Below are 72,089 nucleotides of genomic sequence, written 5' to 3'. Positions count from 1 at the left end.
CATCTGTATCCACATCATCTGTTTCAGTATGCAGCAATCTCTTTAAAACAACTGGACGTTTCCTAGTTGCCAAGAAGTTACCAAAAGCAATCATTCGAAAGCTTAGCAGAATAACACATAAATAGAGATGTCACACGGTGCTTTACAAAACACTTATCTGGGTCCTCACAATGCCTCCAAAGCACACACAGCAATATTTTGACCACTGGCATCCAGCGGGATTAATTTTCCACGAGGTTCAAACCTTCAGGGCTGTCATTTTTTTAATGTGCCAGTTGAAGTCAGTCTGAATGAAATATATAACAGCGCTAATGCCCAGAACCACAATCCATTTCCCAAGCGAGAGCGTGGGTCCTGCAGCTAAAGTACTCATTTCTTGATTTATTCAGCTTGGGAACATTTCTCTATCCACTGCACAGGAAGAGTTGCAGAAGAATACAGCATAATAATTAGAATTGTGAGTTGACATTTGTACTGTGTCTCACAACTGAGTAAATGGTTTAAATGTACTGGTTTGAAATGGTAATGATGCCAAGCTGCGGATGGTCAAACATGGCGTCGTTCCTATGTGTCATTCCTGTAATGTGATAAGTGGTGCTGAAAAACACAAGTGACAGGCGGAGGTTTATCCAGTCATAAAATTTTGAATTTTTAAACGCACCAGCGGTTAGTACATGGATTAAAATGGGTCAAGAAGAAACAGAGCGGCAACCAGACAGCAGCACTGGCACAAGAGAGTTATCTAAGAAAGAGACGGGCCCAGGCATGTGCCATGTTGTCCTCTTTTTTGTTTGCTCTCAAAAGTGGAATAAGAGAAATAAACTGTATTTCTGGCCAGACATTTCACACCAAAAGAAATCGTCCATTAATGTATTGTAAATGCACATTACTTGCAGCATTGTTTGTATTTACGGTGCGCTTCAAAACCTGTGTACATGACAATGTTTTTGCGTATTCGTTTCAGGAAAATATTGTGTTTACACAACGTCTTAAAAACAATGTCCGTTTTCAAGAAACGATATAGTTTTATTGTCCATCTACTCGGCATGTGCAGAAGAACAATTTACGACGGCCATTGTGTGCATGCGCAGTAGCGCTGTTTACATTCACCCGAGCATTTTTAAAAAGTTGTGTTTCTCCCAATTTCCACGGAGATGGAGTTGTAGCATTTTTGAAAAGTTTCACCTTGGAAGCCATTTTCAAAAAGTTGTGTTTTCAGTGGCTCTGTTGTTAAATATACTCTACAGCTTCAAAATAAGACAAGTTCAAAATTTTGTTTCAGAAGAGTGCGTATTGTGAATACGTAGTGAAGCCTGGTGTATTTGTTACCTACCGTAACAAATGCACTGTAATATAATAATAATAATAATAATATATACAATAATAACTGTACAGTACTTTTGTGTACTGCTTTCCAGTTAGCTGTTACTCAGCTCAAAGCTGTGATACAGGAAGTCCCACTTTTTGACAAACTGGTGGCTTCACATTTCACTCCATGTGACTATTGCCACCAGTGGTTCAAGCTCTGACCTTGGACCAATTTACACTTGGCTTTCACGTGCATTTCGGGTGATCAGATCATTTGTGGCTCGCTCTGATGCAGACTGTTTACACGTGTCCAGATCATGTGTTTCAGCACTTGAGGTCGGATTGTATCACTACCTTTAGGTCACTTCCTCTAGATGGCCTGGTTGCGATATGAGTCATCAAGCTTGCGTACGATGGTGTCGTCCACTATGAGGCACCGTGTCTCTGCAGACCTCCAGGCACGGACATCCATGTTCTTTTCCATAATTCCTTTAGGAACATTGGAAAGACTGAAACTCAGGCCGGCGCATTCTTTTCAATAAAAACACTGATGACATTTACGTAGTACAAATGACATATTTTCCTGCAACGCCACTGTCCCAGAACAGATTTGCGACTCATGATTTTTCACACTACAAAGCGTTTGTGGTCAGATGTGTCTCTGATCATCTCCGGAAGTGGTTTGAGTGAAAGCGCTTCAGTGCCTGTTCATACTTGACTTTAGCATTCACCACATCTGATCTGATCACCCGAAACACATGTGAATGCCACGTGGGCCCCGGCTTCTCACAGTCATTCACTCTTGAATCTTTGCCTTCATGAAGCTCGTTTCATCCTGCATCTTTAAAAAAGGACTTGTGACATGTAAACTAAGAAACTTTCAAAGTTTCCTTGACTATTTAATGGTTAATGTTAGATGACTGCAATTGTGTTGGAATGACACCGTTTAATCATTCGACCCATTTACTCCTGTGAAACAATACTGAAACAAATCAAATGGAAGGCACATTTTGATATTTTCAATTTCTTTTTTCTCTTACCATGAACCGTGACTCAAAGAAAGAGGCTGCACTAATCCCTTACTCACGTGTCATTATAAGACATCCAGAAAGTTCAGCTTTCTGAGTCATGACTAGTTGCTTTCATCTCAGTCACATTTCTTGTGATACATAGTGTGTGTACAGTTGTGGTATTGTGCATGTTTCCCTTTCCTGTGGTTGGGTTCATATTCATGCCAATACGAGGTGCAATCAAAAGCTTGCACAAAGTTATCCTGTTTCCTATTATTGAGATGTGGCATGACAGGTTTTTGTTTGGTTTTTTGTTTTTTTTTTGCAGCATGACATGTTGTTAACATCGACACCATAGATTAAAGCCTGTTTTTGTGATTTGACTGTTTTAGTCTGCCGGGCCTGCCATGAATTGACCCAACATTCCTGTCAAAGACCCATCACCAATAGATACGAGGTGATTCTGACTCAACTACATCCTGAACAGATAGTATACATTCCGGGTGAAATTTCTGGAAAATGGGAAAAGTTCATGCCACACATTTAAGTTGAGGCCTGCAATGGTGAGTTCAACATAACAGAAGTCAACAACAGTGAAGGTTTGGCCACAACAATTGTCAATGTTTCAATAACTTGTCATGTGTTCTTGAGCATCAATTAAATCTTGACCACTTAAAAAAAAAAAAAAGTATCCAACCAATATTTAACCAGAAAAAACCCCCAGAAAGATCTCTTTCACAAGGGTGACCTTGCCAAGAGGTCCGCAGCACACAAAAACATATCACATGAACATTTGTATCTCTTTACTAATATTAATATCCAGATACCACCACGACGATATCTGGAAAAATCAGGTCCAGCAATAATTTTTTCACAAAACCAAATAACGGCTACCAAAAATGACTACAACCACAGCATAAAGCTAATTTTAATACAACCTTCTGCTGCAAGATTCAGTCAAATGTCCAAATAAATCTTCTTCTACAGCTGTTACATTGTGCATGTTTTTACATAGCAGCATGGCTCTGAGGCTAGGTTGCTAACAATGGGGTATATAGTATAATAGTATAATTGTATAATAGTACAATATAATTTAATAGCGATATCCATCTTAAAACCTTCATGATTTACATGTTTGATTCAATTGTTGGTGATGAGATTTTCTTGATGATTAGATCTGCAAATCCAGGCAAAACTAGTTAGAGTCGAGTTAGTTATTTAAAGTATATCGGAAGATACATGATTGTGACGACAGGGCTGTTTTGTTTAGTTCACTAATTGTCGCACTTATAGTAAACTGGAAATTGCTGGAAGGGTTTGCATCTCCAGCTGACGTTTGGCAAACGACACAGTCATGACTTGCTGACACGCTCCTGACCTCACAGTGGGAGAGGATGTAGATGAGCAAAGGAAGAAGAGGAAACGGAGCCACCGCCCACTCTCAGGCTTCCACAGAGCTCTGAGGACTGTTATGAAATGTCCAGCTCTGCCATTCGACATCAGAACACTCTGTTTTGTTCTCTGGGTTAAAGGGGAGCCTGAGATCTACAGAAATTTCCGAGATGTTGAGACATAAAGTGAGCGACGAGCAGTCACGTAGGCACGCGTTATCATAAACGCCATGTGATTGCAATCATTCCAAACATTTGTCGTACTAACAGTGATCCCAATGTACACAGACTGACAGCAGATGACTGTCCAGTTATTTAAGTCTTATAAGAGTGAATATAACAATTTAAATACCTTAAGAATCTGTTGAGTACTATTAGGAATAGAAAACTGTACTGTCTTCATGTAAAGGATGATATGTATAGCATTGGAAATTGTTTTTGGCTGAATAAGAAGGTGTAGCCTCGGACCACATAAAAAGTTATAGATTGCCGGAAAAAAATCATTACCCAATTAAAACCTGTCATTGTATGCTTTGGATCTTGAAATGACTGAAAACTCCACTTCTCTGGACACTCCGGGTGGGAAGACTTTTAAGAACCTTTCTGTAAACTTGACACGGGGGCTGTGTGATGTCTGCGCTCGTGCTCAAACCATTCTCCTCTCCGTACTTCTCCCTCCAAAATATACTTGACGGGTCTCCAGGAGATGGTGGGATACATTCCCCCCGTGGACCTTTGATGGAAATTGATCTTGGCACACGATTGAAAGCTTCGCTGCAGAGGTACGTCATTTACACACATGCTCGCTCTCCGTCTGTGAGAACGTGCTCCCTCACTGTCCATGCGAAAGCTGCTACGAGGCCTGGGAACACACGAGGCATCTGTGGCTGCTCCTAAGCAACTGTATCAAAGTAAACTCAAACAGCGTGGCACTTAGTTACCAGCTATGCATGTGAACGGCGCATTTTGACCTTTGTGTATTTTACCAGACGAAGCTTGCCCTTTCCATCCTCGGGTCAGGACCGACAATAAAGCAACTGCTGGAAGCGTCCAGGCTGACTCAGGCAGCCGAGGGTTAACTCCCACAGTGACATCTGTTTTATAGTAAAGTAGTATCATTAAAGCGGTGACCTTGCAAAAGTCTGCTTGAATTAAGCGATTGAGTTGGAATCAAAAACATGGGTTCGTGCAAGATTCTGGAAAATGTTATCTCATTCATTGCATGTCCATAAAGATCACAACCTTGAACACGGAGCTTAACGGGGTTGTATAATGCCAAATTCACTTTCTAATGGTTTTCCAACAGTAATATGCTTCCCCATACCTGGGAACGATGACTCGGACGTTAAGAAAACCTGTCGTCTCTCTCCCTAGCTTGTTTCTATTTTTATATAACGTCTGCGCTGTCATGAACAAATCAGAAATCAAACCCTATATCGTGTCATCAGGGGTTTAGCCAATCCCAGTCAAGGTAGGCCCTCCTTTTGACTCTTCCACAATTAGGCAACTCTGCTCTGGCACATGGTACCAGGAGAGGAAGTACTTCCTCCTCTTCCCAAGATGGGCATGCGTGGGCGGAGCCTGTCCAGCTCACACAGACACAGCAGATTCTGAATGCAGCTCTATGATCCACTATTTAAATGGCGGAAAATCAAGGAAAAGCCGGATTTGGGGCAGTAAATTGTAAAATGTAGAATATGACCCCTTTAACCTTTCAATTTCTTGGTTTAAAAAAAAAAAAAAAAAGTTGGCAAACTTTATGATCTCGACATTGAAAACTGAGATCAGTACCAACAATTTGGTAGAGTTTGATAGACTTATGGTAATGAAATAAAATCCATCCACTCAACCATCTTCCATACCAATTTTTGCTTCTCATTGTTGTTTTTTAAACACCAGGAATACCTCTAATGGTAGTTCAAGCCTCTAGCACAACTACATACTCAGCAGTGAAGTGAAAATAGAGCCTTGAATTGCTTTTTTAGTATATAATTTCAATTCTTCGTTCCATCTTTTGAACACAGCCACGCCAAGGTTTTTCAACATTAAATATTTCAGATATTGGACCAAGCAACACACGCTCATCTGTTTCATCATCACATCATTAGCCCGCTACTGTTCCGAACTGTTCTCCGCACAGGGGTTTTGTCGGCCCCATTTACACAGCAATGTTTCCAAGTGAAAGTGGTCAAGTCAAGTGGGCCTTTTCCTGAAACATTGCGACTGTGCATGCGCAACACGGCTGTAGTAAATAGTCCTTCTGCACATGCTCAGTAGATGGACAAGGATAACAACATTGTTAGCTTCCAGAGTGTCATGGCTCCCAGTCCATCTTCTCCTGTGACATGGTAGTTTTAAAGGTCGATATTCACCGAAATAATAATCCAACTTGGTTGTCTGTCCATACGAATGTCCGTGTACTCACTATTGTTAATGTTTATAGAGTAATTTTTCCGTGCATGCGTACGTCGGTGTGTGTGATTCCATGACAGAAACAGCTCAAACTCGTGGCTCAACATGAAAACTACATTGCTTCTGTTGTTTCAGTGTAAAACATAATTTTCAAAACGTTACAGCCTATATCTGAATTGTTTCTCTCATAAAAACTCTGCCTTTTCATTTGAAAGTTCATGTAAACGGGGCCCAGACTGATGGTGAGCTGCATCTATATTGAAGCGAAAAGACTCACAAATCGCCACTTTATTAAAGTAGACAGGCTGTTGCTGTCTACCATAACCAGGCCAAAAAATAAAGGTATCCTGTTATCATTTAATATCAGCACATAACAGTGAAAGTATTGAACAGTGTGGGAACTGAAAAGAACTTTCTTCGGTGCACTGAGAAATGTTTATAGCGGTGGACCGTTACGTGTTTTTTTTTTTTCTTGTTTTTTTAAACAAATCAATTCTAATATTTGTGAAATAGTTTGACACAGTTCTGAAGCAGAACCTTCAGCACAAACACTCGCCAACACCCCCACCACTTGCCCCTTTGCACTTTGCTACTTTGTTGTTTTTTTTTCCCCAAAGACAGGAATTTGGGCTGATTTCAAACACAAGTTGCAGCAGAATGGGGTTTCCACATCGAGTTCCAAAGAGTGCAAGGTGGCTACATTCAGGGAGTGGTTTCATGGCTGTGGAAGCTTTTGATCCAATATCCTCAACTTTCAACCTAAAAACCAATGTGTTCAACGTTGAAATAAGATTCTAATTATTGTTGGGAGTTCTGCCTCCAGCCATTATCCACTTCAGTGCATGTTATATGTTAAAGCTGCGAGACACCTGTTGCTCTGTTTGTTGTAAATGAAAACACGACGGAACAAATGTGATTCTCCAGCTTTGTCTCCAACAAGGAGAACATTACTCATTCCTTTTTTTTCCCACCCAAGATTTTCCAAACTGATTTGGAGCTAAACTGGTTTCGAGAAAGAATTTGATCTCACTGGGAGTTCCTCTGTTTTGCCAAGGGCTTTAATGGTTTCACATTTTTAGGTTCGGCTGATCTGTGGTGTCAACTTTGACAAATTGCACTCCGGATTTTTCCAATGTCAAATATCACCACCCCACTGCTGACTGGCACACCCCCTCACTTTGTTCCCCACCCCGTCACTGTATCACGCTTTCAAGTCGTCGTCACCGACAAACAAAAATACACAGATTAAAAATGGGCAGAGGTGGACTTTTGTTTGATCCCATCAGCTCATCAAGCTTTACTTGATAGTTCAGAGGTACAGCGCGCGCACACACACACACACACACACACACAGAATTTTCCGGTTCCCTGCAGGAGCTGAGGTCTCCTCCAGCTGTGCTGCTGAGTTTGAGGGCTGGGCCCGGCTGCAAGTGCATCCAGCCGGGTCACAGACAAAAGAGCACTCCCTTTCAAACTTCTCCAGGGGGGGAAAACGATGGATGACTTGGCGAGGTGTGTGAGCCGTCACACACCCTGCTGACAGGCCGGCGAGTTCCAGCTCTGCGGCTGTACATCGTGCACATGTCCTGTGTGTTGCTTCTGCTTATCAACACAGTGGGGAAAAAAAGAAAAAAAAACCTCAGGATTCATATCGAGAACAGTATTAAGGCCTTAACATGCTCTCCGCAATGCTCATGTGCAGACGTTTGCTTTTAATTTGTGATTGTTCAGACGGGGAGACGGAGGATTCTCCTGTGCCAGTCGGCAGCGCGCAGTCCGTACGGTCAAAACTTTTGGGCTCGAACCCAGTGGGGCCGCAGGAGGACCCCGTGTAATGGGGCAGATGACGATTTTGACGTCACGGCGCATTCCGCACACATACATCGTTAAGGCCTTTAAGCAGGGGAGGATTTACTTCTGCCTCTTCCCAGTGTTGAGGAGCTTTTTTTTTTCTCTCTCTCTTCGAAGTTACTCAATATCCTGAAAACACAAATCAGCGCAGAATGATAGCTTTATTAACGTGTCACACATGCAGGAAAGCAGGCCCATATTAAGCGTTTCCATGTGGAGCTTCACTATTTATTAGAAATCCATCACTTAGACTGCGTTCCTCCTACAGTGTCCAACATGCTTCTCTCCAGGCAAAGCAGTTAAATTGAGATCTATGAGGTGGCTGACCTCTGAGATCGAATACCGGAACACATTTCTCACCAACACAGCACCTGTCCAACACATACAATTACTTTGGCTAAAGTTACATGTAGTGTTCCACTTTATTTTTGTTTTTTGTAGCCACTCCTTACAACAGCGGTCAAACAAAAAGTACCACACCTGGAGAATTAATCACCATTCAGGACTTGTTTGAACCGTCTTCATAAATACCTAGTCAAATTTTGCCTTTTCACTCGAAGGAAAAAAAATCACAATTACATATAATCATTCAACTGACTTTTGTGTGCTCAGTTTCTCTTTGCAACTCGTTTCAGTTTAGACTGTAAATTATTCAGATGTGCCAGTGGAGACCAAATTCACATGGTCTCTGTTACATTGTTTTCATTGCATGATTATTAGAAACATTGAAATATATCTTGTAGCAATGAAATTCCATATTGAACAACTTTATTATATGGGGTTTTTTGGTTTAGATATATCTCCATCCATTTTGTAGAGTTATTGCTTCATTATGATATCGCGATCGTGAGATCAGAGACATCAAACAAAAAGCCTGCTGGCTTGTTAAAATGCAAATGGGGCAAATGTTAAAAAAACGTCAAAGAAACACATTTTTATGAAGAAAATTCCAGAGATTAGTGGACACAATGCGACACTGAGATCCGAGCTGAGATATTGCTGATGCTGCCATGAAAGCTAACTACATTGAGCTATCAAGAGCCTCAAAGCCATGCTGACGATATGAGATTGTATGCTTTTTTGGATACTTCACTGTAGCTCACACCATAACTTTTCATTGCAATGGTCTCTTTGTTGTTTATTTGGTTGTAATTGTTTGGTTTTGTGAAAGTATAGATCTTTCGATCACGTATAATTTGCACCACAACAAAGACAAATGTTTAAAGTTTAAATCTAATTGTTATTATGACACTATTTTCCCACTCGAGATGAAATTGAGCTGTGTAGCCTATGGACTAAAGAGTGGTTCATAGCATATTTTAGAAGAATGAATCCATTTGACAGGGTCTAGGCTCATTGATAGGTCTTGGTTTGGTCTGATCCAGCAAATGAGCGCCGGTGAGCTCAGACTGCGTCAGACGTGAATGCTGGTTCTGACAGAAAGGTATCAGAATAGTGTGTTGGTTTTGGCAAAAGACACTATTTGAGAAATACAGGGCTGCATTGTCACAGGCTATTTAGGTGCTACCTGTTGAGTCCCTGTACCCACTGCAAAGCACAAATAATGGACACGTGAGCATTACAACTGGATGGAAGAGTGTGTGGCTTTCCTGGGGAACATGTGGCACGAGGAAAAAGGATGTTACTGCTACAAAAACTACTTCGAAATGTTGTCGCAGACCGTTCATCGACGATGCCCTACAACAGGAGAATTCACTCTGCCATAAACCGACATGAGTGTGAGATGCTGAATTTGCGTTAAAATTCCCCAACATCTCGATTCAATCGTGTCCGGAACAAACACGCCCCTACCCAATACTCACAGGTCTTCCCGGGATCTGGTACTCATGTCTTTTGCTGACAAATACAACAGCAGACCTTCAGATGCCACGCCAGGTGGTCATAATGTTATGGCTGTTCCATGTGAGTGCCTGCATGTTAATCTTGTGCGTGCGTGTGTGTGTGTGCGCGTGCATTACCCCCGATGTCAGATGCGGCAGGCTCCAGCTCCAGCCCTTACTCGGTAAAGGCCGATATAAAAGATGGATGGAAATATCTAAGCTTTATGACATTTATAAATATCTTTTTTTCCACATGGAATGGAGGGTTTCCTACAATTTTATCCTCAGTGACTATTAGCAGAGTTTGTTCCTGTCTCTTCCTACATCGACCTGCAGATAGATGTTTTTGGAAACCTCCTAATCCCGCGTGTTATTTCTGTCCGAGCAACGCACAAATGGCACAGTGGTACTGTCTTGGCAACGTCGAGCGATGACTGAGCTCTAAAAGAGGATCTATTTATGGAGGATTTATTTTATGTCATGTCGACTAATGGAACAAGGGTGATCTGTGTGATCCTGAACTGTTAGCAAACACTGACCATTACTTCTTGTCAGGGCTCATGTCGTTCCCAATAGGCGGTTTACTGATCAGCCTCCAGCGTCTGTTTTTGTTTTCCCAAACGTCCACAGCTCAAAGAAAAGACTTTGTCAGCAATCAAACTGATTATCTACACAATCTACATCCTGTGATAATAAAAACCTGATGTCATACTACTGAGACAACCTCCTCACAATCACAACATAGTACACAACGAATGAATAGCAAAATCAGAGGACTTCGGAACTCGCCAGAGAATTATCAAGATTTCAAGATCCCTTCACTTTTATATTAGTTTGAAAATATCAGATTAAAATAATGCCTGATTAACTCAAACAGACCATTAAAAAATCCATTTGTGCACCACTTTTTAACTTCCTACTAACCGATGTAACTGCAGCTCAACTGAAGGAGTAAATCAGTTGCACCGTTTATCATGATACAGATATTTGAAAAGTTTCCAGTTTACACGCCAACGTTTTGAAAACTTTTTCCATTTCCATGGAAATAGCAGAGCGCTGAAAACAGTGTAGTTAGCATTTTGGGCCGCGACTCGGTTGTTTTTGTGATCACACCACACACAAAGGCAAAATCATGCCGATTGCAATCGAAAACATATACGAAAGCCCAGTAAACATGTTTGTCCAAACATACTGTTTTGCAAAAAAAAATTTTTAAGTATGAGTGATAAAATAAAAGTAACAAATTACAAATTATAAGATAGACAAGATGTGAAAACAACCATCAAATAGAATAAATTCTGCCATCAACCCGTCTGTCCACCCTAATGAAAACTATTGATCAAGTCTGTATACCCAAAGTGCTTTACACAAATCAGGATCTTTCCAGGAAGAGAACCTCTCAGGTCAGGGTTTCAAATACATTTTAGTTCAGGGACCACACACAACCGGATTTCATCCTTCGTGGACCGGACTGGTAAAATTATCCCATAATTACCTGCAAGTTAAAACTTTAAAGTTTTTACTTTGCTGTGTTGCAGAGTACACATCAAACATTTCCTAACACCAAACACATTCCACACATTCCACCAAAAAACTTCTCTTATAGGTGTTGCATTATGTATGTTTTTTACAAATTCACCCCGGCGACATGGCTTTGACCCGAATGCTAGTTTGCTAGCTTTCATTGCAGCATCATGCTATCTCAATTCAGGTCACATTGTTGTGTTGCACAATATTTCTCTGACTTTGTTTTCAATTTGCTTGTGGGTTTGGTGGCCTGACTTTAGAGCTTCTGTTAGACGCCCCTGCTCCAAGTGCTGACGGCTAAACCTGAATACCCTGTAATGATCTAACAATAACAAAATAAATACATATTCATGCACTGTTTCCATGACGACTTCTCTACACCTGTCGCTGATTCAAGTTCCTGTTGGGCGTGATTGGGGAATCTCCCTCTCCTGAAGTTTCGGTGTGAGTGTGTGTCTGTACTCCGAGGCGTGTTTCTATATACAGTGCATAGCTTTGGTGGAGTACACATCTCACACACCTCAATCGGTTGTTGAAGGGTGCGGTCGGAGGGCTTGCTCGAAACGTTTCAACTGCTTTTCAACTCCGCATTAAAGTTGCCCTTTGAACAGATTTATTTAATGCAGTTTGTGTTGAAATAGACTGAGTGAGTGTTTGCTCGAGAGCAGAAAGCTCATGTATTCTACTTGATGTATATATAAAGGTTCACAAGTGTGCAGTCGCAGGAATTTCATCAGTAAATCATAAACATACGTAAACATTGGTATTTTCTCAACATCATTATTTCTTTTGAAGTGATCGCTGTAATTGGGCTTGAGATTGATTCGTGTGCAAAGCCCCAGCACACCTACAATCCATTGATGTTTATTTTATTGTTATTATACCTTCAGTGACAAGTATTAAGATAAAGAATCCAATAAAAAATATCCCCTAATTGTATTTCTATAGTGTGAAATGCAACAGTCATTTCACAGCACTTTTACAGAGAAAAGACAAACAATTCCACATGAGGAAATAGATGAGATGGTGGAAAAGAAAACTCCCTTTTAACAGGAAGAAACCTGAAGAACCAGACTCAGAAGTGGAAATTTCCCTGCAGTTACGGTTGGGGTTAGGGGACCGAAAAAAAAGAGAAAAGGAGAAAACGGAGAGTCCCACCAATGAAACGCAGCAGCGATAAACAGATAAGTCGAGGTGAAGTCTAATTCTTCTGAAGAGGCCATAGTATGAAAAGCAGTGTTGTGATGCATGAAATACTGCTTTCCATCACTTGCCAGACAACTAGGTACCCCACAATCAAATAGGTTTGTCTTTCATCATATTGTGAACATGTGTGTTTCAGGGCGACCGGGGCTGGTGCACATTTTTATCGCCCTGCTTTTGATTTCCTGCGAACACGCGAAGCTCGCCGGCACGCTGCTCGGGACGATAAATGCGCTGACTCAGGAAGAGTGGCAGCGAGGGGAAGAAACTCCCACAGATGAAAGAGGAGGCGATTGTTTCACGGGGCCGAATGTGTTCCGTTTAACCGGTGTGATAAATTCCCCTACATCAAGTATGACTTCCTGAGGAAATGCCAAACCACAGGAACTCTTCCAATCCAAACTACATCACAGCCCCCACCATTGCCACACAGTTGTGGGGCTAAAATCTTACCAAACCTAATTTACAGAGATAACATCAGATAAACTGACTTTTTTTGTTGGAACAATGACAGCTTTTCAACAATGTGTCTTAAAGTTGTGCTCTCCTCCAGAAAGTCTCTGTAATAAAGGGACTTGAACTAAATATTAAACAGCCAGGCTGTGCATTAATACTCTGTAGGACCAAGCAAATGGCTCGTTGTCTCAACGAATTTCATAAAACTGTGACGAGTTTAATTTGCTAATCCAATGATCAGTTGAATATAGACCTGTAGGTTTCGGAGGCCAAGTTAACACCTGGTTGTTGTGTCCCTCAATCCATTTTTTTTCTTTTTTTTTTTGCCTTTTCGTCTCGAGATGCATTATTCAGCTGAAAGAAGCAACATGCATACGAAAGGGAGTACAAGGTCTTCCACATCAGGATAGCAGGACCCAAGGTTTCCCAGCAAACCATGATCTCAAGCAACACAGTGTTTTTACACGTTTCTGTCAGAAGCAGTATTTCTCCATGGAAATGAAGGAAACACAATTTTTCAGTGACATTGTTACTGCGCTGTAGTAGATACCTATTATACTATTGAGCGCACCTGAATATAAGCTGCATGAATTTAAAAACAAAAAAAATAAATAAACGTTTATATATGTTGGCCACACTTGTCTATAAGCTGGAGGTGTCCACGTTGTAACGGCATGAACTTCACCACGGGATTTCACATATTTTCATCAATTCCCGCAAATCTGTCTTTCATCGTGCGGGAAATTCCCGTGTGTGTGTGTGTGTGTGTGTGTGTGTGTGTGTGTGTGCGTGTGCGTGTGCGTGTGCGTGTGCCTGTCGTTCGCCTGCTGCAGAAAAGCCAGTCGAGAGAGAGAGAGAGAGAGAGAGAGAAAGAGAGCAAAGGCAAGTTGATTACAGCAAAAATACACAAACACTGGAGGTTTTTATCGCTGTTCAGGAAGTATCTTACCAGTTATCAGTGAGGATGATTGGTCAGCCACAGACTGCAGCCATGGAGCACAGGTCGGGGTGACAATGGCGTCCTCCAAGAGTGTCATGACCCTCAGTCCATGTTCTCCTGGGCCTTGGGAGTCACCCAGAATAGAAATCCAAATTGGCGATCGGTCCATACACATGTCCGTGTACTTGCTGCTGTTAATGTTAACATCATATTGTTCTCTGCATGCATGTGTGTTTGGTTTCATGACAAAAACAAGCCGTGGCCTGACTGCTGTGCGGGCTCATAACTTTTCTGAAACAAAAATGAAAATATTTGTTTTCACCTGAAACATTGTCGTGTACATGGGGCCTTAAGCAAACGTATTTGTCCATATATTAACGCGTCTACTTTTGGGAAGAAAATGTTCCCCTTTTTTGCGAAAAATATTCTACCTATATACAACTATCATTATGAAATAGACAATCTATCTAATCTGTAGGAGTAGCAATGCGATGGCAGCCCTTTTTCCTGATTGCCTTGCATGCTTCTATGAACATTTCTAGGTCAGTGAAAAAACAAACAAACTTAAGTCTTCTTGAATGATACATTTCTGAAGTGCACAACTCTGTTGGAGCCTGGCCTGTGAACCATAGAACCTGTCAGTCCGGAGAACCTCAAATCAGCAGCTGTGCGACCGCCGAGACGGTCGACACGACGGGCACCGAACCGAAACAAGCAAGTGCTGACTCCGACTGCGTGGAAGGTTGTTGTCGGGACATGGAGACGGGTAGAGCTGCACAGCTAATTATAGACTAAAAGGAGCCCGCTGGATCGTTTGGCCGAGGAGAAAGGTACTTCAATCCAGAACGCTCCAAGAAAGTAGAGAGTGGTTAATTCTTTGCAAAACCACTAAGCAAGCCTTCTATTATTATACTATAGAATTACGAATTGGGCCTATGGTATAGACCAGCTTGTAGCCTAATCCCTGCAAGTGAAGGCAGCCAAAGTGTTGAGGTTTCATGCGAGCACAGCTGAGAAATAAACAGAGCTATTTCAGTTTGCTTGTTTTCTCCCCCGAAATAAAGTTAGTTGTTAAACACGTTACCTGAATCTATTTCTTTCTCCTCCATCGTCCGTCTTTACGAGACAAGACCAGCTGGTGTGCTGTGGCAACTTTATTTCTGATGGCTCTCATAAAATGGTTTCCCTGTTCATGGGAATTCGCCGGTCTGCCTATAGAAACATAGCATACACGAACGTACACGGCATACACAGTTGTCTCTTTGGCCTTAAGGAACGTTACACTGCTTTACTCTCATTTCCTTGTGACTTGCTTGAAGCCAAACCATAACTTGGTTTTGGTGTTATTTGCCAGGAGGAAACTATGGCCCCCATATTGTGTCAGTGTGGACATGTTTAAGTCACCACAACATCAGGGATACTTTGTGGCTTTGGCATTACCTTCGCCAAGGAAAGTTGGGTGAGACGGTTTTGTTTTTGTCCGTGTGCGTTTATTTATTTATTTATTTATTGGTATGCATGTATGTATGTATGCTTTTTACTAACTTTTCACAAAATCTACCCACCCGAATTAAATGACATTTTCATCCAAGGACCAATTGGTCAGATTATTTTCACCTAACCGTTTCTGACTAAATCCTAAAGAAAAATCACAAATGATTTGGTTTGTGAAAAATGGTTTTAAAGCAAACCTTTGCCAGATTTTGAGCACAACTGAGATCTGTGTGCAGGGTTCCCATTTGGCCTCACAGATTTGGGCAGGGAATTTACATTAATGGTAAGTGATACAATTAGCACTACGCACACTGAGAGGGCCTTTGACAGTGTGGTATACCAACTGTGGACCCAGTGCATGGGCCCTGGTATGAACCCTTACCTTTGAGGAGAAATGGCCCCTCAAAACAATTTCCATGTCATGACATATCATTATGGGAATATCCTCATGACATGATGTTCGAAACTATTACACAATAATTCCCTGATTGAACAACCACACAATATGTGTCAGCCCATGAATCCTCCGTTCCACCCACTCCCCTAATGTTTCCACAGTCCTGAAACTGAAAACAAGACGGGGCTGTGTAATGCCCAGCACCACCTCACTGTGCACGCTCTGTTATCATGGCACATTCGAACGTTCCAAATGGAAAACCTGCTCTTGCCTTATTAATTACCAGGAATGCACTCTCCCAGTATCCCTCCAAAAGTTGAGTGCTGAAAAGTATGCCATCGAGAAGCCACAAGGCATGTTCGCTGTTTGTTCTCCCTGTTCGCCCAGTGTGCCCACGCTCCGGTTGCGGGGGACGAGCCAAGCTATCTGCGCGGACTTGTTTGAGTTGGAGCGCTGTCACCGAGGCAGACGATGTAAAAAAGGGAAAGGGATGTGTTAAAATGGGGGTGAAAGGGAAGAGGAACACGGGCCTTTAATTTTCACTGGACTGCTACAGTCTTCCAGTGACTCTGCCGTGGCTCACTGCTTTTCTGGAATCTGGACGAGAGCAAATACAAACATATCTGCTACAGACAGTACGAGGCCTCCGCCGGAGGAAAGTCGCCCATGGCGTTGAGGCACTCAGTAGAAATGCTCATTGTTGCACTCCAAACATTTACAGACTACAGAAAGACTAACACAGTTATCAATTAATCACAGTAGCTCAAGGTAATAAGACACTTTGTGTAATATACACAATATCTTGGAATCCTGCTGTTGTATGTTTGTTTGTATGTTGACGACAGTGGGAGCATGGGCCAGCATTTGGCGTCACTCTGATTTTCTTTGGCACATCAGGCATTGTGGGAAAGCAAACGTTTGGGAACCACTGGCCTAAATACACCATCTTGCACCAAACACCGACAATGACCTCTGTCTTCTTCCATGGATTGACTTTTCATTGCAAGTACCATTTGGAAAACACCACAGTGATGTGTGTTAACCCTGTCGCTTCTAAGTCAGGGGTTTCCTGACGGTGTCCCCGCTCTACCTCCACTTCCTTTCGTATATTTGTTGTGCCATTGTTTCCTGGTCGGCAATCTCCTATAGATCTTTGTTACAGATTGCCAAAGGCCATCGGATCCCAAGTATTATGCACAAGTACTGGTTAACAAACACCTGGAGTCTGTTTGCTATGTTTTTGGTTGTGCTCCACATCTCAACACTATAGAATAAAACAGCTTTGATGTTGGTTTTGAAGATCCTCAGCTTGGTCTCGAGGCTTATGTTTCTGCATCTCCATTTTAGTCTTCGCTAAGGAAAAGCAGATCTATCAGCAGCTGTACTAAAGTGATGCCAGTGATATAAAACACTAGCAATTGCACACGTGGCTCTCAAGTAATATTAAAATAGCTGCAAAGAAGTGCAAAACAGTTCCAAGGCCAGTACAATAGCACTGTTTTCTAATATCCACATTGATGAATTCAGCTATCATACTCAAAGGAATATGGGAGCCTTATCAGCTCAGATTTCTGGCACTACTGGCAGCATGCTAGTATTTGCTCCATTGAATAGAGCCGCTGCATATTTATTCTTTAGCTATCAAATCAAATAGATGATGCTGATGCTTCCACCATTTGAAACTGTAGTATTGTATTATCGCCAATACAGTAGATTAGTGATGTTTATGTCATGTTCAGTAAATGCGTTGTGGAAAGGAACTTTATTCAACAATCTTCATGAAAGCAAGAAAAAGCTGAGGTCTGTCACCATGTGACACAGTTTTCAAGCTCTTAGATCTTCAGTGTGCCTTGTTCATACATTGCAGTACAGCTCCGGTAAGGCAGTGTCTGAAATATAAAGTATGTGGCACCATATACATTCATTGTTAATTTTCCTACATACATCAGGAGCTGTGACATTTCTCCATGTCAATGGTGAGCCTCAATTAAAAAAAGACTCAATTAAAAAAAAGGTCTTAAAGTGTAAAACAAGTGGATCGGACTATTTTTCTGAACTGTTGAGAAATACCGAGCTATCTGGTGTAAGTCTTGGGTCTACCTAATTGTGGGTTGGCAGGCTCTTGTCAGACCACAGCAGGGATGAGACAGGTTTTAGCGGATGTTTAGCCAAGTCAGGGCTTTGGGGACCATGCAGGCGTTTTTAGTTCGGGGCCCAGGCCCAGGTGTGGACTATTATTCCCCATCTGGACCACATAACCAAGGTCTCCCTGGGGCTCATGAGGAGGTGGAGCTGACTAAATCAGAACACGCACTGTCCCAATTAGCTGTACATTGCCGTATTTTGCCCCGTTGTGTTGCCGCAAACCGCTTGTACGTACACAAACCCCCCCCCCCACCATTTCCCCTTTGTTTGAATTTCCTCATTGTTATTCCTTTGAGCTGCTGCGTGATGTCAAGCTGTTGGGAGATGTTTCAACTATTTTCAAAGGGGGGGATTTCACATTTGCGTCATCGCTGAGCTCCACTCATCTATATCTGCTTTGGAAAAGGTCTCTGAAATCAATAAGAGATTTTAAAAAAAAAGAACTTCCCCTCAAGTTTCATGAGCACGAGCTGTTTTGATTGAGTCAACAAGCATTTTTACATAGCATGTTGTCATTTTAACATCCTGTTAACGCAACTTTTCTCGATGATTGCTTTTGGAGTACAGCAGGCAATACAGCGATAGAACAGTGGACTCTGGGGAATTCTCATTGTCATAGTGACTCAGGCGTCAATGGCAGCTTAGCCAGATGTTTTCTAATTGCACAATTACTCAGCACCACCTGACTTCATCCAAAGGCTTGATAATGAAACACAACACTTATTTCAAACTCCACTGCTCTCTGATTGGCCGGCTCATGCACTGTTATGTACGCTTCTTTATGAAAACTGTCTGTTGGACTGCAGCCCAGATTTAATGAGCTGTTTTGTTTGTAAGACTAAAGGAGCACTTACACGACTAATGCATTGCACTGATATGTAATTACAGCTGTCGCATGCAGCAGGCAGTCAGAGTTCAGATTACACACAGAGCTGCAGCTCGGCAGGAAAACTACCACATATCCCAATTTACCCTGCGACTCCTGCTGCTATACACGTTTTCCTGATTTCCTGATTTAACTACTGCTATTCCACACAATTGTCAAGCGCAAACCTCCCAACCAAGTACTCATTCATCTATCCGGTAAGCAATCCGTCAGTCCATTCATGCATTCATTCGTGAACTTACCGGTTCTTCAATTCATCAATATATTCAACCAACTAATAGTTAATTCATCTGGTCCGAAAATCCATCCATCTAATATATATATATATATATGTATATATATATATATATGTTCATTTCCTCATCCATCCATCCATCCAATGAACAATCCATCCATTATCCACACACCCACTGAACCATTCAGTCATTCATTCAGTGAACCATCAGTCCATTCATACATCCTTTAACTCATTTATTCTTTCTCCCAACCAACTAGCAATTAAATATTCAATTATTCCAGAAAACAAAGTCACCAACCAATCATCCATTCAAGTGTTCATTAATCCATACAACAAACATTTAATTAATCCATCCATCCATCCATAAAGATCCCAGGAGCTGAAGCATTTTCCAGATTACACTAGTAATCTGGAAAATGCTGAAGCATTACATCCATTCATGCAGGAGAGTTCCAGAAACATACATATGCAATGTGATTAGTCACTGAAATAATTATTCTTTCAAAAATTCTTTCAAGGAACTGGCAACATCAAAATACCTTCCAATATTTTTATGGTTTTGGTTTTTATGCAGCTGACATAACGATTTGGTCATCAGTAGAAAATAATTCTTGTACATTGAAGCACTGGTGTGGATCCGGTTTTAAAATTGTTTTTAGTGTTGATCTTTCACATACTGTATGTCTATAGGAAAACTCAAAATCCTTTCTATTCTTTTAATCAACTCACGACTCTCTGTAGTTTTATTGTACAGAATCGGTTCCCCTTTGGAAAAGACCAACACATCCAATGTCCACATTGAAGTGAACTTGCCTATTTGCTGCTACAAGGTAGATTTTGACTTCAGGCTTGCATAAAACTCAAACAAGATAATTATTTAACAACCAAACTCTAAACCTTTAAACCACAAGGTAATACATATGTAGGACACCGTAAAATGCCACCACAACAGTAATAATGTGTCTCATGCCACAATCATACACTTGGTTTCTTGTGTTAAGTCTTTAATTTGTTGATATGACTGTATTTTTTAATCGTGAATCAATCAGTTGATGTCACATTTTTTGTCTTGTTGTTTTCTTGTGAGATATTTTTGGGATGCTGAATAGTGTCACAAGACAAACATGCAAAGTTAATTTCCTTCCCTGGACGAAGCAAGTTACTGTAAGTTGGGTGCCACATTTTTCCCATTTAAGACATGCTCTTTTTTTTTTCAAATTGAACGTGTCACTATGCTGACTTTTAATTAAAGTCCAAAGGCTTGAAGAAGTGTCTGTTATGCAATATAATGACACTGTCCCTGCTTATAAAAACACTTTGAATTATGCTGATGAAAAAAAAGAAAGGCTTACTTGTTTGGAAGGCATGTCTCATTAAAAACGTGCCCCTGCCACCAAGTACTGTCTGGAACCACTCAGTTTTCATTTGACTTCAGTTCCTCACCAAATTATCTAGAAGAAGAAAAAAAAACAGATATTTTATGAAAGCATCACCTTGTTAAAAATCTGCCAAAATCGGGAATGCTTTGAAAGCAGATGTTGTATTACTCAGTGTGTAATTTATCAGGGCAGAACGGGTTTGAACTACAGGCTCAGTTAACATGTGGTCATGTGTTTAATTGAGGAGCTCTGAGGCAGAACAGCTGACTGACTAAATTGAGGCAGTGGAGCCTCCATTTATAAGTTCTGACCCAGTAAATCCCAGAGGAAGATGCACTCCGACTCAGGTCCAAACCACAACAAATAAACTGTCACCTCCTGGGTTTTTACACGTGGGCCGACACACAGTCTGCAATTATAGTTCCTGCTCAGTCCACAAACTCTTCATTCACACTTTGACCAAACTCGGGCTGCGAAGACTTAAGCTTGGTTGCGTAACATTTAAGGTTAAGTAGTGGAAGGAAACGTGCACTGCCAAGACATTCAGACATTTCTCATGCGCGATGTTTGCCCATGTTACTCCTCAAACATTTGTAAAAGAATTAGGGGAAGAAACCTTAAACCCTATTTGACTTGATTTAAATGAAGAAGACGTTGGTAATTACAGCCCCAACGGGAGGGACTCATTGCAGGGGGAAGAGAGGATTACGCGAACACATACAAATCTAGGAACTATGCGTGTGCGACCACAGCGCTGTACTGGCAGTGGGCAGATTGATCTGAGTGTTTCCGTACCTTGCTCAAGGGCACAGTGAGGGCAGCTGTCAAACACAGACCTCCCCGGTGACGCCTCGGATCGCAGTGATCCACCGGTCTCATGGTAACTGCTATTTGTTGTTGTTAAAATCCGATGATGGACAGCTTTTACTGATTGATGGTTTTTTCATGTTGTGCTTTAGTCTGTCTTCTATATTATTCTGTTTTTATTGGTGTGATACAATGATTACAATTTGTACAAGCAATTAATCATATGAACACACCAGACTACTTCATATAAACTTCACCACTTCATATTCCCTTTTACTGTTGCCGTACAGTGTTTCCTGGCTCATAACAGCTTTTTTTTTTTTTTTTTTTAATTGGAGCTGAGCTGTCCGCACCGTGTGGGTCCGTTATTGAGGTGGGTTAAGTTGCATCAGTCAGTGGAAAAATGAAATAGCGGTGCAAATGCACTAATTTGGTCTGTTTGAGCTAATCCGACATGATCAAAATCAGATATTTTCAGCTGTACATGATCCTGTGAGCGTAATGTGATGTTTAGTAGTCATGACCACTGCCATTAACCACGGGTAATGTCTGCTTTGGAAAATGAAAAAAACTGAACTGCACGAGCGATATGTTGCCATTTATTGAGTAAGTAATTATAGATAAAGTTCACAACATTGGCAAACTTTTATTGTTGCTATTTCCGAACAGTACACCGAGTGAGGCTACATGCAGCTCTGTTTGGGACTTTTTCTGTTACATTTCCTCACCTGCAAATAGGTTCTTTCTGGATTCTAATCCAGTCAGATGTAAACAGTCAACATAACGGTTGGGTCGACGTTAAACAATGTTGTTTTTTTCATCTCTGTAAGGCCTCTTTTACACAACAACGTTTCAATTGAAAATGAATTATTTTAGTTAATAGTTAAAATTTCAGAAAAAAAAGGTGTCAACACAGCAACGTTTTGACAATTAGGTAAATTTACATGGAAATGGCACAAAAGCCGGGAACGATGTAGTTAGCGCATGATGTGACTAGTAATGAACCCACACACACACACACACACACACACACATGCAGAGAACAATACGCCATAAATCTTAACAATAGGAGCACACAGACATTTTTATGGACAGATGATGAAGTTGGATTGTTCTTTCGAGTGACGAGTGACGAGCCAAAAATGTGAAAACTGCACCCAGTTGACGTCTCCACAGCCAAACCATTCGGTCTAATGAGCATTTCAACGCTCCGCCATTAACCAATTAACACCAGGACACTGAGAAAGAAGGTTGGGGAACTCTGCTTTTTTGTACTGTTGGACAATGACACATAAAGAATTAAACATGAAAAATGTGTTGTTGTTTTTTTTCTTTGGATACAAATCCAAAATCCTGCAATTTGTTTCTGTCATGATCTGGTTTTGCATCTGTGTGTGTTGGCTAATCTAACTGGTCATCAAGAGGGCCAATTCAGGCACTTGAATATTGTGCAGCACAACACTGACATATTCAGACTATCCTCAGCTGACTTTTTCTGCACAGAAGGCGGGGATCTCATTCCTTTTCTGGGGACATTCCCTTCTTGTAAAAACTGATTGTAGAGTAGAGATTGGCGCTTATCACCTTGTTACATTTGGCTTGTTTTGATATGGATGTTGCCTACAAATCAAAAGTGTGACTAACAAGAACGCTGCTTCACTCGTGTCAGAGGAGCATACATTTTCTGCAATTATACTTGTCCTGGAGTTGTCTTTTATTACACTACTCCAGGAAACCGCACATCATGCCATACAAGTTTTCTCTGGCAGGTTTCAGCGCTGAAAGTTATCTTTAGCCCTTGTTGTTGAAGTAAAACACAACATGTACTTGAGCAAGTTCCCCTCAAATCGTCGAAACTCCATCTTCTGGTTTCTCTTGTTGACTTTATCGGAACATTTTTGAGCGCTTGGTGTGAACTATGGTACAATATTCCAGTACGGAAGAAGGCAAAGTGTAAACACGAATGCGGCTGCCATGGAATGATTCAGAGGCTATTTTTGGTCTCTGAATGGTTGAGATAGGAAGTGAGAACTAGAGAGAGGAATGCGATTGGTTTTACTGGCACTTCAAAGGTAACATGGAAGACTGGCGCAATATGGAATATGTTCTGTTGCTCGAAATACATTATTATTGCAATTTTCTATAAATACAGCACCCTGGGTATTATTTGGCAATCGGTAGGGAAACGAACCATTTAGAAATATTACCCCAGCTAACCTCCGCGTCCGTGAGTTTTAATGGTGTTTGCAATGATTATTTCCTTGGAATGGAAACACTGAGTTATGATTTGCATCTAGATCCTTGTCTTACACTGTGACTAATGAATAGAATAATTTTGTGAACAAACACCACAGTCTCCTTTTTTTTGCTTTTCTGCTTTGATACACCAACTGCTTTAGGCTTTGCTGAGAAGTTTTCATGCGACTTGTTGACATGGTGATTTTCTCTTTTCCTTATCATGTGAAAACAATACCGTGGCTGTCAGTGCTCGATTTGGCCAGAACTTGAGACTGCATCAATGGCAAGGGAGAGTTATGAACCCTACTGCCCCAAGGAGTCTGGTGAGGTTTTGTTTAGTTTACTTTTAAAGTTACTCCTTAGTACCCAGTTTGACTTGTTGGCGTACTTCTCGAATACGTAGTCGATACTTTTCTCAAGGAAATTTTTCTTTACACTCGTATTTCCAGCATTCAAATTTTGCGGAACATCGCCCGGTTTGTCGGCGTCAGTGCCGTCACATGAAACTCACGAACAATCTTGATCAGTTTCACAACATTTAAGACTATTCTCCTGGCTTTGAATCCTCTTTCTGTGAGAATGTCTTGCTTCCTGTCAGGCTGATTCGGTCAAATGTTGTTGATGTTTTCACTGGAACTGCCACAACGCCATCTTTCATATCCCAGAAACCCATGCGCACATATATGGTGTGTGTGTAATGTATGCCTACTCATGCACTGCAGACTGTGGTCTGATGAAATCTATCTTTTAATTTACTCATGGTTTTCAAGTACAAGATACTTAAGTGTTACATGAACCGACTAGTATTTCTGGGACTGAACAATATTTGTGAAGACGATTACCAGTTCACCACGTGTAGACCCTGCATGGATGTGCATAGTGATTATGTATTTTTTGTTCAGTGCACCGTCAAGCTTCATTCAAAGCTGCACCCTTTCCCCCCCCAATCCCTACAACCTCTTACTTTTTATCTGTCGTCTCTTAAGAAATGGGCTCATGAAGTCACGGTCTATGTACCAAGTGTTTTCCCTTTACATTTGGATTTGGGAAAATTGAGTCTTCCACACACAATTCCATTCTGCTGTACGCACAGGAAAGGACACACCAAGCGAGCAGCCAACTCTCCGGCCCTTAGTTCCTGCCTTTACATAGAAGGGAAAATCACAAATTCGGCTGTGTTTGAATGACTTATTTCTTTTTTACATTTGTATGCTGATTTTACAGAGCTAGTAAAACCCTGTCTTGGGTTCAGCTATGTTTTACCAGCAGACCTTTTTGTTCCAGTGAGGATATTCTATTGCCTCCATCTCTTTTAGGGTGGCATTGTTTTCCATCCTTCTCTTTCCCTCTCTTTCTTCCACTGAATCAACCAATAAGCATGCCCTGAAGGAAGCCGCGGCCTATTGGAGATATGCCTCCAGTGTTGTACACGCATCATTACTCACATCGATTTTGTTGGAAACAATTACTTAACCACTGCCACATGTGGGTTACAAGGCATAAAACACTGTAGTATGATATCTTTTCCAGCCTGCAGGATTCATAAACAGACAAGAATATCATTTATACATGAAAAGATGTTGATGGTTTGACAGAGGTTTCTTCTCTGTGGGCGCCACTGCCACCCAAAGTGATGAATACACTTTTCTTTTTTTTAAATTTTAACTCAGAGAGCAAAATTGAAATTTTGTGTCCCAAGGTGACATAAATATGTATAAGCTTTAATGCATGCTATTTTTAGAAACATTCATGTGGGGTTTTTTTTTTCTTTTCTTTGCATATTGCAAAGGAAATTTCACAGCCGCACTGAAAAAAAAAAAAAAAGAAAAAGAAAAGATATTACCTGGCAGAACATGGGAGTCGCGGCTCCACTGCTGCCTCCATCACTTAGTATGTCTGTGTAACTTTGGTGGCGGGACACCTAATGGAGTCTGGGAGCTTTGAATAAAGAGAAGAGGGCGACGCAACTGCTTTAGAGATTAAGAGAATTCCTTGTGGCCCATAAATGTTTGACAGAGTCATGGAAGTGAAAAACAGATTTCACCTGTGCCTGAGTGATCCAATGGATTATCGCTGACTTCAATTTTTCCGAGAGAATCGATTAACTGGTAACGGTCTGAGCAGAACCTTCCGGAGTGCTTCCAGAGGCTTTAATGGTTTCACCCTCTGCTCCTTTTTTTTTTTTTCGCTGTGTTTTGAACTCGCTGAATCAAGATTTCAAATAATTCACATCACTACCACATCAATCTTGCCTTCAAGTAAGGCCTTCCATGAGTGATTCATTTGTTCTGAAACCTGCAAGGGACAACACACACACACACACACACACACACACACACACACACACACACACACACACACACACACACACACACACACACACACACACACACACACACACGCACCAGTAGGTCAATGCTGCTATCGTCATTTGATAATGGAAGTTCCATCCCCAAGTAAGGGCTTCCATCTGTGGAGAAAATATTATGATTAATTAATAATGAGATTGATTGTGCCAAATGTCACCCTGGAGGTCAGTGCTTACATCCAAAAGATGGCTCCCATGGTGCCTCTTCCAAGAAAGCGCTGTGAAAGACGGGATGACAGATGCAACTTGAAGAAAATGACTGTGACTCGAGCAGCTGTCATGAGGTATTGCCGAATATTATTTTTAATGTTTTCTAAACAACTGTCACAGGCACATTAAGTCAGGGGCTCGGGGCCACATGGTGAGGCTGAACAGAACCTTGGCAGATAAACTGAGCGGAGGTAAAAAGCTGTCACTGACTCTTTCATAGAAGCTCTTCCAAGAGCTTTTCCAGGGTTGAATTGTTAGAGATTTCTAATGCAACGCTGCTTTCTTAAACAGAATTAGACACCAGAAAAAAAGAAAGAAAAAAAAAAAACTCTTGGGTGAGCTCTTCCATTGTGGAAACATTTTGCTGGAGATGTCAGTGATTGACACTCAGCCCATGTTTGTTGGAAAGGGTTGGGTTTGTTTCCTACCTGGCTTGGCATCAGGGAGAACTGGCAGCAGGAAGGTGTGTCTGCGTGTGAGAATCTGTACATTCTCATGCAACCAACAGTATTATATCAAAAGAGTTGGAATCTTTTTCACATGTTTTGAGATGAGAAGAACAAGAAATCTATGTTAAAAAAAACAAACTGGCAGCACCAATCATTCATCAATATCATAGCCTATCTTTATCCAAATTATGGTTATTCAGAACTGGAGGAGCTGGAACTCATCCCAGGTACATTGGGCGACGTGAACTCGGCATCACACCAGGATGTTAACATGAAACCACAAATATAAGACGACACAAGACTCAATTTTTCAGGCCAATTTCCATGGGGAGAAAAAAAAACAAGCCTGTCATATAATACGGACCAATATGGTATGTACATGTGGTTGGTATGATGGGGAGAAATGGTAATAGTCAGTTTCAAGTGAGAGTCCTGTTGTTTTGGCATAGGAAATGTCACACAGTTATTCTAATGACAGGAGGAAAACCATAAGAACAAACAATTACACTGGAATAAAACTTGATATTCTGCTTAATAAAACCCTATTCCTAATTGTATGTGGGGAGAAAAACAGAGGTGCTTTGGGTGAACCTCATGTCGTTCTTTGAAGGTGCTAACAGAGGCGGGAGCTTAAATGTCTCCATCAGGAATGTCCAACAGTCCTGGAAGCACAACTTCACCACACTAAGGGTGTGATTTCCCTGGGTCAGCATGACAAAAATGTCATCATCTCCTCAAGCCTCCGAGGGTCCATGTTGAAATCTACGTGCTAACACCCCGCTAGCAAACCGAAATGTGTGCAGACGAGACGCCACTGTGCACGCTCCAGGGGGGAAGAAAAAAAAACATGGATCTGTGCTTGGCCTGGAGATCTTGTGGTCGGTGAATTTATGCAGATCAAACAGTTCAAGCATGAACTTTTCTTCAGATTTTCTGACAGAGAGGATTTAGCATTGTGAAAGACGATCAGGATGTGTTTCAGTTCGTGGCAAACTTCACGCATTCACTAAGTTCAATGGCACACTCTGCAACGACTCTCTGTGCATGCGGATGGCTGGCACTGGTGAATGTGGAGTCTGCGAGTTTGGTTTTGTTGTGATAATAAAACAAGCAGCTGGTTGAGGCTCTCTGGGTTGAATTATTAAAAGTGAATGTGCTTGAAATTCCTTGGTGCCCTAAAAATCACTTGAAGATTGGTGAATTGTTCACGTGGAATATATTGATTTTCTTAACTTGATCACAGGTGTGCAATTCAATCCATTCACAGTGCGTTTGCAGCTTACACGTCAGGGCATCTTGGCACCCGCAGTATGAGAAACTGTAATTGTGTTTTCGTGACAGTCAGCGGAATGTTTTTCAACCTGTCCTAATGATGCTATGGTACATAAATCATTGATTAATTGCTGCTTCAGCCATAAATATGCTTGTCGCCTCGGAAATTGAGCTGGGATATCTTGTGATTAATGTTTTCCATTAAACCTTCTGGGCTTTAAAGCAGGAGATATGAAATGAAACTGGAATCAGGGTGCTGTTTAAGTGAAAAGGCGATGTTTGTTGCGCTTTGGTTGCCTGTTTCTCCAAGGAAATAGGGGAAAGCACAAGTTTTCTGAAATACTGCTGTTGTGCATACACAGCACTGCTGTAGTCGATGAAGATTGACAACAATGATGCCCCCCCCCCCCCCCCCCCCCCCCCCATTCCATTGTTTTTACAGATTTGTGATGAATATTTCAGTCAATGATTATGCAACCTCTAAACGACCATTGTTCAGAATCACCTCTCGATGTGGTACTCGTGTCATTTAATGAGGGGGGTTCACCATTGTTTTCCAATGTACCACGTACAGAAATCTAATTACCAATAGGAATCTGATCATTTAAGGGTTGCTATTTTTTTTTTGGTTGTTTTTTTTGTCTTTTTTTTATTCTTAAGTCTAAAACATATTATTTCAGCTATTATGAAGAGCAACCACCATAAATGCTGGATACGCTTTCACAGAGCACCACATCTTCACAAAGTGGGTTTTACTTGGATAGAGTAAAGTAGCTCAGGGGATCTGAAAGGTTTATGTGCGTGTGTGTGTTTTCATTAAGGTTCTTTAGCCAGCAGCTAAAGTAATCCTTTGATTTTGCATGATCATGGTTTGTGGCTATCTGGCCAGGAGAGTGCTTTGAATAAACAGTATTGTGTTTCTGTATCAAACTTTCAAAAGCAAACACTCAAAATTCCTTTCAGGGCTTTTTCTTTTTTTTCCCCAAATATGTATGGCTTTTTGAGGAATTGGCCTTGAATCTTGAAAACAATCTGACTTAAAGTAAGGGCAAGCAGGTTCATAACTGACACACAGCATATTTAACACAGAGAATTTCCTTGAGAGCAGAAATGACTTTACAGTCAGTGGAAACGGCACAAGAGCTTGTTTAAATCAGTTTTGCTTGGGCCAACTACGAATATCACACAAGATATTTTCCTTTCCCGCAACATAAGAATGAGAGTGCAAAACACATAAATATTCAGTTCGAGGTGGCGTACCTTCGAAGACTCAGTGCCAGTGACATCATCAGCCAGACATGTAAATGTATTTCAGCCCTCACCGTGTAAACACAGCTTTACGTTGTCGTATTTTTAAGCCCCCGATGTTTTGAGTTAGTCAGTCTGACAGCGGTACCAAAGTGGCGGTCTTGTGTTTTGTGGCTTGTGTTTCCTTACACAACAAATGAGTTTGTCCCATTGATCCCTGACCACTCGGAAACCTATCAATCTATAGTTATGAGTTTTGATGGCAGAGTAAATTTTCACTCCCTGTGTACTCATGTAATACAAAGCACATGTTCCGCTGTGGCTTGAATCTTGGAGTGGGGGAAACAACGTCGCTGCGTCACCCCTACCTTTGTCAGTTTGCCCCTTTTCCACAGCTTTCCATCCGAGATTCATCAAGCCATCAGCGCAGGTCAGGTCAACTCTCCACACTTCAGGAGTCTCGTCCCTCTGCTGCCAAGCTGGACTGAAAGAGACCTTTCGCGGGCTGCAAAGCCGCCGACTCCTATCCTGAGAGAGGAAGTGGGGCTGAATTTGACTCTCTAAATGTAATCACGTTCATTGGCTCTCTCTGTGGGATAGTTTGGCATCGCAGGTGGGATGTGTTGCTGTAGGATGAGATTTCCATTAGTCAGTTTCCCCAGAACAGATCTTCCAGACTCCTGTTTCTCATTCAACAGTGTATTTGCTAGATAGAAGTTGAAAGAAGAAGAAAGAAAAAAAAATCTCTGTGTGTGTTCATGCTGTTTTTATGGGAGGAAGCTTGTTGCCAGTGCATGTACTGCATATTTCGTTGGCTCAACGTAAAAGAAACGCTTTAATATCTCCCTTAGCTGGTGGACTCTCTGATTAACCTTGACATAATAGTGCCCCATGCCACCCCCTTTTACCATTTATTGTCGTGAATTTCAAAGAACAGTCAGATTTATTGTGCTGCTGTAGCACCATCTAGGCGGTCGTCTGTGTTTGCAGGATTGTCTCATACTTGGCACAATGATGCAATAAGACCCTTAAAACGGTGTAGCTATATCAGATTCACCTCTTTTTTTCTTTTGAGGAATCCAACTTTTTATCCTGCTCGGTATACTTTGAGATCACTTGGTAGATTTCAAAAGACAACAATGGCTGTAATGGTCCAAATGGTCATGGCTTACCACATTTCATATCAAGAAATCATTCATGATCTTAGTTGAGTCACATGTAGCTTTTCGATTATGTTTTTCCATTAATTATTAGTAATTAGCCTCCCTGTGCCTTTTGTGACCTGTAATGAAGAGTTGATTTTTTTGGGGTGCGGTTCGGCATTGTTGGTTGAGCAGTCATTCCATCTGCTTCAGGGGTCAACAAGAAGCAAATCACGAAGTCTGAGGCAGTTCAATCCCAAAGGATCGTAATTGGCTTCCACAGGATGAACTCTAAAGGCAATGATGTCACTCGCACATTGAGTGAATCAATTATCGTGCAAAAAAAATATTCCGGTTTTGATTGGTGAGCACCAGCACCGACGGTTCGTGCCAAATTTTGGTGAGTCATCATTGCATCACGTAGAACAAAAAAGACAAATGATTTGAATGAAACTGAGCTCTGCATTTCAAAAGGATGGGCCAGCCTCTCCTTTGTGGTACAAAAGTCTCCGTGTTTGGTCAGAAGCAGTAAACGTCTCGGGGTCATGTGGGTGCCATTTCTAGAAGTTTAGAGGGAAACATTATACATTTAGGTAACTACAGGGACTTTACTATTACTGCAATGACAATTAAAATGTTTAAATAATGCAGAAACATGGATCTAACTATCATGACCATTGCAGCTATCTATAAAGATGTATAAAAACCATATATTTAGAATTCAATCTCGCATTAAAATCCCATTCACAATAAAGCAAATACAACGAGAAAATATATTGGCAGGTGATGAGGAACTGATGGATGGGTGTTATTTCACCAGCTACTCTTTTGAAAGGAAGCAATTGTCAAAGTAACTGGATGTAGTCAGTTGTGGCACTGCGAACCTGTTATTGAAATATCTTTTCAGTTAAAGGAAAGTGGAAATCGAGCATTCTTGCCTGGGGATCCTCTTTTCTGTCCTCGGTTTGTCCTTGAGTTCCCTCCTCAGTGGCTGTCATATCGACCAGGGAACAGCTGACACTTCACAAAACCACCCTTGAAGTCATGACAGCTCCGCTTAGCTCCATTTCCAGCAAGAGCGGAGTCAGAAACTATTAAATAACGAAATCAGGAACCGCATTCAGCCCTTTTTTGTGTGTTCTCACCACATATATTGCCATCGTTTTGACTTGGTGGAACATCAAACCCCAGTTTAACAGCTCCTCGGCTGAGGTTGTAAGCGGCCTTTAAAATATGTCTCTGTGAAGTGAGATCTAGCGAAGCAAAACACTGGCTGAAAATTATTTCAAGGCAGTAGAAATCCGGGTTATCAGTCCAATGAGTTGGAAACAAGCACTTTCCTTCAAAGCAGATATAAACAATTCTCTTTTTCTTGTTTCTCCTCAGCTTCTTTCATTGATGATACTTAATCATTTCACCGGAATGTGTGTGCTTTATGTAAAATAATCAGTCTTTGCAGGTTGTAGCATTCACGCATGTCTCAAAAAAGCAGTTTATGGCCTTATAGTATAGTGGGTTGATGTTTCTAATGCATAAAACTGATTACAAGTGTTTCACATGAAAACTTCTGGAAGGTGGATCTGGGATAAATGCAAAGTCAGAGGTGGAATAATACCTGTTTGTCTTTAATCCCGAGACATTCTACTCGCAAGTGAAAGACATAAAGAGAGGAGATGATGATAAGGTAGAAATAAAGCACTTCAGAAATCCTCTTTTCATCTTCACAATGGAACATCAGACCGGGAGCGTGGCCTGAAGTTCTCATCCTTAATGGATTGAGATAATGGCTGGACAAATTGTTCCCATGCGCTGTCTTCACTCTGCCCCACCGAGTTCAGGGATCCGGGGAGAAAAAAAATAATCCAATTTTTCCTTCCTTTATCTCCCAGACTCCAGAGAAGAAGCAAGGGGGCTTTGAAATGGCACGTCTACTTGTCACGACCCCTTTTGTGTCCCCTCCGCCCATCCGTGGCCCCAGCTTTAGACGCCATCCCTTTTCCAAGGGCTCACTGTCACGGCCTCAAATAAACCTGCTGGAAGTGCCAACGCTGTTTTCCATTTTCCTGTCGTTCTTTTTTTTTTTTTTTTTTTTTCCCCTCTTTCTTTCTTTCCCCAGTGTTTATCAGACTCTGGCCTCTCCCAAAATGAGGAGTCTCTCATGGTTAAGTGGTAGAGTTCATGCCGAGGTTGGTGGAAATTCACCAGGTCTCTTACAAACTATTGTGGTGAGAAAAAGCTCGAGTCTGATCACCGGGATGTGAGCCACGCCAGACTCCCCTGTGTCAGGAATGAGTATACAATGCGTAATAAGCACTTCTGCTGCGTGCTAAGTTGGTCCGGTCATGACATCCTTAAGCCGAAGGCCGTGCCAGCTCTCCTGTTACAAAGACAAATTGTGCATGCAGAATTTCCTGGAGTGGCTCCGAAAATGCCCCCCCCCCCCCTCCCCCCACACAGTCTTATACCCAGTCTCTCTGTGGGGACCTGAATTTGAAAGATTGAGAGCCATAATTTAATCCTTCATCTCAGCCCCGGTGGAATCCTATCAAATACTGGCTAAGCCGTCTGATTAGGAGAGCAACAGATCTCCACCAGCAATATTCAGGACTGACGTTAAGAATGACAGCCTGTGCAGCGATCCAGCTAACGATAAGATGGAGCCCCACCCTGGCAACCAGGAGTCACAACACAGTGAGACAAGCATGAAAGAATTCGAGTCTCCGCTGCGTTTTTTCAGTTTTAACCAGCAACAGGTGAATCGTGAGTAATCAGTCCATGGTGTGGGCGCACCGCAGCGCTGTTTGTGGAGTGATGTTCCATAACACTGTATTAGACCTCTGCGACTTCTCCAATCGCCTTCCTTGTAACTCACTTAACCTAATCTGTGATCTGTCACGTGCATGTGAAGGCTCACGGTCGTAAAAGAGCGAGATGTGGGAAGAACAATCATTGCACATTTGGTAATGAAAAAAAAAAAATTGGCCCGTCTCCATTCTCTGCTGTAATTCAGCATTGGAGACCTGTGAACTCTTCCCCAGTTAGTCACTCTCCTTTGTTTGTCCTTATAATTTGTTTGTTAGAGGTTTTTGAAGTCCTTCAACGTGCTCTAAAATATCCCATGATATTTTATGATTGCAATAAAACTGTGAACCCCAGAGGGTTGAAGGGAAGTTATGTGAAATATGCTGCAAAGTTGTTTTTACGCTGACTTATGTGGTACTGGAAAACCTCTCCTGGTGCCCATTACTCCAAAGCGTACTAATTGGCTGGTTTCTTAAAAAATGGTACCAGAAAACATCACTCAGCAGCAGTAGCTCTGTAGGACTTGTTGTACTGTGCAGCCCCTGGATGCTTGAAACATACGCTGTCCTGGGTGCCTTCATCTCACGCTCTTCACAGTGATTATTTTTCCCTGTAGCTATCGCGTCCCAAAATGGTTACCGAAGCATCAACATTTGCTTTCTGTTATTTGGCATTCATATGTGATCTATAGGACTTCTCAGCTGGATTGGAGAGAAATACCCTGAAATCTGATGAGGCCACACTCAAAATCCTGGCAAAGTGTCCAAGAGAAAGAAATTCAAAGACATGCAAGATGACGCATCATGCATAATGCTGCACCACGTGAACCCTGAAGCCTGCCCCGAAATGAGCTTACTCATACTGTAGAGTCAGAGTAAGTCAGAGGGGAATCAAAGCAACTGACCCGTAGATAAAGTGCATCACGTCATTTGTGCAGCCTCGGCCCGCCAATCTTCACATTCCTCTGACAGGAGTCCTTTCTTTTTTCTCCCATCAAGTCTGGTTTGAATACTTAGATTTGGTACTCTTAGGGGATATTCCCCTTTATCTTTCCCTGCAATGGATGACAAACACGCATTGCCTTTAGAAAAGCCCTCAACTATCGAATGTCCTTGGCAAATGAGTGTGACTCGGCGTCCATAGGACAAGGCGTGTACTGTTCACAGGGATGAATGTAGATGTTCACTCTGCATCCACATCATTCATCCCAATTGGCCACGGTCCCCTGATCAAACACTGAAGCTCATATGTTTCAGGGTGCGATGGGCTGGCTGCTTTTTGCACATGGTGTTATGAGCTATTCACCCCCCCCCCCCCAAAAAAAAAAATGTATAATGCTGTGGGTGGTCTTTATCTCACTGACCACAGGAGTTTGTATTATCAAACATATTGAGGGATGACTCTGTCCCATCTCCACTTGTCTTTACCTTCAATAAAGTTTCCTTGAGAAATGTGTTGACACTGCCCTGCACACCTCATAAGCACCATGATGCAATCAAAGCTTTTTCTAGCCATAAACGCTTGGTTCTTTGAGCTTCATGTAAAAAAAAGTTTCTGTAAAGTCTTCAAACATCTACACACATGTAAGTATTCATCAAATTACATAGGTTTTGGCCTTGGAAAAAGTTTCATATCAAGGTCGCCCGAAGTGACGTCCACTTGGGCTTGAGGGTCTCACTTCATAAAGAGAAAATCATTTGTCTATGATATGATATCATCTGAAAGTATTTGCAGTGGAGCCACAGAAGAGTCTGAAAGGAAACGCATGAAATCCAAAAGAACAAGATGTGATGTTTTAGTGGCAGTGTTTCAGCCTCCAGGAGAGCAAAAGCCATTGAGCAAACTCTGATTTATACGAGAGGCAACATTGATAACAAGACATAAGTACCCAGACAAAACAAAGTGGACCAACAAAAGCATTTGAAATTTGTAGATTTCAAAACAGAAGTCCCTTCAAATGACTTGCGTAATACTGTAAATTAGAAACATTAACATCTTCAGGGATTTGCTCCTAATCCCTTCATTCTGCATGTAAAAGCATTTAATGGGGCAGTTTGGTCTTTTTGAAGTGGATTCTCTTGAGTTCCTTCAAGTCATTGTACCGCAACCTGCAAGGGTTGGGGGTCACGATATTGGCAAATTGAAAAGGGGCAAGGAGGGAAGTTAAGCCACATTCAAGATGGAGACAGCTACCAAACTTATTCTGGCCACCTGGAGGAAAGACACACATCCTATGTTCACCAAGCAGGAAAATCTGATGATTGCAGATATGGCTCATGTGGTCAATGATGCTAAACTTCAAATCGCTCCATAAGTAGTAACTGCTTTGTGTGGTAACACAAAGCAGTACAAATGAACCTTCATATCTTTATTTAGTGTATGCATTCTATGTTTTTCTATTTGACTGACCACTTTATGAGACGCAAACCCATTCCATTCAAATCAACAAAGCGGCCATAACTTTTTTCCTTCAGAAATCTAATCCCATAGAATTTTGCCTGAGTCTGTTGAGTGATATATATATATATATATATATATATATATATATAATTATATATCTTTTTTTTTTTTACTGGATGTTTATCCCTGCATTGCAGTGACATTGTAAGTTGAAAAGTCTGAAATGAAGCATCCAACTCCAAGGAAAAAAAAAGATGGCACACATGTTGTTTGTATTAGACTCGCTTCCAAATTAACTGGCTGGTGACCACATATACAGTGGCTTTGCAAAAGAATTCATACCCCTTGAACTTTTCCACATTTTGTCACATTACAACCACAAATGTAAATATATTTTATTAGGACTTTATGTGATTGACCAAAACAACGTGCAGCATAATTGTGAAGTGGAAGGAATGGAAGGAATGATTCAATGGTTCAACTTTTTTCTTACAAATAAAAGAATCTGAAAAAGTGTGGCATGTGAGGAAATTGTAAGTATAAATATCTCGAGTGAATACTTTGTAGATACACTTTCAGCTGCAATCACAGCCTCATCACAGACTGGATGGAGAGCATCTCTGAACAGCAACTTTCAAGTCATGCCAGAGATTTTCAATTGTATTAAGGTCTGGATTTTGACTTGGCAATTGTAAAACATAAACATGTTTTGATCTGAACCTTTCCATTTTAGCTTTGGCTGTATGTTTCGGATCGTTGTCCTGCTGGAAGGTGAACCTGTGGAGAGATTGTTCCACCTGAGCTGTGGATCTCTGCAGCTCCTCCAGAGGGCCGCTCAGCTGTTGTTCCTTGTCTCTACTCCTATCCTTTTTTTTTTTCTCCTTCTATCCCATTACCAGATCCAGAACAGCAGAAAGCCACCACATCTGAGTCCTGCAAAGGTTTCCTCCTGTTAAAATGGGTTTTTTCCTTTCCACCATCTCCTATGCTCGCTCTTGTGGAATTGTTGGGTTTTCTCTGTAAAACGAGAGAAGACTGTGTTGTATTTGGCACTATAGAAATAAAATTTAATTGGATTGCTCTTTTTTCAGCCTGTCAGTTTAGGTGGACAGCCATGTCTTGGTAAGTTTGCAGTTGTTCCATACTTTTTCCAGGTTTAGATGATGGATTGTGTTCAAAGCTTGGGGTATTTTTTTTATAACTTAACCCTCCTTTAAACTTCTCTGCAGCTTTTTCCCTGACCTGTTTGGTGTGTTCCTTGGACTTCATGATGTCGTTTGGTCACAAATGTTCTCCAATGAACACCTGACCCCTTCACAGAGCATATGGGTTCATGTTGAGATTAGATTGCACAGAGGTGGACTCGATTTATGAATTAGAAGACTTCAGGCTTTTGGTTGATCTGGATTATTTATTTTTAGGAGGATCAGAGTAAAGGGGGGGTGGATACTTCAGCAAGTCACTGTAAATATGCTGCATTCTATGAGCTCAGAGTTGGTTAATAGTATTAGAGCTCTGGTACAACTTTCACTCTATCGGTACAACTGGATGTCTTCCATACCTCTTGAATCCCCATCTCCTGCTGTCCTTGTGCAGCACAGTACACCCAAAGCTGCATCTGCCATCGTCACTGAACTATTGAAGGACTTTGTGAATGGTAGAGAAGGAGAAGATGTGGGAAGGAGAAACTTACTTTGAACCGTGGGAAACTGCAAACCATTGAACGGGGCTATGTAAGACATTACTGTGGTCCAACACAGGGAGGGAAAAAATTTTTTTTTTTTGTTCATGAAAAGAAACCTGCTCATGTGGTTTCAAAGTGTGGGACTCATCCGTCAAGATCCTAACTTCCCAACAGTACTCACTATACAATACAGAACACACATAACACATCATTTTCATTCCTGGCAGCAAAAATCAGCCCTATTACCACGACTGTCTCCACCTGCGTATTTCAAACTGTGTAGCATGGGGAAGGGGTATTTGGTTTTTCCATGAAAACAAAAGGAAAGCAGTGCTGATGAATGAAATGGTGAAAGACACAAATGATCACTGTTTCCAGAATGTGACAATCAAGTGTTACACCTAATATCCATGTTGCATCATTTAGTTTTTGTCACACGCAAAGCAGCGAGTGGAGGATTCATCGTGTCCTCTGAAACATTAACCTGAAAAACCATGAAAGGCTTTAACTGGAGTTGAGGCAAAAGAGACGTTGTTCATAGTAAGTGCATTTGATGAAGTGACTCTCCATAACATAAAACATGGGACAAAAATGGCCTTATGGAATAATGTTTATTCACACAGTAGCAAAAGTTATGTTTCCAGAAAGGTGGACATAAGTAACTGCTTATGCCAGATGATACGGGTACGAATCTCCTATATGAGAACATAAGTGCAAATAAACAGGAAAGCAACACGTGGCAAATGTATACGCAACAACCAACAATTGTAACCTCTGAAAATGCAACTTCGTGAAAACATTCCGACTCAGTATCTGTGAAAACGAGTGAAAATAAAACTTTTCTGAAGCACTGCTACTGTGCTTTTGCACCATGGCTGTAGTAAATAGTTTCACTCACAACAAGATCGACAATAACAACAATGGCGACCTCTAGAGTGTCATGACTCCCTGTCCATAGTCTTCGACTTGGTAGTTTTCCAGTTGATACTCACGTAATAACAATCCAACCTCATTGTCTGTCCATACAATGTCCATGTGCTTGCCATTGTTCATGTTATTAGTGCATTGTTCTCCGCGTGCATATGTGTGGAGTTTGTTTTCAAAACATTGCAGTCTAAATACAAAAATATTCTGAAACGATAAAGAATGTGTTTTTATTTGAAACGTCGCGTGAATACGGTCTAAATGTGATTGATTATCCGCATTCAACTATACAGTAAAATGTGTTTCTTTCTTTAAGTATCGTCCAGAAAAAAGTAGATGACAAACATTTGAAACAAAGTCGCCATTTAGAGTCAGATGTTCAGACAAACAGCCTACAGTGCTGAGATGTTTGGTATTATAGCATGAGTATCATGTTTAGCATTATTGCTGCAATAGCAAATGCATTGATTTATGTGTTCAGGGACAGAGTGAATGGAAGAAGATTGCATGTCTATATGTACGGCCCAACTGAGAAATATTGTAACGCCAAGGGGAACGTTACCAGTGCAGACGTTTAACATTTCATTGTCAGGAAAGGACCTCACTCATCCATCCATCCATCCATAAAGATACCAGGAGCTGAAGCATTTTCTAGATTACACTGGTCAAAAGGGTAAAAAGGTCACCAATATATAAATAACACTCAGCTGGAAGGCTGAGGAGAAATAATAACCCATATTTTCATATTCTAAACAGATTTACATATAATTGACTGAAGAAGCAAGTCTTTCAGAAGAAGAAAATCATGTAGACCTTGCCCCCACCTAGATTTCGACCTGAACTTTATTGCTCTTCAGTGAACATGCGAACCACTGCATCATCACTTCGCCCTGCAGGCCAACTTTTGCTCCACTTTCACATTTTGCATTGTAGAGCTTTGCTGTGTTCACCTGTCAAACACCAGATGGCGTTTATAGCACTTATGCGATTCGATCTTCTCTGTTCGCTCATTTCTGCTTTCTTTTTGGACAGTTCCACCTACCGCATACTTATCAGCATCTGCTTTTCTGTTTACCCAAATCACCTTCACCTATTTGATTTCCTTGCGGTGTTGCATGTTGTGCAAGGCATTGCTTTCTGGACTCTTGGCTTTCCATGTGGCCTGCTCTTGTTCTATTGCTTTTGTCTTCCTCCCCACTCCTTATTTTCATAGTTTGGCAGTGTCACACTGCAAACCCTTCATCCCAGCCCGCTCTACCCAATCATGGCCTGCGATTGGAAATGGATACCCAAACAAAGCACAACCTATCATCTTTACATTGTGGTTAATAGGAGTATTGGAGGGGTGTTTCCAATAATACAGGCGCAGCTCTGAGCAGCCACATGGGTTCATCGGGAGGTCGGAGAGACCGCATAGCAAAGGGAGGGGACGAGTCACATAGAAGAGCTTGAAGTTAAGAAGAAAAAGGGGAATGGACTTAAGCGTTGGGGGGGAGGACAATCTTGGTACCATAGTGACATCCTCAAAACCTGCAGATAGTGCGGTTGATGCTAGCAAAATTTTCAAAATGTGACTTTACCAAGAGTTCCTGGAATCCCTTGTCAACCTCTGAACTGCTGGAAGTGAGAACCTCCAGAGCTGCAGCTCCGTGAAGCCAAACAGAGCTGCAGGATGCACTGTTTACCATTGATGCATTAAATCAAATATTATAGTTGAAAGTAGGCGTTGTCAGTTCAGACTGCGTACAAAGAATTTGCCAATATGAATCCAAAGTCTGTGCACTTGGCCCTTGAAGTTCCAGGCTTACTGTACATCCCAGAGTAATTAGTTATTTAATAACTTGCTTTCTCTATGAGGTAAGTCATAATGCTCGTTTGTTTTACATTACCTTGCACAACATTCTAAAGGATCAGCCAAAGCTTCAACGGCTCAGGCTGTATGACTCTCATGTGTCTTATTTATTTGCACATCAGCACAGTGATGGACTAGTGATCTGTTCAGGGTCTGCTTTATTCAATGATTACTAGAATAGATTCCAGCTTGTCGGTGTAGAAGGTGGATAGGCAAGGCAAGGCAAGGTAAGTTTATTTAAATGGCTCCATACACACACACAAAGTGCATAACTTTACGGAAAAAAACCAAAACATGAAGCAATAATATATTTTCCATATTTTTTCTTCTTTTTTTATATTCAGTTCAATTCAGTTTATTAACATGGCAAAATAAAATGTGGATGTCCCATAGCACTTTAAAAACTGTAGAACCTCTACACAGATAAAGCCCAAAGGTGCAGAGAAGGTGAGGGGATGGACTGAGTTAGCTCTTTATCAAAATGGATCCTAAAGTGCCAAACTGTGTTATCATGTTGAACAAGGAACTCTCAACAAAGCAGGCTGATAAATGAAAGATCTGTCTTACTGCAGAGAAATGATGCTGCTCAGAGAACGTCACGATATGATGGAGCCACAAGAATCACACATCCCAGAACATGAGACAAATAACGAGGCAGGGGGAAGAAAAGGTCGGAAAATTTAACTTTGTGAAAACACTCTCAGTGTAAACAGGAAAAAACGCTTCTTTTGAAAGTCCTCAGGCTCCGTCTCCATGTAGACAGCGGAAACATTGCGGCTGTGCATGCACACCATGGCCATTGTTAATAGTTCCTCTGCAGATGTGCAAGTAGATGGACAATAATAACATTAACGGCCACAGTGGCATGACTCTCTGTCCAGATTCTCCTGGGACTTGGAAGTTTTCTGGTTGAGAGTCACCGTAATCACAACCCAACTTCATTGTCTTTTCATACGGATGTCTCTATACTCCTATTTTAAATATTGAAAGCGTATTGTTCTGCACGTGCATGTGTGTGTGGTTTCATAACAAAAGCACGCAGCGGCAACTAGTGGCCGAACATGGAAACTACATTGTTTTCAGTGCTTCTGCTGTTTCTGTGACAACAAACGTCATTTTCAAAGCGTTTTCTGAAACAAAAACACAAAAACAATGCCTTTTCACTTGAAATATTGTCGCATAAAACAGGCTCTTAGTCGACTGTGGGCTTGTTTGTGCTTGACTTCCCCACAGAGTAAGAAACACAGAAGCAATACATTCTAAGTTATTCTTCTTTTTGTTTCTCCTCAAATTAATAGCCGGGCTGTGATAGTTCTGGTTCAGCACACCTACAGAGCGTCCGCCCAGTGCTGCGGCAGCTACAAAGATCTCGTGTTTCGTTTTGTCAGTCGTCTGCGATGCCTACAATGTCCACACCGTCAGAGAGTCGGTGCACATCCTGGTTCTCGTACTGCAGTGGCGACTTCGGTGGCAGCGGAGGAGGTGATGCTCCGTGTGGTTTTTTTTGGTTCAACCTCAGTTCAGCAGTTTCGAGTGGGCTGGGCTCATCTCAACATTTTGCTGGATTGGTAAAAGATTAGGTTTCTTCGAATGCCGTCTGCAGATATGTTGAAGAAGGTACTTAAGTCAGGGCGAATGCTTTACAACACACCCTCTTCAAATTCTGGCACGTTTGTAGTTTACTAAGTGCACTCGCCACTGTGAATGAGTGAAACAGACTAAAGATTGCGCTGACAGACTTTACCATCTGCTGATTGTTCCTAAGTCGCGGGGGAAATGTGGCATATTACATCAGACTATTAAGTTACCCCGTCCTCCTCAAATATTCCCACTATCCGTTGCTATGATGGAGAGTGCCTGTTTGTTTTTGAGAGTGCGTCGCCCCTATGGCTGTCTTCATACTCATGCAGGTAGCCCCGAGGGAGAGAGAATGGAGCTCTTTGACAGGACAGAGGAGGTGGGGGGGGGGGGGGGGGGGGGGGGGGAGACAGACCAACCACCATCTACTCCCTGTGCCTGGGCTCATTCTGTAATGAAATGGCCTGTGTCATGGAGGCCTTATGCAAACAATGGGGCTATTCAACCTGGAAAGGAGTCTCTGTCAGGACCAGGCTGAATACGATACCTCTGAATCAAGGCTGCAGTCCCTCTTTTCTCTCCATTTTACAGATTTTTCTCTTTTTTTCTTTTCTTTTTTTTTTTATTACCCAGTCTACTGTAGAGCTCATGTGGTCCTCCCCCTTTTTTCTCTCCTCGGCCTTTGCTCTTTTCTGCTTCCTCAGATGCTGTCCTATAGAAACAACAGGCCTTGCTCGCATTGAACGCTCGTTTTCATGTTTTGATTCTGTGAGACTTGACACGTCCAGTTGAAAGTCATTTCTGCCATATTGGTTTCACATATTGTATTATTAAGAAGTCTTTAGTGCCTCATTTGTTTTCAGCGCCTGAGGTATTGTGTTTTTTTTTTTTTAGTTGGCTTTCAGCTGTTCTTTGAAAATTATATGATTCAGTTTATATGGCTTTTGATTTTCTTCACACCACAAGTACAGAATATGGTTCATGGTCAAGGCTGAATATTAAGTGCACACAATATAGATGGCCTCAGTTCGAATTACAGTGGATTGAAGTCCAGGAGCAGGATCAGGTGCAGCACGTAACTCTTCAGTTTCAGAGGTCACATACTCGTGATGCTACATGCAACATATGATTTCTTTAAATTTAAATTCAACACACGGCAGTGCAGAGATGAAGGTCGTCTTGTACAAAAGTCCCTCATGGTCTAGTGGCTGGAATGTCCACCAAGTGGACGATTTTCAGATGCGTTTCCATACTAGGACAAATTCTCCTTTGGACACCTACCATTAGTATATACAGACAATATTATCGGCTGGAACTTTGGTAACTGGCAAACGTACACAACCATGCTATCATGCTAGTAAAACCAAATCTGTACCATTAGCGTGCTTGTCCAGTACAATAAAGGGTTTCTCACGTTGGCAAACCGCAATTTAAATCCTGGATGACGACTTGTGTGGGGGTGCGCCTTTGATGGAAACTTGCATTGCCTTTATTTGATTGAGATCATGTTGCAGTCTCGCAGTAAGCCCTTCACAAGCTGGAACACACACTGTAAATCAGTGTATCTTCAGGAAATGTAAGTAACATCTGTGAGAGATCACTGCCACTTCAGCTGCCATTCAGTAGCACTCACTGGGGAGTCTGCGATCTGCAGCTGGAGTCTGGTGGAAAGGTACTGCAGCCGCACTGCTGCTCAAATCATCTCTGTGATAGTGTGTTGTGTAAAACACTCGCATTGTGTGGATACCCGAGAAACCTCTGAGATTCAAAGAGTACGACACCTCAAAGAGATTCATGCTGTTTTTCCCGAAGCGATTTGGCTTGGCCGTGAAATTACTGACACGTGTCAATACTTACACTGCTCTGTAAAACAGGACTCAGTTTGGGTCTTTAAGCTTCTCCATGTGGAATGTTGTAAACACGGTGCAAATATGCAACAGTGGCAAGAAGAACTATGTGACTATAGGTTGAAATTACCTTTTTTTTGTTATACCTCCCAGGGTGACTCACATTTCTTTATTCATCTATCTAATCAGATAGACAAGCCATAGAATACAATAAACTAAGGCTATGTTCACCCCGCAGGTCTATTCAATTCCAATTTTCTGCTATTTGATTTTTTTGGCGTGATCATTTACATTTGAAACGCGACCTCCGTCAGACTGCCGCGCGAGCACGGTCGTACATGCGTATGGATGGACAAACAAGTTGCATTATTATACCGGGTGATTCTCAACTGTGAAAACGACCAAATTGCCAAGTAGCAGCATTTCAGAAAAGTTGCATATTCATCGTCACAGAGATGGAGTCGGAGCGTTTTCAAAGAGTTGTGTTTTCATACAGACACCTAAATAGCAACAAAAGTTTTGTCTTCTCACGAGAAAGCATTGTTGTGGAAACAGGGAGTATGAGAAGTGTTCACAGCAGACATCCTAAGAAACTCGATGAGCTAAAGCGGTGCCGGACAAAAAAGGATCAGAAATATTAGATTAGAGATTACAAAAAGCCTTACCAGCAGTACTGTACATGTAAGGACTGTTCAATAAGTAGATCAAATATTTGAATTGATAGTATTCTTATAATCACACTGCAGCTAGTTATCTTCCCTACTGAGTGATCAGATTATAAAAAATAGTGCACATATTTCTAAATTGTTATTGTAGCTTTATTCACATCAGCCGATCAGCTGCAGGTTTCACTGTGACAGTTCAGTGCCAAAAGTCATGTCAGAGGCTTTCATGCAGGAAAACCCAAACAGGTAAAGAGGAAAACATATAAACTTCACACAGAAATGTCCGGCTTGAAAATTTTCCACCTGCAAGGCCGTAGTACTAACCACTATTGTGAGGTTTTAAAAGAAAACCTTAGCGAAGAGCATTTTATTGGATACCCCCTTCGAGGGCATTTGAAGATTGATTTTCTCCTTCAAATGCAGTGCAAGAACCTTTTGATGAGGGAAAACAGGAGCAAAATCAGGCATTTTCTATACTGATTCGGAAGGATCTTACGTTTACTTATATGCAAACCTCTTTTCATGTGTGTGGGTGTGAGAAAGAGTCTGAAGATGGAGCACATTCGCCAAGTGCACTAATCAAAAAAGCCTCAACTGCACCACCAGGCTCCTGGAGAGACTTAAAGTATTTATTTAAAGTTTTATCAGCATGGCAGGCGGCTATTAAATATGGTCCTAATGCAATGGTAGAGCTTGGCTGTTGCCACTTTTGTAAACAGTCAAGAATAAACTGCTATAAAGTCCAAGAGAGACCGCCATTGAAAGCTATTAATACACAGTGGTCGTATATCTTTTGTCAGCTCATTCTAGCGTAGACTCTTATAATTTGGGGGGGAAATATTGTGCTTCAATTAGCTATTTTCAAGAAATGCACACAAGGATTTCTCTGTGACTTTCTAATTTGTTTACAGAACAAACATCGAGTCATCTAATCGCGGCGAACCGCAGACTTTCTTTTGCGACGCGGCACAAAAAGGCTGCCTTGTGCCGCACAAATAAAACGAGCTCAAGCTAAATTGCTAAAAACCCACTTCCTAATCTCCGAGTCAAGGATGCCATTGTATATTCCCTGCAGTTGGTGTAATGCAAAACCTGGATCGCCATGGACACGATCGAGCTGTTTAACAGGGTTAAACGCATAGCGCAAAGATACGGCAAGCTGGAACGGCGCAATCTGATCCCAAATTGTGCGGCGAAAGGTCAAACGTGCACCTGTCATTAGGGTGGCGGCGGCGGTGGTAGTTGCATGACTAGTTCAACTCTTTTGCTCCCTAAACCCTTTAAAACCCATCTCTCAACAGATATTACCTCACTTGATAGATGGAGATAAATGGACATTCCAAAAGTTAATGGCAAGTGTACCTGGGTGTTCCCAGAGAGGACAAAACACATTAAAATGAAGGCTTACTTGTCACATGCAATCAGTCCCTGGTATGGCGACTTGGGGTTACTTTCCACTGCAGGAATTTGTTCCTACCTTCTCTCGTAATACACATCAGTTTCGACATCTTTAAATAAGCAATAAAAACCCTGTAATGACCTTACATGGATGGATTTTTAAAAATGTTTTCATTGGTTACACTTTTTGTCTTGGTTTCACCTTTTATTGCCTCCAACTAAAATCCATTCTGATTGACAATAATGCGGATTTATAAGCAAATGTTTTGAACAAGTGACAGAACAGGAGAAATGACATGTGAAGGCAGTGAAAAGCAGGTTAATGTGCATCCACTTCCACAGTGATTGATATTTGGCAAGAACACAGCTTAATAAATCTGACGAAAAGACGGCTGGCGTGTAAATCTGTCGATCGTCAGTGACTGCTGATGACAGTCTTCTAAATTTTACGAGTGAAGGAATGTCAACCAGTTTTCTTTTTTTTCCTCAGTGAACCAAAAAAGGAAGTGGGGTATGATCGCCTTTTCTTTACTCTTTGTATAAAACAAAAACACGAACAAACAAAAACAAAGAAGTGACTGTTCTGACCTCGAGTGGCCATAGAAAATGTCAAAGTGGTCAAGAAGAAGTATATAGGCAATATAAGTGCATGTCAGAGGAGTGGCCCTGCAGGAGAATGAACAACATACCGTGCAAAAGGACAACAGCGGCAACTTTTCTGTGACTAAAATGCAAAAACGTTGCATTACCTCTTGAAATGTTGTGTAAACAGGGCCTAGGTCAACAGAGAGCTGGAGACTTCTCACACTAGATCATATTGTTGAGATTTATCGAAGTTAAGAGTGTCTTAAAATTAACTCGCGTACGTATAGATGGGAAGAGGACCTCCCAACCGAAATAGGGGCAACTGTGCCATAGCAACTCAATGATTTGAAACATCGTGTATCAATAACGTCTAAAGCTGTTGGCAAACTGATCCAGATAGAAGGTGGAGAGGAGCTACAGCAATGAGCGCCAACAGTCGCGCTAAAGAAGTCCAATCCACTCCACTCGCTGGCAGGGAAACGGCAGCTCGACGCCAACATCGCCACCTGCAGGACTGAAAATTACACTTATTGCAACGAGAAATATAAATTTGCTTGTAAAAGAATTTCCAGTGTTAACAATTTATGAGGCATATCACATGATGACAAGTGAACATGTTCCACCAACGGCGAAGGAGTAATCTCAACTCAAAGGCGAAGCGTGCATGTTTTCCATACGCGACATACTGTATATGCCTTCAAACGGAGCAAGCCTCATTACTATTTCCCGTCGCATGAATCATTTCCATCTCTGATTTATTATGTCGTCGCTGCTTCTGGTGTGTGTGGGTGGGAGGCCGCCCATGCGCTCGGCATGATGGGAGCATACAAATTAATTATGATGTGTCAGCTCGGAGTCAGCTGCTTGATTATCGTTGCACCCGGCGACAGTGCAAGCACAGGAGGTGGAAAGTAACGATCTGCCACAAGTCCGCGTTGCAGTGGAACCTGTGGGACCGCAGGCCTGTGCCGACACGAACGCGGCTCCGCGCTGCTCGCCGCCGCGCGCCTTGCCAGCATTCTTTTAATTTTTGCTCATGTTTCTGTACGTCTCCCGAGCCTCTGCAACAATTACTTCTTGGTTTCATGTCTGCAGACGGTTTTTCTTTGTTTTTGGTTACAGGATTCCCTCGCGCTGCGCGGCAACACGTCAGTCCAGCCGTGGCTCGAGGGAGGAAGACAGACTTGACATGAGCGCAACAGCTAATTAAGCTTGTCATTGCACAAGCAAGCGGGGAATTGCAGTTGATGACCTTTGATGAGATTAGTCTTCATGTAAGTTTTCACTTTTATCTTTGATGGACCATTATCGTTTACAGGGCCGATCCCATTACCCCAAGCATATCAAAACAGACTCATATTGAAACATATTGTTTTGGTAAAATGGCTTAACATTTGAAATCTTGGCAACATAATTTCAACGTATATTTATTTTCTACTGGCAGTGTCATGTTCATATTACATTAATCTTCTATCCATCACTATAACTACTTAACTCAAATTCCATAGTGTGAGTTGTACAAATCTTAATTTCTTTTCCACTTCATGTGATATTTTCCTGGTGTTCAGGATATTTGCTCAAACTGACATCCCGAAGGTCTCGGTGTCTGCAGATGCCCCGAGTGCCAGAGAGCTGCATGAGCACTAAACACTTGCACTCTGGGAATCGTGGATCTGCTGAGGGAATCCAGGTGCACTGAGGTTAAGTTACACTGCAGCTGTCCAGCTGAAAAAACACAAGCTAATACCAGTGGCCAAAGAGGGGCCCTTTGTTTGCTATTGTGTCCTGGCGAACTCTCTTGTCATGCCAGTGTATGCAGTGTACTGATGCATATGCTTGGTTACACGGTACAGCTTTGCCTTAAACATCCATCGCTAATCCAGAGAACCCCTTGTCATCAAAGTGATCCACGCATGTGGTACAAAAGGTCAGTTCATGTTTACGTTTGGATCATTGTTTAATCTACCTTTATCTCGTCACAGAAACTAGCCTTCATTCTTAAAGAGATTAAAGATACAATGTTCACTGATCAGCCGTAACGTCGCGGCCACGTTGTCGGGAGTCTTTTTAGATGCAGTGTTGAGATTAGGAGTAAATAATAATTGGTGGAATTTCTCGAAAAATGTGTGATGCCTCCGATTGTTTAATGGCCTCGCAGACCACCTCTGCTTCTCGGTTTTCATGCGTGAAAGAGTCTTTACTAAGTATTCTCAATTTGCCTTGGTATCTTTGGAATATAATGGCGACCCTTGGTATCTTTAGCATCTTTGGTTTTCAGGATCCGTCAGCAGCGAGACACCTCACATGGTCGTAGAAGTGGCCTTGTGGCCCAGGTGTGTTTACCAAATACTTCTATGTTTCCTGATTGTTAAACAATGCATGCAGTAGAAGGCAGTGCAGGCAGATGGTATCATGGGTAATATTTATCAGCCAAACATTGATTAAACAGATGAAAAAGAGCTGGCATATGCATTTGTGTCCATGCTAGTATTTATAATTTAGTCAAGATGGATATTTTCGCTGCCTTGTACTTTCAACTTTGCTTGTGAAAACGCTTCTAAAATGTTGACACAGCTCACACAGCTTTTTTTCCTGATGTCCTATGACATTGATTGCAAGTGAGGTTGACATGCTTGTATACACACACACACACACACACACACACACACACACACACACACACACACACACACACACACACACACACACACATTTGCACAGTCTTTCTTCAGTCATTTTTTTTTCCTGTAGGGATTTTTTGTTCCTTTAGCTTCTCGCACCTTCGCTTTACTGCTCAACATTGCCGCCACAGTTCATCGGTGATATTACTGTTTTTTGCTGTTTATCAAGCGCCCTGGAAACAAACCAAATGTCTAATTGCTTTGTGACTCTTATTTATTTATTTATTTTATTTATTTATTTATTTGAGCAGTACAAATTCTGCTCAAAAGGAGTGGGCTGAAGCAAGAATCTTATGAGGCGCCCACCCCCAAACTCAGAGCAACAAAAATTACATTCCACACTAGAATAGAAAGAACAAAACATCAACAACAACAACAAAATATTAACAAAAAAGAGACTCTCAACTATAAAAGTAAAAACTAAAAAGTAGTGTTTTACCCACAGAGTTGAAATCGGTGAGTTTTCGAAAAGTTCCACCTTGGGAACAGTTTTCCAAAAGTTGCATATTCAGTGGCTCGGAGCACTGTGTAAACGGTCAACAAACATTTGCAATGAAGAACTCCTTATTGTAAGTTTGATATGATAATTAGAGTCTGTTTGACGCAGGGAATATTTAAAACGTTCAGCTCATGGGCCCTCCAGGACTGGGTATTAAATGGATCTTTATTTGCAAAAGAAGGCATTTTATGTCACAACGATAGAGGTCTTATTTTTTTTAACGCATGCCCACTTCATTGCTCCAGCACTCTGCTGTCATCCCTGCAGCAAAGACTTGAATCAAATCTCTGTCAAGGCAATTATAAATTCAATGGAAATCATCATTAGAGTAATTGTCAGTTTGCATGTCACAGCTTTGTCTTGGCGCCTCGCCCTGCAAACCCGTTGACCCCTTAACTAGAAACTGCTGATTTGGTAATCAAACTCAGTGCAGTGAGCAATCTTCACTGAGTCATGCATTGCATGTGAGTCCACACACACGCACACACACACACACACACACACACACACACGGCAGCACACCGACTTAAATAGACACACGCACAAACTCAAACAAGTGAGCTTAAGGGAGATTTGTGATCTTGTAAAAACACATTGAGCGACGAATGGCTCGGACTAGTTGCACTTGTCAAGCAGCACCTGCAGCGTGGCCTTTGCTCGCAGGCAGGGGAGGGACAGGGAGTGAGAGACGGGGAAGGGAGAGACTGGTTGTCAATATTAGACAGGCATTAACAAGTTGTGATGTAGTGCTTTTGTGGCAACGTGGAGTGAGTGTTCCACGAAACTCTTGGGTAGAGCTTATGCAAGTCAAAACATTTGTAAGTGAGGTTTCTAACCTGTAAGAGTCATTTTAAAATGGCTTTTGGCTACATAATAATGGCTCATTGTTAATTATTACCTTTGAATGCATGAGGACATGCTGTTGGTATTGACAATTCAGCGATTCAGTACTTGTCTCGCAGTTTGTTTTGTTTTTTTCACATCTCAATGTTAAAAATGAACCTATTTTAGCACAGCAAAAGTTAAATAACCTCAATACAAAAGAAATGAAAAGAAACACTGGCGATAATAGTGAACCGTAATCTTGCTGTATATTCCAAACAGATCAAATAAAGCCAGTTTGGCACTGACCTAATCCTGTTGGTCCCCAGGTAAGGGAGAATACACCAACTTAAAGCCGCTGTTGGGACGGATGCCAAGAAAACATCCATCCTTACTTGGGAAGCCTGGCTTCTGCCTCCTGGCATGCAGGCTCTCCCCGTGACTGACAGCTCTAACAATATGGATTCAGCTGAGTAACAGCCCGAGGCAAACTGTAACTATAGCCGTGTAGTGATTTGCGCCATACCCAACATATATTAACTCTTCCCTTCTCTTCTCTGACTTGGCTGTCTCTCACAAACTCACACCCACACGGCTACCACAAGCACATCGACCGCTCTCCCCGGTTTCCGCTCTCTTTTTCTTGCTTTTTTTTTTAAAGTGAAAAGCACACGTTCGAGTCCACTGGATGTTATTCGGTTGTTTGCACTCTTTGTTCGGTGCTGAGAGGCATCAGAGGGTTTGATCTACCTCTTCTCTTTCATATGAGGGTGCTGTGATGCATTTTTGTTTGTAAAACCTAATGTCCTAGTTTAGATCACATCTATTGATCTTTATTGTAGATTTCAGCTTCTGCTCAGCCACTAAATGGCATCACAAAATATATGGTTTGATACTTTTTGGCATGCTTTTTGGCTCTTGTTGATGAATCTATGCATTTTCTGTTTCAATCCCTTGGTCTTGTTTTTTCTTTTTTTTCTTTTTTTATAGAAGTGTAGTGGTTTCATAGCAAGCTATCAGCACTACTTCAAGCCGAGCATCTACAGCATCAGCTTTCTTCTATCTTCTACCTTTTTTTTTTTAGCATTGAAACAAATATATTTGCATTCATGGAATAAGGTTGTCTTTTTTATTTTTCCCCACAACCTACATAAAATCTAAACAAGATTCATTTTTTTGCATTTTAATATTTTATTGTTGGATTTTTTTTATTCTTACATGGGATAAACTAAAATAATGTACAAGTAGGTCATACTTTAATCGCATACTTACTATACAGTGACTATACAGTTTCTCCTCTGTGATCTTGGGCCAGTAGACAAAACAGACTTTATGGAGGCAGCTGTTATGAAAGACATCAAACTTTGTCATTACTATTGAAAAGCCTGATCTTAGTTTTGAGGCTGGATTGTTTGGATTGCTTGTATGTCTTTATGGGACCACTGTCAGTACTCACAAGGCCTCTGAGGTCAGTCAATTCTTCAATGCAGGCCAGTTCCTTTCCATCGATGGCGATAGGGGGCGCTGTTGGGGCTTTGACGTACATCATCTGCACCTTTTTCTGGTTGCAAAATTGCTTTGCTGCTCACATTTTGTTTCCCGGACATGGTGATGGGGTGACGGATGCGACCGCCAGGTCATCGGCAATGGCAAGATCTTCCAAATATCAGAACGAGATCCATTAGATTCCACAGGGACACGCTAATGTTGTTTCACAACATCTGACACCACTGATTCACTGTGTTCAGTCATGAGATTAAGTTGCCAAGAAATATGATTTAAAATTGAACATTTCTCCAATGAAAGCAGAATCTTACTGCTTATTAGTGGAATTGACAGCCAGAGTTCAACACCGAGGACAGCTGCCGAATACCAAATATACTTTGTGTGACAGCTCATTTCCAAAATCCAACTTGACTCGAAATAGTGTTTTAGGGGGAAAAAAGTGTTTTTTTTGTGTTTTGAAGCTTTGACTTCAAGAACACTCCTTCGTTGTTGCATTGGTGTGTAATGGTGATGTGGCAAGAATTCCATGTCCCTCCAGTGCAGGAAAGTAGATGAATAAATGAACGAGGTCCACTATATATATTTGAAAGTTTTAACAATTCGCCAGTGGACGGTGTAACATGCTTTAAAAACACGTTTTGAAATTCTAAGAAGTTATGTACATTCCTTGTTATTTAATGTCTTATGATGAGTAGTATGCATGAGTAAACATAATGAAAAAACAAACACAATTTAATATATCACTTTATTATGCCCTATAAAGGGTTAAATAAAACATCACGGAAATGAATCCAGAGGGACATTTTAGAACTTAGTTCTGTCCTTTTGTACTCACTAACTCTTTTCTGAGTGACTACTCAGACGAGCCATAACTTTTCTCAGGTTTTCTTGGATCTTTTAATGCATTGTCCACAGCTGTGTTCTTCAGGATGAAAGGTTAGATAATGAGAGTGAACATATGACATCGGTTTAATCTCATCAGAGCACAACTTTCGGGAACTTTCTTGTATTTTAATACCCCTACAGTAATGATGTAGCTTTATAAGCCAAAAAGACATGATGTTTTTGTATTGTGGGACTTCTTAAGTAATTAATTTTGACGTTGTATAAAAAGGCTGGTATCAACCTTGCTGAAAGGTCTTTTTTCATGTGTTTATCTGGATTGTCTTTAATGTCTTACCTCATCGCATCATTTCACTATTCCTGAGCGTTTCTGACTCTGGCGAGCCATTCTCTTTGTCTGACTCCCGAGTCTGAGAGGTAAATTCACGGTGCAAATTACAAATCGTCAACTAGATTGTGAGCTGAAGTTCTGTCTAAATTAAGGAAACCCAAGTTTTCACAAAAACTGAGACACTGCGTTGGTGGCTGAGTAATGATGTTTACACACATGGTTCAGCCAAAATGTTCTTCATTTCTAGGAACATTTCTTGAGGAATAACAAAGATTATTATCTGGATCCTATGAACCGAGGTCACCAGTGTCTGTTGTTGCACTATTTCTTTATTTATTTGCACTGCCTGCTTTATGCGACTTTATTTGCACCCCACCCCCACCCCACCCCCGCTGATGTTTTATCACCTTTCTCAAGTCTATTTTGCATTTTAGACTCATTGCAAGGATTGTGTTGAAGTGCTGCTTGGTGTGACAGCCACTGACCTGGACTGGAATCATTCAGGGCTTCGATCTGTTATTAACTAAGTTCAGTTCCGATTTGCAAATTGACCTATGAAGTGTCGCAACTGTCAAGTACATTCTGGATAAATAAACGTTCAATAGTCCTTGTTCTGCTTGCCGACATGCAACCACATAAAGAATAATGAAGCCTGACACAGACTGGCTTCATTATCATTGAATTACTCTGACTTCGTATAGAGTAATTCAAAGGAGCTGCGTACATAAATGGTTTCTTAGTTAATCCCTGAGTGTACATTTATACTTGTAAATGTTAATGTTTGTTTTTTTTTTGGGGGGGTGGATTGCAAAGGAATGCAAATCAGTACACATTGTGCACGCTTTGCAGCAGATGCATCCGTCATCCAACCAACCATTACGGAGATCACGCTCATAAGAAAACAAGTATAGGCCCTGAGGCAGCAGCTGTCAGATCATTGTACAGTTTGTCATCTCATCATGTCATCAGTTTGACACAGCAATGTGGCTACATGCAGTGTTTCAATGGAGTTTGTTCTTTTTCTTTTCTTTTCTTTTCTTTTCCTGCTTTTTGATGCTAACTGACTTTGGCCAGCCAAGAGGCGTTGGTATATTCAATGTCGATTCATTGTTCATGGAATTTAGAGTCATTTCTACAAGATGAATCGAAAGGAAAGGTTATAAATGAAGTGTTTTTGTGGGAAAGAACTTAACTAATGGAAATCGAATTAACTCTAATATCCACAGTGTTTTCTAAGCTCAACAATGAATCAAACTTTCTGGGTGTATTGATTCTTGGAGTGCGCGTCATCGACAGAGGTGGTTTCCCCTCTGCACTACATCTGTCTGTTGTATTTTGCTTCTTTTTATATATATATATATATATATATATATCAGGAACACTTGCACAACATGGTTACATAAATGTTCATAAGTGTCTGATGAATGCTTCAATCTTTAGACCAACAGCTCGTCCATGTCACGTTTGGTTGAGGTTTGGCTTCCTCGGTTGAAGTTTCGGTAAAGTACTCTACCAACAGCTGCACGGCCAAGGAAAAACACATGCACACACTCCAAGAACATCTCACTGATTTACATTGCAGAAGCTGCAAGTACTGCTTGCCTCGTTTGAACCTTCACTTCAATGTTTATTAATGAATTTCACCTTTATTTTACCCAGCAGGTCAATTGGGAAACAGTTCTCATCTATAATGAGTTGCTGGCGTCGGTGCAAGGATCATTCATTATTGACCGTACAGCATTTGGGGAATAAATGTAGAACGGTTTCAGGTCTGTTGCAGATAATTCCAGTCATTTGCAGCAGAAATGAGGAGCGTCCAAAGTAGGTACAGAATTTGTATATGCCCAGACTGATGAATCTACACGAACAAAGGCTGGCGAGCAGGATAGCTCTCCTGTATTGTAAACTCTAAAACCAAAATCTTTGCATTAAATCCTTGTCCTTCTCTGTGTTCTCGGCTGCACAAGGTGGTCGACTTTCCACCCGTGTCGGTTGCTCTCGCTTTTTTAGGGCCCCAACAAAGAAAGAAATACAAGAACAAAACACACGCAGCTCGGCGGCGTCAACTGAATCCGTGTCTCGCCTCCAGGTGCAACTTGTGCCCCGCATTCCCTGAAACCCACGGAAAGACAATGACTGACATGTCTCCACTCCTCGGCTGCTCTTGGCTGACAGCACCATCATCGGAGGCTATTAATAGACATACCTGCGGTTGGCGAGCGATGTGGAATCCGCCCCCGCTGATTCCTCCCTGTCATGCTCCTGCTTCTTGTGTCTGGCATGGACGGGCGCACAGCTGCCGGGGAGACCGTGAGGGCGCGTTTGTAAACAGGAGCTTATTCTCCTCTCGCTCTCTTTATTTTTTTTTTTGCTCTCGTAAATTGTCGAAACCGTCGAAACAATGAGTGAGCAATTGTTTGATTTCGGTGTGTGGCCAAGGCTGCCATGTAACAACATGTAGCGAACTCGGCCACTGATGATGTTCCCATTAAACAACGTAATTGTGGGTGATTTGGGACACAAAATACCAATATGGGGAAAAACGCAAAGTTGATCCAATGAAAAGGATGACCTTGTGGGAGAGAGAAAGTGAGAGGTTTAAAGTATTTCATATTGTTGTTTGCTCAAGATTAAGATTCTTAATTGTTCGCATTAATCCATTCCTTTAATTTCTTTGTGAAGCACAGTCAATTGCCTTGCTCTACAAATACATTTGCTCTATAAATGTGGTATTAGACTGCAGGGTGAATTGGTTTCTATCAGACAGTTTTACATTACAAATGTCTTTGGATTTAATAATAATTATTGTTGTTGTTTCAATACAGTCACCACCTGGGCACTGATTTGACTGACTTGAGTTGGTTACATTTATATAGGATTGTCTACAGACAAGTATATGTGTGTGATATTTATGGAGAAAAAAAAAAGTCTAAAAAAAAAAAAAAGTATGTGAACTCACATGTTCACCAGTAAAAAATGTTAAAATGTGAATTGAATCAAAATCTAAGTCTTATCAATAGACCATGATGGATAATCAGGGTTCTATGTGCTTGGTGAGATGGGAAAAAATGTCCACATATCTGTTTACTGCAGATCTGATAACATTGTCTCTCTGTATCAGCAGGGTTTGCTTTTTTCTTTTCTTTTTTTTTCTTCTTGTGTTTACAATGTGTCTTCTGGTCAGTCAGTGAATGTCTGCATTTTCTCACGCCTCTTTTGGTCGAATAGCACAGATGAAATATGAGAGTTTAGTGTTCTGGAAACATGAGTGAAGATAAAATAAAGATACCTTTTTCTGACCTGGTAGGATAATACAGGCGTTTTAAGGCAGAGGCCAGATGCTGAAGACAATCGGAGCGAGATTACTGAACCTTTACAACCAGTGAATGTGATCTTATCAGTGTTTTCCCCAGAGGATTGGTACTGATGGCTCGCTGCGCATACGTCTGGTAAAGTGTCGCAGAGATGTTCACGGTTTCAGTTGCAAAACACATATTTCAGTTTGAATTCTACCCGTCCAATGTGCAAGGGGGCATGGCGCTAAAACATGCTCATAGAAATTGGCGGTTTATAAGTAGATTTTGTCCATTTCTTTGCAGAACTGAACAAAATGTATGGCCATAGTATGATAAAATGCATCCATTTGCCTAAAAAGTTGCTGGCAGTGTTTGTGACCAAAAGGCAAATATATATTGAAACGCCGTCCAGGCAAACTGCTCTCTCCCCAAAATGAAACTTGCATTGTCTCTGATCTCTTTGGTTTTGTATGTGTAACATCTCTTAATAATAATTTAGACCTTTTTTTTTTTTTGTTCCTGAAGTTCATACAGCCAAACGAGCTGGGTTGGTTTTGGTTGAAATAAAGCATTTACCAGTGTAAGAGACAGACTTACACCACAATGCCTGTGTGTCAGTCAGCAATTTCCATACCATATGATTATCATGCCTACATTTTGTAGACATAACATTCCTGCATTTCGTCAGTTTCCTTTAATCATTTAAAGAAAGGATGTGTTCAGCCCTCCTCCTCTGCTTTGAATTCTGTGCCTGTTCCCATCAAACTGTTGCGTCCGTGTGCTTTTGAAGTGGGGAATTTAATTGGGCACACCATTTGGGATGTTCAATTGAATTTCTTGTGGGGATGCCCATCCATGCATCCATCCATTGCACTAAACAGTTTGCATTACATTGCCGTTTACGATGCTCCATTCATTTGTTCAGTCAGTCTGTATAAATACTAATACAGTAACCTAACCAAGTTTCAAATAGTCATGAAGATATATTGAATATTATAGATTATCAGCTTAATAAAAATAAAATCAACTCTGTACATCATTATTTTTCTGTCATATCCTCAGTCTCACAATTCCCCCCCAACCATCTCTTGGTACGGTTCACGTATGTGCTGACATTACCTGTGAATAAAACCCAGCCAACCATGACATTACACTTGAACATAACTGAGAAAATGATGAACTCATGCAGCCAGTTTACAGGGGGGGAGAAAAGGGTGAACAGCTCGTTGGAAAGTATCGGATTTACAAGTTGTGCCAAAAGCAGTTTAATGAGCATTGTTGAATGTTTTGGCAACAGCCAACAATATACTCAATCAACACAGTATAATTTTTCTGCATCTGATAACTTACAGGCACAATGAGAGCTTGCCTCATGCACTTATTCATGCAGTATTCCTTGCAAACCAAACCAAAGGCCAAGAATTATTAAGAGGCAGCTACTTGAGCCAGGTCGTGAAAGAACTTACTCGTGTTTAGAGACCACAATGTCAACCTGGAGCTCATTTTAGAATTACATCAGGGTTTTTGATTACTGGATTTGATCAGCATTAAGCCAGTGCAGCATTAGCCAGCATGAAGTGCAACGTCCCACCTGTTCCATCCACATTAGGGTACAATTTGAGATACTTTCTTTTGGATAGGCAGGTATGTTACATTGAACAAGCAACTAGCACTGTCACAATTATTCGCATAGTGAAATTATTATTTTTATTACAGTGCTTAAAAAAAAAAAAAAAAAAAAAAAGCAAACACATATAGCTTTAATGCAGTAAAGATATGAGCTCCCAAAGGCCAGGACATATGTTCATTACTATTACGATCGAAGAGAAAACTATCATTCACTCAACAGCAAAGCTTTAAGAAAACAATCGGGCCCTGGTTGAGGCTTTTGCCATTCAAAATGTTTCTGGTCCCACTTAGCAGCATTCCAGAGAACATTCCACATCATCCACATACCTAATGATAACAAATAGTCTATTATTACAGACATATAAAGACACTAATGATCTGTCAAGAAGTAGACAGACATGCAATTAAATATGCTGCCTCGCATTTTTACTGCAGGCACAGTAGACGGTGTGGTCGTGGTCCTGAGCGATCCAGTCTCCACAGGGGTGCTGCTGTGTTTCCTCTCACTGAACCGTGTCAGTGGTTAGCCTTTAAAATGCCACCATGGCAACAGGAGTGCTGCAAGCCGTATGCCAGGGCTGGAGTAGGTTAACTGGTTCCTAATGAAGGATTGTTGGAGGACGGATGGGAAACGATCAAGGAATAATTGATCATGGAAAGAGGCACGGTGGCATGTTGATACGCATGCAGTAAAGGTGTTAATGTTGGTAAAGTTGCAATTCTTTGGAGCTTAGATACTGACAGCAACCTATGGTCACATTTACAAGTTGTTGCTAATTTAATATTTTGTTTAATCTGCAAAGCATTTACCCTCCTTGGCCATAACTTTATTTACCTCCATCAAGACGTATACTTGTGCTTAAAGAGCGAGCAACCTTCACCCGAACCTACATTCATGTAAAACACAATTGAGTGGTTTGTCAATTTAAAAGCAACTGAAAATAACCATACAACTTGAATGATCATATTTCTACATTAGCTATAGAAGAGCTGATGCTTATATGCAAGGTTAAGATCACATGGAAAGATAGGCATGGGACAAGAGTCATGCAGCACTGGGGTATTCCTGTACAACATGCATGTTTACATGCTCTAGTTCTGTTTGAGTCTTTTTGTTTTCTCCAGGTACTCTAGTTTTTCAAAATGATATAATAGCATGTTTATATTTGGGGAACTATTCATGTTCCATTGTTTAATGTGACCTGAGAGACTTAAGGCTTAAGTCTAAAGTGGGTATGAAAGTTCTTTCATGGGATGAATATATGGATGGACCCTTTTCTTAGCGTTTGGCAAACATGACCCGAGTGCTATCATATTCACACTGCGGATCGGTGGCAACTACCATTTTGTTTTTTGGGTGCACCCCTCTGTCCCTGACGGGCTTTTTCTTGGTTAGCAGTACAAGCAAAACACATCAGGAATGTATCTCTGGCTCTGCATAAACCAGATTCACCAGACGCAACCATTGGTTGGCTCTTTTTTTAGATCTGAAACCTGACCCAAGTCCAAGGCACATGGAGTTGGTGTTTCCATGCTTCAAAGAGCGAGCACATCTCACACATCGACACGATCGAAAAGCAACAATGAGACACTAAGGTTTAAGCTACCGTGTCTGAGACTCGGCTCCGTTTAAGATGAAGAAGGCTGCAGTCGTGCTTATGTAAAACAAAATGTTTCTGTCCATTAACTTGTCTTTTGCAGCCTTCTTCAACATATATTTAGATATGGCACAAAATTTAAACAAAGTCAAATCCTAAGAAGCTAAACATCCCACAGGAATGGGTGGAGGTTTTAACGGTTTGGCGGGCCGGCTTGAGTCTAGCTGCTGTTGGTAAAGGAGACTGTTAGATGATTGATGGGAACGTTTCAGATTGACTGGACTTGAAGGAGGAGGCGGTATTTGGGAAGATGGATGTGGTCTGAGAGTCTGAAAGGCAGACTGGCTGTTTTTCCTACTGTTATACCTTTATATAATAAAGTTCAATGCATGAAGACTGATTCGGTCTGAACAAATATGTGGAACGACAATTGGACAGTGATCATTGGCAGCAAAATTAAAGATTGAGTAATTTTGACTACATGCAAAGGTTAAACTGACTAAATCATGGACAATCCAGGTACTAGATTGGAGAATGACTCACAATTGAATGTCAAATAAACAAGGAACAGCACAGATTCTGTCCTGGCAACAATGGACCAGTTCTTCATTCTCTCACAGATTATTGAGGAGACATGGGAATTCCATTCTGCATGTGTTTTGGAGAATTCGTGTGAGAGCTTCAATCCCTGGTGTGGGTAGGCGGTTAAATGTTAATTAACATAATCTGATAACAGTTTGCTTTCCACAAAGAGGTTAATGTATCTGTAGCTGAGGATGATCAATGCAACTAAAATGTGCGGTGTCACCGAGTGCAATGTAAAATACATAGCCAGAGGACATCGTACCCTGGTCCGCAAAGTGGATTAAAGACGTAGATAGGAGAGGAAATGTTTATTAACCGAGAACCATAAAGAGTGAATTAACAAAACCAGAGCTGCACAGAAAGTCTCCGAAGAGGTCAACATCCCTGATACTGAGAAGCTCCTGTCATTTCAATGTTATGTGATCAGTCTGAGAAGAAAAACAAAGATAATCCGTGAATGATTTGTTTCTGCATTATTGCCGCAAAAAAGTCTGCAGTTTCAATACAAATCAAACCAAAATGCAGTTTTTTATTACACGCTAATATTCATCACTGTAAATAAAAAGAGGAGGTCCAGTCGGTCTCTGTCATGCTGCATTTCTCACTCATAGAACTAAACGTTCTTTGTATCCTGTCCTAAAACACAAAACTCCTCCCAATGTGGCCAGCGTCATACATCCTTATGCTCCTTACTGTGGTCGAGGGCACGGTACACCTGGACAGGTCACCAGTCTATCACATGGACAGACGTCCACACACACACGCATATTGACACCAAGGGGTGATTTAAGGTCACCAAATTAACTCAAATACATGTTTTAGGACAATGGAAGAAAACCGGACTACCCATAGGAAATGCACACACACAATATTCAAACCCAGACCATCTCGCTGTGGGGTGAGAGCACTGAACACTGTTCTACCAACCGGTTATCTATAACTAAAAAGAAATCATCATTTCTTGCGTTTGTGTGTGTGTGTGTTTCCTGCTTTGTTTTGAAGTCCCACGCTGTCTCTGGATACAGGCTCATGTGTGAATGCTGATTCCGGCCCTGACGTATTTCACCTGTGACTGAATGTGTGATTGTCTTCACCTGGTGATGACGATGTACACTGAGCTTGAATTTTGTCTGTTGTTGAAGCTACATTTTGAGCAAAATCGAAGTATAGTAACGTAAAATACATCATGTCTTAGCTGTTGCGTGGTTGAAGTTTACCAAAGTTGCTGGTTACATCACAACAGTCGTCCGTATTGACATTCGTTTACATCTTTAGTTTGATGCTTAAAAATATCAGTGAAAACCAAACTTCAGTAGAGTGCAAATGCTTTTTCAACTCTGGTCTGGCGTACATAACCACACCATAAGTGTGAACACAGTCCTAGACTTATTACTGTGGTGGAGGCTGCGCAACACGTGTCAATGCAAGGACATAAAATAACCAGGCCTCCCCTTTCTAATAGGTTTCATTTATCATTTTTGAGTCGTAATGCTTGTGTCCCTTTTACGGCCCTCTCAGAGGGACTCGACTGCAATATTAATATTAATGAGAATTTGTTATTGCAACAAACTTTGATCGTGTTGTTTCAGGCCTGACTTATGCTGTTCCCTGCGCCGTGCATCCAGACGAGCTTTGATGTGGCCATTGTTCTGTGGCTTGCTCATAACAGTGCTCTATAAAAAGCCCGGGTGACACAGAAACTCAATAGCCACTGCATATTTTTGACAGCAGCAAGCCTTTGTTTGGAGTGAGAAAGGTTTAAGATTCCTGAGGATGGAGCCTCTTTGTTACTCGGTCGCTCGCTCTGTACGTGACACACAGCAGGCCGAAGGGCCGGCAGAGACGGGGACCGCTGAGAAAGACGGGCGAAAAGCTGGAACGAGGTGAAGCGATGACAGACCGGCAAAAATGTGGACATAGGAGAAACAGAGTGGAAGTGGATTCTGGAGGTTTGAATGGTTGTGTGCTCTCTTTCTCTGTCTCTGTCAACCAAACAGATCCCCCCCCTTTCACATAAAGTCTCTCACACACACACACACACACACACACACATATATATATATACACACACACACACACATACACACACCCTTGGCACGTCTTTGTTGTTGTTGATTTTCTTTCCCTCGCATTGGCCTCCCATGCAAAGAGACCCTGTCATGCCCTCAACCTATGAGCACCCACAGCTATAATTAGCTTGACGACACACCTTCTTACCACCCACGTAACAAGAACAAATGATCCGGCATAATTGCACATTGGACATGTCCAAACAACATGCCGGGTGTTGAGAGCTGTTTGTTTCTCATAAGGCAGAGCATTTCTCTACCCACGGGGGAGGCGTACACCTTTAAACGGCATTGCTTGCGGCCCAATTGGATGTCACCTGCCTCACAGACACAGGAGGGTAACAAGGGGTATCAACAGCTGTTAATTCTCTTCTCAAAGTTTTCTGAAAGAATGCCGAAGTCCGAGATGGGGATACGTGAATGGAGGATGGTGAGAGAAAATATAATGTAGGTATAATAGATATAAAATAGTGAAATTGAATATTAAGTATTTAGTTAGTATTATGTAGCAACAAAGAGAAAGGAAACCCAGTGTATCTTATTTTGAAACACAAGTGGTGAATTTTGCCAAAGACTAAAGGGAGGCAATACGAGTCTTTATTTAAGACACGAGGAAGCAGAAACTGGGTTTTTAGGATGAATGGATTAATATTAAGAAGGTATGAGAATATAGACGTGACATTGTTTGTGTATTAATTATTCATCAATTAAAGGGACACATACAGGCATGCACAAATCCATTATAAAAATTCAAATTATTTTTGGGAAGCATTCACCTACCCTTTGAAAAAGACCAAAAAAACCACTTAAAAAAAAAAAAAACCCAACTGAACCTTCATAACCTATTTCTCCTGGCAGTACAATGTTTGCAGGGCCGTGCTTTATTTATTTACTTGCTTATATTTAATATTTTAAGAGGCCAACACCCCTCTAAAATACACACAGCAGAAATAGAAAATGCTTGTCAATCATTTGAATGTATGTCATGAGTGTTGCACTTGGAGTTATGTGGGTTTTAGTATGACAAAAATCACAGAACCGAAACTCCTCTGAACTGGTTTGCTGACCCCGTAACATTATGGAGTTGTGAGTGGGCAGATGACTGGCCTGACCAGAACCCTGCACAGAACCCATACATGGTCATGGTGGCAATAAGAAAATTAATGCAACAAATCTTTGTTGTTTTTGTCATTAACAATATCTTGTTATATGTTCCAGCAGCAACTTTAATAACTTAAATAATGATTATATGCGCAGTTATGCACTTTATTGCTGGTGATTCATCGTTACATATTTTACAAACAGGGTGCGGGGTGTCTTTGAGGGGCAAGATATGCAGTTGTATTTGTTTACTTAAAAAGCTCTCATTGGAAAATGTTGCCTCAGATTCAACAATTGTTTCATTCTTTTCATCCATATTATGCTGGGGTGGAAAAAAAATAAAAAAATTCCCCAACTGATTTTTAAGTTCGCAGAGCAACAAACAATGGAATAACAAAAATCAATTGCAAGGCATGGTCTTGCAATTGAATGGACTGATCTGACATGCTTGGTATTTTTTTTTGTTTGTTGTGTTTTGTTTTCATAGATCCACAAATTCTTAGTCGTAAAGTCAGGGAATAGGAACATTGCTGCTATGAATAATTCCAGCCTTTCCCACATTGAGCCTTTAAGCTGATGACTGTCCAGTTGCTTTCTGTTATAGAAAATGTTTGTCTTTTTTCTCTTTGTAGCGGTAAATGCAATTTCCACAAGAGCACCGACAACAAGTCAAAGCCTCCAGATTTGCATAACGCTGATAAAATACCCCATCTTCCCACAGTTAAAGTCCAATCCGAAGGAAACTACTACGTACTTCCATTGTTAACTTCTGGAGAGCGAAGTGCCACAGAGATTCGAGATAATGACATTTAAGCCGGGGTCATTATATTCAGGAAGTTGTAACATACTACATCTGCCCCTGGTCACATCATCAGCCTCTCTGTGCTCTGGGTTACTGACATCTGTTATTAATGCTGAGCAAGCATATGGGAAACTTTGATGAAACTGAAAGATTTGGATTCATTCAAAATAAAAAACCGCCAACGTCTCTAATTGGCTTTTAAGATGCTTAAATCCCCCGACAGAACTCGCGCTGACGTATCGGAAAAACTCCACGGTGCCACAATGGACTGGGAGCAGATCCCGAGTTTGCATGCTGAAGTTGGATGCCGTTCGTTTCCATCCTGTTGCCATCTGATTGTGCAACCCTATTTGTCAAGAGGGGTTCTTGCACCCAGAGCCAATGATAACACAGCAAATGTATTACAAGGCGTTTGGGCCTGAATTCAGTGAGAATGGTCAAAAGTGTAAGAGGCTCTCTGGCAGTTGGGCCTTTGCTTTTCTCGATACCCGCTCTGTTGACTCGTGGTTGCTAAGTGACAATCTCTTACTCTGAACGCCGTTTGTCAAATGAGGCAAATAAAGGCTGTGCATGTGAGTTCAAGGGTTGAGCGTACAGTGCTGGAGAGCTAAACAACACAGAAACAGGCTCCAGACAAAGAGACAGGTCAAGTCATGGCCCCGCAGTGCCCGGCCTTTTGAAATAACAGCCTCAAATGCAGTAAATATTGACTTTGCTAAGCTAGTGTTTACTCTTGAGGCTTCACAGAGAAACTACAAGGCAATTCATTTTTTTTTTTTTTTTTGATTTGAGCCAATTTTGCCATCTTGCAGAAGCGGAGCGCGAGGTTGTAAAAGTTGCAGTGTATTTTGGGGTGTTTGCATGAAGTCCCAAGCAGCGAAGCTTTAATTGCCCTGTGCAGCGGTCATTGGGGGCAACGACTGCAATCTGAATATGATGAACGCAGGGACAAGAAGCGTTTCACTGAAAGTGAACCCAGACCTGCAGTCTGTTATCACGTACATCAAAATTTTCAATAGTTAATCAACAGCTCAGCACGATTGTAATTTTTTGTTCTCAATGTCATGCTATGCCTGTACGCTGCAGGGATACGTTTTTAGATGAGGGTCTGTTTTGAAGTCGCAAATTTTGTTTGAATTTCAATTCCTCTTTCTCACCGTGGTTCCTTTGAAAAAAAGAAATACTTTTGGTTCGTCAAATACACTGGTGCTTTGACACTCTGCTGTGTCGCCCACAACTCAGAAATTGTTGTCGCTGGTTGCTTTCTACTTGAAGGGAGGAGCTGCAGTGAAACAGGCAAGAGAGCAGGAGAGAGCGCAGGGTTATTATTCACCTGTCAGCTTGAACAAACATGCACCTATTGATGTCAGGTGGAGTTTTTAAAGTGAAAATTAACAGCTGTGACTCAGGACATTGTTAATGGTTCACTCCATTAGCACATTAGCACAGAGGCGGGCCTGTCACTATTTATTATTGAACTGAGAACTGATTTATTGTCGTAATCTATTTCCTGGGTTCACTCTGTGGTTGTCAATTATAATAAAACTGGTCTGAAATAATCAGATTTTTTTGTCTGAGATAGGAAATTGCAATACCCATGTGATGTAAGTTATAAGATCAAGTTTTTAAAGTTTCAAAACAAAACCATGAACAATTTGCATGAGAGAAAAAAATACATGTTACTTGTTATGGTTCACGTTTCATTTCTTGTGTTATTTTTAAGATTTTGACTGTCTATTTTTTTTCTTGCTCCTTGACTTCCCCTCCCTGTGTCTGATTGCTGTCCTCTGTCCTGGTGTGTTTCACCTTCGCCTGAGTGTGTGGTTGTCTTTACCTGGTGCTTGTGGTATATGTTGGGATTTTTTTTCTTGGTTTGTCTGTAATTCTGTGTTGGTAGCTCTTCAGTGTTTCAGTCCACATTCTGCGTAGTTGGACTATCGGGTTTCTTTGTTTTCTCCTGTGATCTCCAGGATTTTGTGCGTTTGGATTTTTGATTTGTTTTAGGGGTTTTTGAGTGATGGTTAATTGATGAGTTTATGGTTTTCTGCCTCATGAGTAGCATCAACTGATGCAGACAGTGATCACTTTACCTTTTTTTCAGCTTTTCGCCACAGCTGAAAAACAATGGGAATGAACGTGTATATCCCAAACTGGTGATTAGTCATATGTACACTATGCATTTTCGTTTATAGACCAAGTCTAATTGTCACTAGTTCATTTTTGTAGTTCTTATTAAGAGGTCAATCCATACCTTCACCTCAATGTCTGAATCCACTTTCAACTGATGATAAATGCCAGAAGGAATAACATAATAAATGTAAAGCTGTGTTTTACAGGGTCAGTGATGAGTGTTTCAGTCAAAGAGCAGCCATAAAAAGCTGGTACAGCAGTAGTCCTCTGGCAGACAGTGACAGGGTTAAAGAAGAAGCTGCAAACACGACTGCCAGGCAAACTTGGTTTCGGGATCTTATTCTTTGACAGAGTTCAAACAAGGTTGGTATGTGTGAACAGTTCAATGGCCACAGGACAGAAAAGGACAAAGGCTGATCAGATGGAAACCAGATCCACTAATGAACTGGTGTGAGAAACATTTTAAACATTTAAAGGCTTGAAAGTAGTGTGAGACTGACTATTTAATTCAATTCAACTTTATTTATATAGCACCAACTACAACACAGTCATCTCCAGGTGCTTTTAATAGAGAAAAGAGAAAAACCCAACAAATCCACACGAGCAAGCAGATTTATTTGCAACTGTGGAAAGGAAAAACTCTAACCTCTAACAGGAAGAAACCTTTGCAGAAACCAGACTCAGTGGTGGCAGCCTGCTGCTGATCAGTTGGGGTGAGACTAAAGCAAAGTAACAACAGATATTGATGGGCTGAAGACTCATTAAATAAGTGTCATGGGTACTTGACGAGACTGTTGGATACAATTACTGTGGAGAAGTCACAACATAAAACATGAACCTGAACCATGAAAGCTGCACCCAGACTTGACATGACTAGACGCAGGCAATTTGCAATAATTATAATACCGAGTATAAGACTAACCCCAACCCATGACCTAGTCACACAACAGTGCAGACACATATATCACACAACTTCTACCTTAGAAAGAACCTGTACCAGCCAACACTGTGGACGAGGTCACCAGTCCTTCACAGGGCGACCACACAGTTACTGAAACACAGAGAAGTAGAAACAATATGCCAGCGCCACATATGAAGGTACCTGTTCAGACTTGTCCCTGGGTCTTTCAGAAAGTGCCCGCCACAACAATTGCATCTCTTTTAAGTGGACCAGTTTACTCACCAGTTTTGTTGGTCAGTAAATACATATAATGGTCTTTGGCAAATGCAGCCAGTTTCACAGGACTACTTTTTTTAGGTTTGCACTCTAAACTACTTGGCGTAACCCTGAGAAAGTGTAATCTTTAATAGAAATTTAGAGTAAGCTGCACTAAAATGAGTTGCAACTCAAAACCATGTGCAAACGTTGGACTTTTAGCAAGGACCGAAACTCTGCGTTCTCTTTAATAATGTAAGCTTTCTGGCTTTGCCGCCTTCTTGATGAGTGGGAATGTGAAGTCTGTGCCTTCGTATTCTCTTGGGGTGCTTAATTTTGCACAAGCACCGCAGTACAGTCCATAAAGGTCTTCTCATACTTTAGGGGAACATTTATGGAACATCTATGTAATGGAGACTTCGGTCTGAATCCCAGAAAACCTCTACATTAATACACACTTGGAGCTGGGCAGTACATAAACCTCAGGAGAGGTGGTCAGATATAACTTCCTTCTTTCTCCCGGCGGAGCTCATACACCATGGTTAGAGATAGAAATTGATGGCTGCGGTAAATCATATTGAAGTTCCATTTTATATAAAACACCGACTGGCTTTGTCAAGGAGGCTGTGTTGTGGTGTGATGAACGAGTACAAAGACTTCATAAAGACCCTGTGCGAAAGACACCGGTGCTGGGACAATCGCCCAGGATCCACTTAGAGAAAGAAAAGATTTATGGACCAGAAAGGGAAAGGAGTAGAAAAACAATCCATTGGGACAGTGTGAAACAGAGGACAAAGAGGGAAGAAGGTGACAACTTTTCTTGTGAAAAGAATGAAATATGGCAATGTGACGAGGCGACCTCATGGCCCCTCACAAACACTACGCATGACTTATGAACAAACACATTTTGTATGAGCAACAGTGAAAAGAGCTTCTATTTCCAGGAGATCTTAAGAGCTTATTGGTATTGCAAGGATCAATGTGAGAGAATGCCACAGTGATGTGAATGGTTTTGGGGTTGGTTTTTTTTGTGGGAAACTGCTGAAGAAAGAAAAATAAATAAATAAGCCTAACCTCAGGAGCATTTATTAACCTAGAGCTCGGCCACACAGTTCACACAGAAAACGGAAAACTTGGGTTTTTTTGTTTCCATAACAATGATGCGCAGAGCCACTGGAAACACAACTTTTTGAAAACAGCTGGCAAAAAACATTACAATGGTTTACTGTCCAGTCGTATGGGAAAAACAACCTCCTGAACTTCTCAGCGCTGCAGCACATGGAAAGGAGTCGGTCACTGCGGCGGCTTCTCTTGAGTGTTGGGGTGACGACTGTCTTTGAGTATGGCCTGCATCATGCGCCGCAACCTCTTCTCCACCAGTTCATCAACAGTTAATCAGTACAACAGTACACCATTGATGCTGTGATGGAGACAGAAAAAGACTACATTACATTAAGATATGCAGTATTTTTTGTTTGTCCTGAAAAAGCTTTGTTTGTGTAATTGCTTGCATGTTGTGTCAATGCCGGTTATGCATATGGCTGAGATTAGCGAGTTCATCAGAGCCAAGCGGAGCGATTTATATATGCGGAAAAAAAAAGGAAACCCCACCGCTCTTGTACTTCAGAACAAGCCTCAGCGCCTCAGCAGTAAATTAGCCACTCGCTAACAACCTGAGAGCATGGCCTCTAAATGAAGCATTTCATATTTCTTTTCATTTTATTTCCTCTTTCTTCCTTGTGCAAACAGCAGCAGAATGAGGGGAAGATTGGAGGGAAAGAGTGACAGCAATAAAAGAGTTCTTCGGCGTGTAAATGGGTTTCACATTAACATTTTCAACCTGACTCATTGCTCATTAGAAAATGATACCAAGTGTTGTTTTTTTTTCTCTCTCTTCTCTCTGAGGTGAAAAAAGAGAGTGGTAAGGTAACACTGAGGAACCTTGTGGCCAAACTAATGTGTTGGTTGGAAGGCGTTTCTGGGAATCAGACTCTGGGATTCCGTGTGGGAATGTTGAATACATTTTATTGCTCCTCGAGAAAATTAATTTAACTGTTTAGCGACATTTGGTGCCTTTGGTAGTCTTGGTCATTTACCCACTGTCCCCCACTGTTCAAAAGTCTTTTTGCAACTTCCTCCATCCTGTAACACGTCTCTAACCCTTTATCCCTTCACCCTTGTCATCTCCTTTGGGAGGATCCACACACTTCTACTTCTTCTAGGTAGTTCTAAGTACTTCTAGGTACTTTTAACGCACCCTTTTACTAAGACACTCCTTGGCCTTAGTTCCCCTTAGCTTTTGGCACACCCTTACAGTTGCCTGTCCACAAATGGTAGAGAAAACTGGATGAGCTTCGTCAGCAGGTTAGAACACATAATACAATGCTGAGGAATTACTGTGCCCGATATTAAAAGACCAGATATTAGATATGGGTAATTTTAGAAGAAAAATATGCACATAAACCTGAATTATTACCACAATTTGATTATCCATTTATTATACGTCTTCTGTTCGTGGCTAATTCTCAGAACTCTCATAGATCCAATTCGATAGACGATGGAAACAAAAAGAGCCCATGTGTATTTTTAAATGAGTCCAGAAACTGAAGGGTAAACAAGCATGCATTATTTAAAACATCATCTTGGAGAATGAGTTCAATGAGTTGGCACGTTCTATGTTTTCTCTCAGACAGAAGACAATAATTTTCAAGGAAACTACTGATGCCTCCAACTTAATTTTATTGTGTGTGATTTTGTGTGTGCTGGAATCCCTCCATTGACCCAGTGCCACTGCAGATATCTCGAAATAACTTTTTTTAATGGGCCATCAAACCATCCCACATGTTGCCACATGTAATGAAATTGCAATGTTTTTTTTTTGTTTTGTGTGTTTTCAGTTTAATACACGAGCATTGGTTTAAAATCCACTGATTTGTGTCAGACCCGTGTGGCGTGTGGTACATTATACTTCTGCAAATTGCACCGCTCCGGGGCTCGATCACTGTTTCAGTGACTCCGGCTCCGGCTCCGGCTGAGTGATAATCTTCCCTGCAAGTCGTTGCAAGCCGCAACTTTTGATTGCATTTCATTGCTCGGTCGGGTGAAGCTGATTTGTGGCCCGTCGGGCTGAAAAACATGGCGGTAGGACCAAATGCCAGAGAGGGTCAGTTGAAGGATGCATACAGCAGTTACCAGTTAATTAATACCCTTTATGAGGGGTTTTATACTCTTGGGAATAGTGTAAATGCTCTGCAAGTTTCATTTGAAAGGTAGCCTTTTGTTTTGTTTATTATTGTGGCACTATGGGGTAATTATTCAAATGTTTTTGTGCGTGCTATGGCTCGACTATAAAGGCAGAAATGAGGCCAGTTGGTGAAAACAATGAAGGATTTAAAATGTTGCACAACTGGCATTGCTGATCTTTTATGAGGTGCATAATGTGCATATTCAAACTCGGATCGAAAAAATATTTCACTTAATGAAATGCTAGCGCTCGAAACAAAATAAGCCCCACTATCACATGGACGACTGACCACAGCATAGCTTCGGGTTCTTCCCAAAAATATAACCAAAGCCAAGTGGCAATGAATCAAACCCAACATCCAATAATTGGAACTCTCGGCTCTCAGAATCAAGCATCCTTCTCAGCAAACACCTTACATCACACCTCTCTCCCGAAGCAGACCTCATTTATTTGCGTGGGGAAAGCCCCACCGACATGGAGCTCTGGGGCCTGCAGCCATCTGCCTGTGATTACGATTTGGGAACAACACTGCATCAATGGCCACTTGGGCAAGACAAAAAAAAAAAAAAAAAAAAAGCGAGGGAGAGCCCAGCAATGATCGCACACAACAATTACTGGGGATCCAAATCCCCCAAGTCGGCTGTTTGTTGGAGCAAAATCCAGAGATTTGGCAAGGCTGTGTTAGTGAGGTGTCCAACATGCAGCTGAAGCCAACCAGCACACTCCTGATCAGATCAGCTCCACGTGGGGTGCCACACTGAACCCTAATCAAAGCCACGTAAGCGTATGTATACCCTGTGTAATTATTATTTATTATATTATTATGAAGGACTGACATCTTTGGGCGTCATTTTTTCTGTCGGTTGAACTTTCAAACTGAGTTTCGCGCTGACGTTGTGTGCAATCAGTCAAACGATGACAAGTCAACAAATATTGAACGGATTATCATGAAATACTGTAAGGGACCTCCACCTACAAATTCATCCTACAATAACGATTTTCCTACTTGTGCAATAACTCCTTTAACCCTGACTAAATATTTTTGTATTGAATCATGGAGTTTCATTACATTACATGTAATTATCATTACAATATATTGAATCCATTGAGCACAAACTAATAAACCCTTGTGGAGTGCTTGTCCTTTGTACTATGCTATTATATAGTTGAGACCGGCCACCCCAGGTGGGCCCCGAGAAGAAAATCAACCTTGTCAATATACTATATAAAGTGAAAATTTGCAACTAAAGATCTGTGGTTGAACTTGTTAAAGGATCATGAAAGGTCTCAGAATTCCACCGATTTTTCTGTTGCACAGTTTTTTGACATAATTCACTGAGATGAGAATTAGAATCCACAAACAGTAGGTACTATTAGCATTAGCAAGTGTACTGTTCCAAGTACTGATGCAGATAAAATTTATCCTAAAAATGGCATGTTGCTTTCCTCCTGCACTTACATCTAAACATTTAAACGTTTTGTGAATTACCTTGGTTTTCATGGCACATTTTCCCACTTCAGAAGTGTCTTTCCATTATCCGTCACATTCAGCTATTTACACATAAATCCACTCACCAGTGATGCCAGCTGTCATCCGAGGACACACCAGGAGATACAATTAGAACAAGATGGAAGATCAAACTGCCAAACTTGTGAAATAAAGGAAGACGACCCACTCTGACCCCAGAAAACCCACAGTTGAACATGTGAGACAAAATTCACACGGAATGGTGCAAAAATCACACAGAAAACATAGTTTCTTATACACTGTGCTAAAAACTATACAAATCAATGTGTCAACGTATGACAATGTGTCTTTAGAGATAGCTGGGATGCTTTAAAGTCTCTTG

The sequence above is a fragment of the Blennius ocellaris genome (assembly GCF_963422515.1).
Source record: "Blennius ocellaris genome assembly, chromosome: 6".
Lineage (NCBI taxonomy): Eukaryota > Metazoa > Chordata > Actinopteri > Blenniiformes > Blenniidae > Blennius > Blennius ocellaris.
This window is presented reverse-complemented; position numbering follows the sequence as displayed.